General features: G+C 35.1%; 6 protein-coding genes and 4 pseudogenes across 7 annotated transcripts; 5 read left to right on the forward strand and 5 right to left on the reverse strand.

The window, feature by feature from the left end:
- The first annotated feature begins 773 nt into the window (after positions 1–773).
- Positions 774–4,993, forward strand: LOC120179827 (putative glucose-6-phosphate 1-epimerase). The gene is made up of 9 exons (XM_039185305.1): positions 774–902; positions 1,074–1,148; positions 2,014–2,070; positions 2,149–2,309; positions 2,429–2,569; positions 3,406–3,508; positions 3,592–3,691; positions 3,920–4,167; positions 4,802–4,993. Exons 1-8 carry the CDS (start codon positions 810–812, stop codon positions 4,132–4,134), a joined length of 945 nt encoding a protein of 314 aa, XP_039041236.1. The 5' UTR covers positions 774–809; the 3' UTR covers positions 4,135–4,167; positions 4,802–4,993.
- A 599-nt stretch (positions 4,994–5,592) lies between these two features.
- Positions 5,593–6,762, reverse strand: LOC120179829. The gene is made up of 2 exons (XM_039185307.1): positions 6,580–6,762; positions 5,593–5,997 (listed from the first exon to the last, which is right to left on the reverse strand). Exons 1-2 carry the CDS (start codon positions 6,760–6,762, stop codon positions 5,593–5,595), a joined length of 588 nt encoding a protein of 195 aa, XP_039041238.1.
- Positions 6,763–14,260: 7,498 nt separating this feature from the next.
- Positions 14,261–15,879, reverse strand: LOC120179823 (annotated as a pseudogene).
- A 1,808-nt stretch (positions 15,880–17,687) lies between these two features.
- Positions 17,688–19,158, reverse strand: LOC120179825 (annotated as a pseudogene).
- A 666-nt stretch (positions 19,159–19,824) lies between these two features.
- On the reverse strand, positions 19,825–23,439 carry LOC120179830 (annotated as a pseudogene).
- Positions 23,440–24,838: 1,399 nt separating this feature from the next.
- Positions 24,839–29,706, forward strand: LOC120179822 (adagio protein 1-like). Its single transcript, XM_039185302.1, has 2 exons — positions 24,839–25,281; positions 27,654–29,706. Exons 1-2 carry the CDS (start codon positions 25,058–25,060, stop codon positions 29,257–29,259), a joined length of 1,830 nt encoding a protein of 609 aa, XP_039041233.1. The 5' UTR covers positions 24,839–25,057; the 3' UTR covers positions 29,260–29,706.
- A 435-nt stretch (positions 29,707–30,141) lies between these two features.
- LOC120179826 lies at positions 30,142–31,849 on the forward strand. 2 transcript variants are annotated; one of them, XM_039185303.1, is made up of 4 exons: positions 30,142–30,489; positions 30,693–30,790; positions 31,409–31,472; positions 31,598–31,849. In XM_039185303.1, the coding sequence occupies exons 1-3, from the start codon at positions 30,216–30,218 to the stop codon at positions 31,457–31,459; spliced, it is 423 nt and encodes a 140-aa protein (XP_039041234.1). In that variant the 5' UTR covers positions 30,142–30,215; the 3' UTR covers positions 31,460–31,472; positions 31,598–31,849. The 2 variants fall into 2 exon arrangements, with proteins under 2 accessions (XP_039041234.1, XP_039041235.1); XM_039185304.1 differs by having other exon boundaries at positions 31,611–31,849.
- An 11,109-nt stretch (positions 31,850–42,958) lies between these two features.
- LOC120179832 lies at positions 42,959–44,198 on the reverse strand (annotated as a pseudogene).
- A 3,222-nt stretch (positions 44,199–47,420) lies between these two features.
- On the forward strand, positions 47,421–50,798 carry LOC120179833 (receptor-like protein 34). Its single transcript, XM_039185308.1, has 4 exons — positions 47,421–48,139; positions 49,178–49,391; positions 49,448–49,590; positions 49,790–50,798. The coding sequence occupies exons 1-4, from the start codon at positions 47,421–47,423 to the stop codon at positions 50,796–50,798; spliced, it is 2,085 nt and encodes a 694-aa protein (XP_039041239.1).
- A 58-nt stretch (positions 50,799–50,856) lies between these two features.
- Positions 50,857–52,053, forward strand: LOC120179834 (receptor-like protein 19). Its single transcript, XM_039185309.1, has 2 exons — positions 50,857–50,953; positions 51,077–52,053. Exons 1-2 carry the CDS (start codon positions 50,857–50,859, stop codon positions 52,051–52,053), a joined length of 1,074 nt encoding a protein of 357 aa, XP_039041240.1.
- Positions 52,054–57,453: the final 5,400 nt, after the last annotated feature.

Raw genomic sequence — 57,453 nt, forward strand, 5'->3', positions numbered from 1 at the left:
GCAGCCATCGCTGTCCGTCTCGTATCGTCTAGTCTAGTCTCGTCTCGGGTCTTGGTCGTGGTAATACGTGTCTTTGACACGTCTGCGCGAATACTATCTTTTTAGAGAAAATTCTTAAGAAACAAATGCAATACCACTAGTCATTGCGATTTTGGACTATCGCAACGAACTTGGAATATATCGCAACGCGAACTTCGACTATCGCAACGAACTTGAAATAAATCGCAACGACTATCGTAATGAACTTGGAATAAATCGTAACGCGAACTTGGACTATCGCAATGAACTTGGATTATCGCAATATGAATTTGGAATAAATCGCAACGCGAATTTGGACTATCGCAACGAATTTGGAAAATCGCATTGCGATAGTCGATGTTCGCGTTGCGAATCTGAAAACTGATTTGCGATATCGGAGATCGCGTTATGAATTATCGATCGTATTGCGATTTAGTTGGTCATTTTGACAAATCCAAAAAAAGTTAATTAAAATCGTATATTATAAGGCATTTTTGATCACTGAGATTATTTTCTCTAAAATAAGTTATTTTCTTTAAAATAAACAAAAAATGTATATATTATTTTAACCAATTTCTTTTAGATTTAAAAAATGAAGAAATTAAGGCAAATAAAATAATAAAAGTGAAAAGTGCAAGAGCGAGAGCGAGAAGAGTAAAGCGCAAAGAAACAAGATTCACAGTTGAAAATTTCCTGGCTTCCGCTACTTAAATTCAACCAGTTCACGACAAGGCGAAAACCACCAGATTTCGATTTTTTTTCTTTCCGAATTTCTCACCGGCGGAGGTTCTATGTCGAGCGAGAGAGCAGCTGTTGAGTTGGCCAAGGGCGTTAACGGCCTCGAAAAAATAATCCTCCGCGAGACGCGTGGCAGCTCCGCCGAGGTAATTTTATCTTTTATTTATTTTTGTTCTTTTTCTTTTTAGATTTTTTTTAAATTTCTGGATCTGCGTTAGTCTTCCTTCATTTCTTTGAATTGACCTTTTATTCTTTTTTGTTGTTGTTGTTTTCCGTAGATCTTTGACTGTTTAATACTGATTTGAGTTTCCTTTTAGGTGTATTTGTATGGAGGTCATGTGACATCTTGGAAGAATGACCACGGAGAGGAGTTGCTCTTCGTCAGTAGTAAGGTGCTTTTCAGTGACAGTAATTTTCTTGACTAAATATGATGTATAGTGTTTAAAATATACTGTTCAAGTCCTTTGAATGGGTGCCTCTTTTAGACCTAATCTTTATTTTCTAATTAAATTCTGCGTTAATGCCTAATAGTTGATATTGCGGAAGAAAATCTTCATCTGTGTGAGGAAGATGGAATAACTTTTGAGTACTAGATTTAGGTGTAATGGTTCTAAGGTCTTTAGCCTCTCAGGGATGCTTAATTTGTGTGAGTGCATTTATGGATATGATCTATTTCATCCTCTAATGGAAGCAGATCTGCTTCCCCTGTTGCCTGGTCAAACCTGTGATCTGTCGGTTTTTGATTGTGAACAATTGTAAAAGTTAGGTAGAGTATGTATTTTATAGATTGTAAACCTTTCCGAACCATTTTTTAAAGCATAAAGAGCTGATTCGTTAGTTATCGCAATAACATGAACCCATGGATTAACTGTTCAGAAAAACAAGATTACAGGAACGCCATGTTTAAAGAAATTGAATGAATTATATTACTTTCCTTGAAACTCCTTGCACTATTATGAAATGAAGTTTTTCTGGTATTTTTGGGAAATCCTTTTGATCAGTAACTTGTTTTCTTTTCCATTCCATTTAGTGACTATATAAGGTAAATGGGAAGAGAACATTTTTTGGTTTTATGAATATAAAATGATAAATGGCTTGAGTTATTTAGTGGAATATGCTTAACAATAAGAATGCATTAATCTATAGTTGCTGTACAAAATGATCACTTGCATGTGCAAATGCAAGTATTTTAGAAGACAACACTTGGTAGTTATGTGCAATTTTATTTCCGATGTACTAAATACTTCTCTTTTGCAGACATTGTTCAAGCCTCCTAAGCCAATTCGTGGAGGAATTCCTTTATGTTTCCCCCAAGTATGTGCAGATCTTGTATTGTCCTACTTGTTTAGACCATGATCATCCTGGTCATGAAAAAATGCTCTGTGTTTGCAGTTTTCAAATCTTGGCCCTCTTGAGTCTCATGGTTTTGCCAGAAATAAATTTTGGAGCATTGACACTGACCCGCCTGCTTTTCCAACGAACTCATCCAGTAAAGCACACATTGATTTGATCCTTAAGCCTTCTGAAGAAGATATGAAGATTTGGCCTCACAGGTATTATAATTTTTTTAATATTTTAATTTCATTCGCGAAGAGAGATCCATATTCAAATCTTCATGGCATTATTTTCTTGATCAATTAACTTGTCATCGTGACTGTCTTTTTTATCTCAGCTATGAGTTCCGCCTGAGGGTAGCTTTGGGACCTGGAGGAGATCTAATGCTAACATCTCGCATCAGGAATACTAATAGTGATGGGAAGCCGTTTACATTTACATTCGCGTATCACACATATTTTTCTGTTTCTGATATCAGGTAACTAGAAGGATTTGTTTTATATTTTATCTTTTCTGTGATAAGATACTCTTTAGTGTTACTACTTCCAGGTTTATATATGAATATCTTGGAGTCAATTTTTTTGGCATGCATAGGTCACACTATTTTCTTCCTTCTCTCCTTTTCATATCCCAGTTCATTAACATCAACTGTTGACAGCTAAGCTATTATACTTTATCATTATTAAGTTTTATCGAGTAAACTATCATTACTAATGACATCTTTCATATGCCTAGTTCTAGTTTATGTCGGTCTGAAATTATGTCTTCTATTGCAAGCATGTCTTCTTACTTCCAGTAGTGGAAGTAGCAAATGATCTTCTGCCTGCTTACCCAGCACTTTTCAATTATGAATTTTCACACAATTCTTAGCGTCAATAATAAGGTTTATGATAATGTAACAGAAACACTTCTTAGGTCCCCCCCCCCCAAAAAAAACATTTCTTTGGTTTAGATCACTTAATAAAATACTATTTTTCATAATTTCTTTTTGGATATAAGTTTTGTTTGCTTGTTTTGTTTTCTTGATCCTTTATTTTGAATTTTTGTATTCAGGAAGTCAACTGTGGATATATAAAATCATTTAGTTTGCCTTTTAAATATAACTGCTTTCTAAATATTGAGATGGTTGTTAGTTTAATCGTCGCTCTTATATTTTCTCTTACTATTGAATTGTACCTCAACTAGTAAAACTAATTAATGGTACAATATGTTTGTTGGTGACTTGACGTTTGTCTCATGTGATGATTATAACATTACTATTGAGCAAGAGTTCATATTATCAGGGTTTAAAAGAACTTTGTTCCTTCTTTACAGTGAAGTTCGTGTTGAAGGATTAGAGACACTTGATTATCTGGATAATTTGAAGAGCAGGGAGCGATTTACTGAACAGGGAGATGCAATAACATTTGAAAGAGAAGTGAGTTTGTGATTGCTTTGCCCCTCAATCTGCTCACACTTAACCTAGTTTACTGTTAACATATTCTTATTTCTGTTTTGAAGGTGGACAAGATATATCTCAGTACACCTACAAAAATTGCAATTCTGGATCATGAAAAGAAGAGAACCTTCGTATTACGCAAAGATGGGCTCCCTGATGCTGGTGAGGTTTATTTTCTCCAAGTTTTTTATAGATGTACGTATTATTTATATGGAGTTTGATTATGTTAAGACTTCATAGAGTTGGAAAATATTATCATATTGTTCATTACTTTTTAATAGTAGAGGTACTTTATCCTTTTTATATGCATAAATCTATGAGAACAGACTATAACAAAATTATGGATTATGAGCTGTTCCTTGCTTTAATATTGTTACTTTTTGCATGTAGTGGTGTGGAATCCCTGGGATAAAAAGGCGAAGGCTATGGCTGATTTCGGAGATGATGAATACAAGCATATGCTGTGTGTGGAGGCTGCTGCTATTGAGAAACCCATCACGTTGAAACCTGGTGAGGAATGGAGGGGAAGGCTAGAACTTTCTGCTGTTCCATCCAGTTACTGCAGTGGCCAACTTGATCCTCAGAGAGTCCTCCAGGGTAGCTGAAGATCACTTACCATGGTCAATATATGTGTACAGGTAATCATGCTGAATGTTTAAAAACCTGTACTTTATTTTTTTTTACGAATGTCAGGTGATAAATTGTTCATTGGCCTATACGTAATAGTTTGGGTCATTACTGTTATCTTTCTGCATTTATCATGAAGCCCTGATACATGTGTCATATCAGATTCAACTTTAAACTATGATGCTACTTCCATGCCGCTTCTGTTTTTTGGTATCTGTTCCGGAATTTAATTTTCAACCTAAAATAGAAACCAAACCTCAAATTATGAAAATAAAAACACGCTACAATGTTCGGTACATGCATCATAGTTCTTTTTCTTTGATGTGTTTCAGCAGAAGAGGTTTCATTTTAACCTTTACATAAAGAAACTAAAATGTGTAGGATACATATAACATCCTGGCTCTCTTAGATGCCTGTAACCTTTTGTGTTTGTGGTCATCTGCAGTTGGTTTCTTTTTTTGCAGTCGGTGTGCCTGATCTCGTTGTTGAGTACAATTGTTGTTATTGCTGACCCTTTTTTATTATCCACTTCAATTTATGCTGCTTCGCCTATTCATACCTAGTCAATAATCCCTTTGGTGGTGTTATTGGTTTTTATTTTAGCGAAGCGAACGGAATCATTTATAATTACGATGCAACATGCAGGTACCATGAGGCAGCATGTTGTGGATGAATCCTGGCTTTTTTGGTGGATGAATGAAATAATGAGCTTACTGCATTGTGGAACAATGTTATGACTGTTATCAGTTACACTCTTAGCAAACGACAATATTGTTTTGTTGCTGATATTGAAGCACTGTTGGCTATTTCAGCTGTGGATGAGCTTTTATTTGTCTATGGGCTGTCTTTTGATTTGTAAGAACTTCCCTATTCAAATTGAGTTGGATTTTTTTTTCTCTCTTTTAAATCTTCATTTTATTTTTATTATAATTTTTTTTGCTTAGGGTTTAAGGTGGGGCTTTGCATAAATTAAATTTTCATTATAATACATTACAAATTATGGCTTTTGGGATCCACCACTTGTTCATGAATTAGGGTAAGGGAATTACATTAACATATATTAGATTAGATATTGTATTAGATAAGAATTGCTTTTGTTGGTTTGGTAATTTTTGTGCCTCATTTATTTGTTGATACTTGAGTATTTAAATTAAAAATTTTATTGATATAATTATTGATATTCGTTTTATTAGTCAACTAATTTGGATTGGGTATTGTAAAGTTTATTATAGATCAATCTTCACAACCTAATTTTTTTTTCCTTTAACAGTATCAAATTTTGAACTCGGCTTTTTTTTAGAGGATCTCGTGTCTTGTTTCGTTTAAGTTTATTGATATATTTTATGATTGGTGATCAAAACAGAAGCATGTTAAAAGTTGAGTGACTAAAATTATAGTTTGCCTTATAATTTTGGTTAAATATTTTCATATCTATCTTAAACTTTTGGGAATATGTTCAAAGGTTGTTTATGCTTAAACCATGGAGAGGTCAATGATGAAGTGTCGGGTCCATTGAAATATTCTCCTTTCTTTGATTTAAACGAACCCGAAGAATCTACTTCTCTTATTCCTTCACCGCCGGATTGATTATAGCCCTTGGATTGAGAGTTCTTCACCACCTTCTTCTTGCTCGAACCGCCGCCGATGCTCAGTGTCAGCTCGATTTCACTATCTTCGTCTCCGACCGGTCTCTCCAGATCGAAGCCCTTTTCCGTTTTAATGGCTCGGATGTGATCCCCAGAGCAACTGCCATTCCTTCCCCACTTGTTTGTGCCGATCTCTTTTTTGAGTTCATCCATTAGCATCTTTTGAACATTGTACAGTCGATGAAGTTCTCGTACCTACAATTTAATTCACGATCCTTGCTCATCCCTTCGGTTAATTCAATTAATTTTTTTTAAAGAAAAGTATGTAGTGCAATATATTTATATAAAACAGCTTCTCATCTCTGTAAATCGAATTTAAAATAAAATTAAAAATTAATCTACATGCAGGTGAAATTGAGATAAATTTGTTTACCTTTAAAACTTATAAGAAATTAAAAAATGTTTAAATAAAAAAATAAACTAGAAATCTAAAATTTACAATTTAAAGATTTTTCCATGTATTTAGAGAAGAAATAAAGCAACATCTAGTCCCTAAACTTGGTAACTTCCCAACTTGGTCATTGAACTTTATTTGCCCACACCGATCCTTGAATTTGAATTTTTGATCATTTTGATTACATATTACATTGAGATTGTGCAATATTTTATAGTTTTCTAGTCGCGTGTCATCATAATGAACGAAAATAGAAAAAGTTATCAACTTTAAAAGTAATGTGGATGAAAAAAAAGTCCAAGGTCCAAATTGAAAAAAGTTAGCAAGTTCATGGACAAAAATGGAAAGGAAAGAAAGAAACTTGAGGTTTTCTTGGTCCATACCTGGTGTTTGAACATCTCTTCATGCATTTGCATAGTGTTCTTGATGGAATCCATGTTGGTAACCCTAATTTTCAGCACCCCGACTTTTGAACTTGCTTTAAAATAATCATCCATGAAATGCTGACAAAAACTCCGTGAATTTGCTATCGTGGTTATCCCACGGTACCCGACTTTGGTTCCCATGGCCTGAAAATATTGTTAAACATAAGATTTTATAAAATTTTAGAACAAACAAACTTAAAAAAATTTAGGAAACATATTATTATTATTATTAAAAAATATGAAAGAAAATACTCAAAATATATAAAAATTTAGAAATTTCAGGGTGAACAGGGACGAAGGGACGGAAGCAGGATTTTATGTTGTGACGAACTTGAACTTATAAAATTCTAGTAGGTCGAACTTAAACTTATAAAATTTCAAGTGAGACAAAAACAGATTTTCAACAAAAAATACGTAGAAAAAATCTAAAATATAAGATAATTTTAAAATTTTAAAGGGACAACTGCCCTCGTCTGTTACTCTCGGTCCATCCTTGAGGATGACTATTTTCACATATCTTTTCGATCCATCATTGGATGGAGATATATATTTGATATCGTGAATAGAGTAAATTAAGTTAGTAGGATTTATTTATGATAGCTATTTATAGGATTCGATCCGTATTAATCTACTAAAGAATCGAATAACGTCCATTACACTAAAAATTGATTAAATAACTCAAGCAAGAACAGGGTACAGAGTGTTTGAAATCAACTGTAAACAGATCAAACAATCAGAGACAATTCATCAAACACTAACGGATCACTCAAAAACTCCAAAAAAAAAAAAAAATGGGCCATGAGCCAATCTCCATGCGAAAACAAACTAACAAAAGATCAACACAAGAGAGTCGATGAATTCGATACGCATAGTGAGTATTTACCTGCAAGAGAAAGTTTCTTGAAAGAAGCAATTCATTTAACGAAGCTGTTCGGAGCTCAAGCACCTGATGCTTTTCCCATCCGTATGAGCAGATCTCGTGATCAAGAAGCAAATGCACTCAGATCAGAGCGGCTAACAACGATGAAACCCTTTTGTTCTTTTGGGGTCAAAAATAAGTAAAGACAGGCGGCCAAAAGGATTTATTGTTTAAGCCATTGATACAGATCTTCAAAGTTTTCAAGGTTTGTTTTCTTAGTGAAAATGAATCAGGGTTTGACAGGCTGTGAAAGTGGCAAGAGCAAGGGGAAAAAAAGCTGGATTAGCAATGTGTTTGTAGGAATAATATTATTTTTTTTTCCGGGAGAGAGCAAGCTCTATAAGTGGGAATCTCTAGATTAATTTGATTGATTTATGCAATTTTTTTTAAAATAATTATTAATAGAAGTGAAGTTGAATTTTTAAAATTTTAGGGGACGGATTTGAACTTATAAAATTTCGGAGTCAAAAACTGACTTTAAATAGAAAATACATAAAAAATCTAAAATATATAGTAATTTTAAAATTTCAATGGGACGACTATTCCCACCCGCCCCTTTATCTATCCCTTGAAATATCTATTAAAAAAACATTCAAACTAAAATACATGTGTGTGAGAGAGAGAAAGAAAGAGAAAAGAGTTTATAAATGGTAGATTTAAACTTAAAATGTTTGTCATTAATCTAAAGGTTTCGTTGGACCAAATATTTAAATTGTTTATATGTGTAACTCTTGTGTTATTCTAGCTACCATGATTGTGGGAAGCAGGTCACTAGTGTTTAATTATGTTAAGTTTTCTTACATACTTTGGCATAAGAGTTTTTATCAATAGGGCATGAATATCCGCTCAGTTGGTAGAGCACAAGGTTCTTAATCTTGAGGTCGTGGGGTCGAGTCCCACAGAGGGCATTTTATAATTCAGAGGTCTTCTACGAAAGCTGCTCTCAACCTGGTGTTGGGGGCAGCCTACTATCTTACCTCCCCCTTACCCCATTGCATATGGGAACAAGGGACAGCCATTTACATGACCATTATCGATAGACCAGATAGATGTGATTATTGTCAATAGCCCGTCTAAGATTTTCATAGAATATAATTATCTTGTCATATTGAGAAAATTGATATAATCTATTTTGTTATTAGTTAAATGTAAATGTCCAACAATTATGATATTTTGTAATTAACAATATTTAAATTAAATGATACTTTCATTGGAATTTAACCTCTACAATTATTTCATTCCTCTAATATGGTGTGTGTGTGTATATATATATTAAAAGGAAAGAGGTGAAATGAGACAATTCTGTGTTTCAAAGGCACCACCTGGCCTAAGTTATTGCCAATTTAAGCACATTTGCATGTTCCTCTTTTTCTGGGTCCACAATTTCCCCCATTTTCTGCCATGTTTTATAAATATTTTAATTTTACAGTAAAGAATGCAAATGGTCCCGATTATAGGGTACTACTTTATTAAGTTCGTCGATTATTAAAAGCTATAAAATGATCATTCTATTATGGAGTGTTGCTTTTTTGAGTCCGTCAACTACTCATTATGTTCTAGACTAGTCATTTTTCGTTAAAAAAATTGGCAGTTGCTTAAACTTGATGATTGGGATTTGATAGTCGTTTGAGATTTTGTGATCGAATTTTATCATATCACAATTAACAAGTTAACGTTCAGCTCAGAATATCATTTATTTTTTAATGGAAAATGACGAGTTTGAAACATAATAAATAGCCGTGATATTTTGTAACTTGATGATTGGGATTTGATAGTCGTTTGAGATTTTGTGATCGAATTTTATCATATCACAATTAACAAGTTAACGTTCAGCTCAGAATATCATTTATTTTTTAATGGAAAATGACGAGTTTGAAACATAATAAATAGCCGGTGATATTTTGTAACTTTTAATAGTCGAGAGACTCGACAAAGCAACCCTCTATAGTCGAATGACTACTTTGTAACTTCTAATAATCGAGTGACTTAATAAAACAACATCCTATATAACCGACGGACAATTTTTGTTCTTTACCCTTAATTTTAGTTTAACTAAACATAGTTTAAAAATAAAAATAAATAAATTTAATGATATTGGAGACGAACGATGGATATAATTATTTGTTTATTATAAATATAAAATGTGTTGGTGATAATTATTCTTCATTATCATACAAGTGAAGATGATGTAATGTTCGGAAAGTTCTACTGTACGACAGCCTTAATATACGATTAAAAAAATGCGTTACTAGAAATGTTATTTTTTTTAACATTTCCGGTAAAATATTACCTAAAACATTATTTTTTTTTACCTAAAACATTAATTTTTTTCAATATTTCCAGTAAAGTATCAAATATTTATATTTCCGGTAGAAAAAATATGTTTTAGGTAGTGTTTTATCAGGTATGTTAACAAATCCGGTAAAGCGCCCAATAATAACATTTCCGGTAAAAAAAATAATGTTTTAGGTAATTTTTATCGAAAATGTTAAAAAAATAATATTTTCAATAACACATTTTCTTAACTGTATCCATCGTAAATTCAATTCAAGTCCAAAAACCATTTTGTAAATTCAATTCAAGTCCAAAAACCATTTTGCCTTAAATTGTTATATCGAAACATAGTTCAACAATCTCCCCCTTTTTGATATAACAAAACATTTGAAAAATTGTTTTTGACAAAACTCCCCCTTAATAAAATGTTTAATGAAAAAGATACTAATTGTTGGAAAACATATGAAAATGTTAAGCTCCCCCTTTTTCATTAAGAAATTGAATTTTTCAAACCAAACTTCTCCCCCTTTTTGTTATATCAAAAATAATTCAATCTTTGAAGTTCTAAAATAACATTGGAGAATAAGTGATAAAATTGACATTAAAAAAAAATAATTTGAAAAATTAAAGCTCCCCCTTAATAATAGCATTCCAAAAAAAAAAAATTAAGCTTTTAAGTACTTGACACTTAAACAAAATTGAATTTCAACAAAGAATAACAAACATGTTAGTAGCACATGAAATTCAATATATCCAAGACTAAAACACCTACCTTAGAGAGGTTTTCTTGTTTACACTTCTTATCCTTTTGTAAAGGGGAAAGGTTCTAGCTTAGCCCGTATAAAAGCTAGGGAAAGGTTCTAGTTTAACCCGGAAAAACTAGGGAGTTGTAAGGTTATCTCTTTGTCCTCAAAAGAAAGAACAAATTAGTGAATTTGTTGGAAAATCCTTAGTGAGGAGCTAAGGTAGTGGACGTAGACTTTGATTGAGAAAGTCGAACCACTATAAATCGCTGTGCAATTCTCTATCTTTCAATCTCCTTACTCCCTAAACACAAAACCGTTCCGACCCCTCTTTGCAAATCGTTCCGGTTGTCGTTTCGAGCTTCCGAAAATCCTAACAATTAAAGTTTGGTTTGAAAAATTCAATTTCTTAATGAAAAAGGGGGAGCTTAACATTTTCATATGTTTTCCAACAATTAGTATCTTTTTCATTAAACATTTTATTAAGGGGGAGTTTTGTCAAAAACAATTTTTCAAATGTTTTGTTATATCAAAAAGGGGGAGATTGTTGAACTATGTTTCGATATAACAATTTAAGGCAAAATGGTTTTTGGACTTGAATTGAATTTACAAAATGGTTTTTGGACTTGAATTGAATTTACAAAATGTTTTTGGACTTAATTGAATTTATTCAAAATTTACAAAAATAATTCAAAGTTCTTTTAATTTAAAATTGAGCACAAAAATGTTTTTATGAATAGTAATTTACTATTTGAACAGTAAATTACTATTTGAACAGTAAATCACTCTAAATCGCTTTGTCCTCAAAAGAAAGAACAAATTAGTGAATTTGTTGGAAAATCCTTGGTGAGGAGCTAAGGTAGTGGATGTAGACTTTGATTGAGAAAGTCGAACCACTCTAAATCGCTGTGCCATTTTCTATCTTTCAATCTCCTTACTCCCTAAACACAAAACCGTTTCGACCCCTCTTTGCAAACCGTTCCGGTTGTCGATTCGAGCTTCTGAAAATCCTAACAACTTTGTAAACCCCAAATTTATTTTGATGCCAAAAATGTTCTTATCTTAGCTAATTTTCGATTTTTAATTCGATTTTAATTCAATTAATGATGTCATTATTACGATATTTTAGAAGTCACGTGTTTAAGCAGAGACGGACACAAGACATTATGTTAGGAGGGTTGAATTTATAAAATCTTAGGGGGTGAATCATATTTTTAATAGGAAACACAAAGAAAACATCTAAAATATATAGGAATTTGAAAATTTTAGGAGAAGTGACCGCCACTTCTAGATCCATTCCCGTGTTTAAACATGCAAACTTTCAATTTTAACCCAAGCTAAATTTAATATAATTTACTCGAATTTGAATTCAACACAGTTTGATTCGATTATAAAATCTCAACAATTCAAGCCTACTGAACTAGAAAATGATCTCGACCTAAAATGACCTAAATACAAGTGTCAAACGAAATAACAACCGGAATATCCTTAACCTAGATGACTCTTACATAGAATGACTCGAATAAAAAATAACATAAGCATGAGTGTTAAACATAAATGATAATATGAAATAACATGAAACTAAGACGATTCAGCTCGAAAAATTGACTATGAGACCATTAAAACCCGTAATTAAATACTCCAAACAAAAAATATCAAAATTCAAAATTAACCATAATTCATATTGATTCGACTCGACTCGAAATCAAACAATCTCCCTCCTATTCATAACATCTTTATATATATATAATATAAAACAAGCAAGTTAGGGTAAGAATGGAAAGATTCTTTATATAAAGAATGGAGTTAAGCTCAATTCAAACATCTAAATTAAATTATTGAACTTAAAAGATATAAAGAGTTATTAAGTATTTAACATCAATATTTGGCAGGCAAGGAATAATTTATTTGATATTTAAATTTATAAAATTTAAATTATTATTAGATCAAAATATCTTGAGGACACGAGCTCCTATTTGTGCTCCAGTTATTTTTCACATAATTTTGTACATTCCATGATTGATGGCAATTTTGATAATTTTAAAATTTACTATGCAAAAACTTGTGCATATCATCGCACCCACACAAGTATAAAATATAAAAGGAGGTTTATTAAATGCGTAAAATAATTAGTTGTTGGGTTTAAATTAATGATGGGTAAACTATGCGAATAGTCTCGTTTGTTTTCGATCTGACCGACTCTGGTCATCAATTTAAAATTTAAGGGTACATGATCCCTAACGTTATCGATCCATTCGATTTTAGTCTATTAGCCGTTAACTTTCGTTCGATTTTAGTCCATCAGCTATGTCACATATTCTTCAAGGGCTAATGGCGAAGAGACTTAAACCGGATGGATCGATAATGTTAAGGACCATTTACTCTTAATTTTTAAATTGGTAATTAAAGTCGGATAAATCCTAAACGAAAGGGACTATTCACATAGTTTATCCAATAACGATTTAGAAGTAATTAAAATGAGAAGCACATGGACACCGAGTACGTGTAAAGTATTAAGGGTACGTTTGGTTCACGGAATGTAAGATTACTAGTGGGAATAAAAGATTACCTGAGAATAGGATTACTGGAATGTTACATTACTGTGTTTGGTTGGTTTGGCAGGAATGTAAGATTACAGTGTTTGGTTTGAGGAATAAAAAATTACTGGAATGTATATTTTACCAAATTGTCCTTGTTCTATATTTGTTTTTTAACAAGTGAAATTCTAAATATTTAAATAAAAATTATTTATATAAAAATTATATTTGTTGATAATATATTACTTGAGTATTTAAATATATCATGTATTATTTTAATTCTAATTAATATTAAATTTTACATAATTTATGTAAAAATATATTAAAATTTTACATCAACATTTAACTGAATGTTTACATTTTGGAAATTCTTCATAGATATTCATAATAATAAAAAGATGTAAATTATTTTTGTTATCTAAGATATAATATTTATTTTATCTTCTATATACAATAACTTATTCATTTATCTTTTATATTTATACTTAATTAGGCATACTTTATCATTATTATTTATCTCATTAATTTATATTACAAAAACATAATTCAAATAAGTAACAAAATATAACACTAAAAATCATATTATCTATAGTTTTATATTTCACCGTCATTCATCATTATCTTTATTAATATTTTAATAAAATATTATTGTCTTCTCATTGTGCTTTAAAATCCATTATTTTTTTTGCAATGCTTAAATAAAATCTTATTTTAACCAAATTAACTATGGAAGGGAAATACAGTAAGAACTAATTCATGCGACCCTTGTTTTCTAACTTATTTTAACCAAATTAACTAAATCTTATATAATTGATCTTATGAGGTTATATTTTTTAAAATTCGATCTTATGTGGAATATTCTCTGAAGTCGGGACAGGTAGAGGTCGAGTGGAGGGCATTAACTTTCGGACAAGGGCCGGGGTAGGCCGAAAACTCGACCCACCCCACCCGTGCCCATCTCATCAGGATGAGAAGTCTTGACTCTTCATTTTCCCTCGAGTATCCGCTTCTAAAGTATGTGTCGAACATATATATATATATATATATATATACGGAGATGCAACTTCTAAGGATTCTCCAAATACATGAACTTCTTTAAAAAAAAGGTCACCATACCAATGTGAGATACATACTAGCATCCTACACTCACACTCGAGTCCGAATAACATGGGGAGAATCATCTGTAAAAGTAATAATTGGAACTCGATCGGTAAAACCCTGCAACTTAGCATATTAACAGAATCCTGTAAAAGTAAAATGGCCCCTTCATGGCTCTCAATGCCAAGTCCAATAATTACAAGAGATAATCTACAAAGGGGGTGATCCTATATGGTTCCTAGTTCTCTATTCAGATAATCTACGAACATCCTTTTAGCGCTGTCAGCATCAGAAGGCGGAGGTCGCCCACTCAAACTTGTTTGTCCCGTTAACTTGATGAACATACGCCGTAGTCTACGTAGCTCGGGCAATCCAATAGGTCGGGAAATATCAATACTTGGTAAATCCTAACCGATAGAAATAGCAGCAAGTGGTCCTCCAATGGCTTGGGATTGTGCCTCCACAATAACATTAATCACCTCCTGTGTAGCTTTGTCCATCTCATACAAAGAATTTGCATCTGAAAACCGTGTTTTGCGTGGTGATCGTCGGTTGCAAAACCTTAACATCTGATTTCGAGTCCACTTTTTTCGTTAAATAAGAAGCTGCATCTGCAATGACATCACATGATTTCTCCACGCCATCAATTTGAGGCCTCAACTCGAACAACGGTGAATCCCATCTGTTTCTTATATCCGGATTCTCGAACCTTCTAACTAAATCCTCAAATATGACATCATTATATGCATCCTCTCCTTTCTCCTTACGGTCCTCGTTCCATTTCCTACACTGCATATCCTCAACATCGCAATAAACGACACAATATCGTATCCCTGCAGCGCGAGCCAAACACCATAGCTCATATCGGTAACCCTTGATACTATTCAAAGAATCAACTATAATGATATTATCTTTGGACACATATCTATCAACTTCAGACCGGAGAACTCCCCTCAAGTTCTTCTCCGCCGGCATATTAGCATAACTCTGATTGCGGTCAATATGAAACGAAGCTTCATCAATGATCCTCACCGTCTGTTTGCATTTCGAATCATTCAGAGCTTCAGCCAGACATATTGCAGCCGTGGATTTCCCACTGCAGGGCTGTCCACAAATTACCACCAATGCCATTTTCTCTTGAATACACAAACTGGGTTATTGAGAACTTAGCTGCCCAAACAATAAAAACAAATTATTCAGAAATCAAGATTGTTCATATGACTAGCTAAAACTGTAAATATTCTTCAATATTTTCAGATTAAAAGATGAATACTCATTACATTCAATTAAATCAAAATCAGCTTTCCTTCATGGAATCATGATTTAAGAAAATTATAATCCAATTAGAAACAGGCCGAGTCAATTACCCGAGACTAAACGGATAGAACTAAGTTCTACATCGTTTTTCAGCAAAACCCAGAATCAAGGTAAAACGAAATATAAACAGAAAAACAGAAAGAAAAAAAAACTTATGAAACTAGTGACAAATCAGAACAACGCAAAAACGAAAAGTTTCAAATTGATAATTTAAGGAGGTGGAGATGTTACCTTAACGTAGATTTGAATCGCAGGTGCCACAGATAGAGGAAGGGGGCGGGAGGGAAGAGAAGTCTATGATAGGAAAGAATTATAGACATAGACATAAACACCCAAGACACATAAACTGATAAATCTGAAAATCAAACAGATAAAAGTCAGATCACATACCGCGGAGTTCAATCTGTGCCGTGGAGTTCAAGAACAAAGAACGCTTGGGGAGAAGAAGCAGAGGCAAACGGGAAAAGAGGGTATCCTAAGAACAGGGAATAAAAAATACCTAAGAAAAGCAAGGGATTAACATTCCCGGTAAACAGAGATTTTTTTTTACTGTTTGGAATATTTTATTACTCCCTATTGGGAATATTTCTCATCCAATCATGAGAATTTGAGTCTGAAAAAAAATATACCCACAAGGAATCTTGAATTTCATAATCCAATCACCCCTAAGGAGGGATCAAGCAGACAACAATCTTAAATTCCTATTGACTTGTTCTTAGGTATACATACAATACAAGCTGATATGTAGTATTAGTTTTATAAAATAATTAATTATATTTTTATAATTTATGGTTTATTTATGTTATGTTTTTAATAAGTAATATAGGTAAGATTCATCTGAATTCTCATCCATTATCACCGATACCTATTTTATAATTATCATTATGACAGGCCCAAATACAAAATCATTATTGTGTTGAAATTTGGGTTAACTATATGGATGATCACTTATGTTTGTGTTTTATCCACTTTTGGTCATTGGTTTCAAAAAACATAATATATGATCACTTTGATTTTTATTTAATTAAGATATGGTCACTTTAGTTTTTTTATTTAATTAAGATATGGTCACCCCGAGTTAACTCCCGTTAAAAGCAATTAAATATTTTGATATAATCATACATTTGGCCTCTGATATTTATATATTTTCTCAATTTAGTCATACTTTTAATAAATTAAAATAAATTTAATCCTCCAGTCGAATGTACTTGTCCCGTCGATTCGCCAACCCAATTAAAAAATATCGGGTGTTTATAATTAAAATACCCAATTTTTTGGGTCTCTATTTTTTTGAGTTTCTAGGTCGAATATGGGTCACGAAATGTTGGTTAACTGGGTACCCGCCTACACGATACCTAATTTATTATATATTTTTTATTTTTTATTTTTAGTTTATATTAAATTTTTATTTGTAATTCTCAAATTATTTCACTATAACATTCTAAAATCCTAATTTCTTAAATTTTGACACCATAATATTCTAAATTCTTAATTTCTTAAATTATTTCACATTAACGTTCTAAACTGTTTTTTAAAATATTTAATTTAATTTTAAAACATTTGAAATTTAGTTATATTTCTTTATTTTAATTTTTAATAAATTTTATTTTCAATTATGTAATTTGAATTTTTAAAATTTATATGTGGATTATATATATTATACACTTTTAAGTTTTAGAATTTTTCTATATATTTTTTTTAAAAAATAATACAATTTAAAGAAAAAATAAAAAAAATTATTAACCAAGTACCCATGACTTGGATTATATATAATATATTTTTATATATATTAATTTAAAAAATTATATTAACTTATTAAATATGTTTTTATTAAATTAGTTTTAAAAATATTTTTATTTTCATTTAAAAATATATAATTTATCTTATTTTATTAAAAATATAACTAAATTGAGAGAATATGTAAATAACAAAGATCAAATGTATAATTATATCAAAATATTTAACTACCGTTAACAATATTTAGCACGAGATAATCATATCTTAATTATATAAAAACGAAAAATGATCATATATTTTTTGAAATCAATAATCAAAAGATCATATATTTTTTTAAATCAATAATCAAAAGTGGATAAAATTAAAACATAAGTGATTATCTGTGTAATTAACCTTTAAAATTTTATAAACTTAGAAGGAACCAATTTAAGCGACTCTCTCTAATATATATATATATATATTTTTTTTTTCTACTAATATTCATCTTCATCTTCATTTCTTGATCCGAAAAATCTCCTTACAACAGCTGCAAAAGCACCCAGAAACAAGAAGAAGACGAGTGTATCAAAGCCGCCTCCGACACCAACTGCAACACTAGGGCCAGGAGCAAAGAAAGAGAACGGTGACCAGCCCCCAGCCACCGTAGAACGGAACGCCGTAACCGTATCCGTAGCCTCCAACTAGAGGTGGGGCGACGGGTGGATTAATGTATATGTTGGTCCTAAACAAACATTAACTTAAGCATTAATTTCAAAACTATTATACATATCCGTGTCCCACATTCCCAAGCATATTTTTTTCGATTAAGTTAGGTACAAAACAATGTTTGTTTAAATATAATTTTTAATTATTTAATATTGATCGTTTATCTTTTAATATTTAGGATGCTCGAACTCGTTTATTAAGTTAAAGTGATTAAAGTAGCATCTGTTTCAAATATCTTCAATTATTTGACAATGAACGGTCAATTATCTTGTTGTATTCGTTGGTGCTCAAACTTAAGACTTCTAAAAAAAATAACTATTACTCCAACTACTTAAATAATAATTTGATTCGTGAAACTTATGTCAATTGGATTCGGGTTTAAGTGTGGGATACGGATATGTCTTCGAGTATAGTCAATAATGTAAAAGACAGTAAAATAAGCATACATAGTGGCATCAAACAGAATCAACATAACTAAATAGCTCAAACCGATGAATTTACCTGGAATTGCTTTTGGCTCTCGGTGCTGAGCGAGGAGCCGATGACCGGAACGCTTGACCACCAACTCGACCGCCGGTTTTGGCAGCGGAGGCGTCGCCCACCGAGCCGAGAGTCAACACTCCAGCAGCCAATGTCACTATTGCTAGCTTTGCTAACTGTTTTTCATTTCTCCTGTAAAAAAAAATCTTGAGTCACATGACACAAAAAATTATTTAATATTAACACTAATTATTTGATCATTTTAATGACAGGAACAAACTAATAACATAGTTATCAACTTACGGAAAATCAAAGTAGAAGGCTAAATTCTAAATTAAGAACATGGTAGAGGGACAAAAAAACCATAATTAGACCCCATATGGGGGGAAACAACCCCAAACCCTAAATTAACAGCAAGAAACAAATAACCAAAGTAAAAGGAAGAAAAGAGGGTCAGAGCCCATGGAAACGAATTAGTACCAGGGGGAGTCTTTGTGGTCATCTGAGTGGAATCTGCAGGAGACGAAAGCAGGTGAGCTGGGAAGCTTAGTTCTGGGTTTGTGAGTGAATGTGAAAGCGTTGGTGAGGAAGGTTTGACGCGAATATGAAGATGATGATGCTAAGGACATGTTTGTTTGTTGCCGAGAAAATTTCTGAGTTTCGGTTTCTGGTGAATTCCGGGAAAATATAATCACTTGATTTTTGTTACTTCTCGAAGCTTACATTTTTGGATGAAGCAAGTGTTGCTGAGATTTTTGTTCGTTCTTTGATATCGAGATTGCCACGTGTTGGAATTTGTGTGGTTGTATCCTGATTCTATATTTATCTGAAATCGCCTAATTTTATTTAATTTTAAATTATCGAAAGAGTGCATTAAAAAACGTGGCAAATTTATACAAATAATATTTTTTTATTATTCAACTAAATAACATTCATATAAATTTATTAAAAATATAACATAAATTTAAAGACACGCAAGCAACGTTTCTCAAAAGGTATGTTTTGTGAGATACAAAAAACACATAATCAAATTTTATATAAAAAATATGAAATTAAAAAATATCTGATTTTTAAGCTATTAAGAAAAAAATTATATTTTTAAACTTTAAACACATATTTTATGTAGAGAACGGGATTAAACTGTAAATAGATGGAGTGCAAATATTCAAATCTCTGGGGCCTAGTATTTACCCACAGACATGTTAGACTGTTCCGGTAACTAAATTACATCCTCCCTTGTCCCTTCACCATCTTCTGTAAATGTCGTTGAATCGCCGGCCTTCGGTTTTCCCGGTAACCGACAACGGTTTCCTAAACCGTGTAATGCTGTTGGATCGTATCGATGTCGATATTCTTCGGCTTCACCACAGACTCGACATGCCCCTTGAGTGTGTGTAGCTCTCGAAAACAGATATCAGGAATTTGTAATCGTCATTGCCGCAATGAACATTTAATGAACTCCTTTAAAGGATTCAGCTTACCAGTTATCATCTTGACATTCACACCGAGATGAAGAGATTGTCGAATGGTTTAGGCACTGTCATGCCTTGGAGGATCAAACAGAGGCAACAAACCAACAAATTGCCATGGAGTACCTGCACCTTCTTTCATTTTTTTGGGGTACTTGCTGGAAAGTGTAGGAAAATTGACAAGGGTAAGGGGACATTCAATATTGAAACAACATAAATAGTGATAAGAGCATCATGATTATTGGGTAATATACCTGTCCGGCAACGCCTAATGAACGAAGCCCACGCTCGGCAAACTTGTCAATGATAGAATGGACCTTCCTTTTGAAATCTTCTTTCGCATTGCAAAGGGCCAAGATCTGTTGACAGATGCAATATGATCAAATGACACGGAAACTCAGTAAAATATTAATGCAATGTTCATACCGACGGCAAACAAGATTACCTGCTCGGGAGCACCTTTGCTGGCTCGATGCCAGTTGCCATTGGAATCGATGTAAGTTAAAGCAGTTCTCTTATCCACAGGATTGAAAGGCAAGAAATGCATCTCTCTAATGCCAGCTCTTGCCTGTACGTACAAAATATCAAACATAAATAATTCCCTAGGTTATAGAATCAAAATAAAAAAAGAAAGGGTCACGTACCTCCTTAGGGTCAGCAAGCATTCCGACAATGGCAGCATCAATGGCATCTTGATTTTCAATTCTAGAGGCCCTTGCGGCAAGCAACATGACATGCTCCTTATCAACATCCTTTACAAACACCGCGATCAAGTTTTTATGGACACAGATTGTTTAGTGTCAATGTTCCAGTCTTGTCACTGCAAAGGACATCCATACCAATTACCAGCCATTTTTTCAATGGAAGTCATACGCTTGGTTATAGCACCCTGCTGAGACAGTCTATGGGATCCGATGGCCATGGTCACCGGCAAAACACTCGACATAGCAGTTGGAATACCACCAATCAAGAGAACCAATAGATTGTCAATTCCATCCCTGTACTTGCGGTGTTGAATTGGATACATGACTATGATCTCGACCAACATACCAACAGCAATCCAACAAATACAGAAGTTTCCAATAGCAGTGAGCACCTTTTGGAAGTGACCTACTTAGTTGGTGCTGTCCACAAGATGTGCAGCCTTCCCAAAGAAGTGTGCACACCAGTAGCGATAACAACAGCTTCAATTTCACCCTGCTTGCAAGTTGAACCCGAGAAGACTTCGTCCCCAGGATTCTTTATTACAGGAAGTGATTCTCCAGTTAAGGCAGATTGATCAACCTTAAATGGATCACCTTCAAGAAGACGGGCATCGGCCGGGATGATATCTCCCAATTTAATGCTAATGATGTCTCCTGGAACCAGAATTGCTGCTTCTTGCTCACTCCATCTGCCATCCCTTAGCACCTACATTTCAAAGCCAAATAAATTCAAGTTCAGTTTCATCATATTCAAAACAAAAACAAATATGAACTCCTGGAATCCTAATCATTACAAACTATTAAAACTTATTTCAAAGATCCAAATCCGACACCTCTAACTCTATTTATTTCAAAGAAAATGTTCTATAATTTCCTTCGTTTTGGGTGCAAGACCAGCCATAAGAGCAGCTGCTGCATTACCAGCATTGTTTTCTTCAATGAAACTGATTGTAGAGTTGATGACCAGCAAACAGACAATACCAACGAAATCTTGCCATCTCCATTAGCCAAGGCAATGGCCATGATTGCAGCAGCTTCCATGACCTATGACAAGGGATTCCACATGAATCCCAAGAGCTTGAGGATCTTGCTCTCCTGTTCATTTTAAAAGTATAATCAAAAGTTATTATGATTGTGGACGTAATACGTGTTACCGAATATCGAACATTAAAATCCATTAGCATACCTTTTTCTCTTCTAGCTTGTTAGGGCCGAAAATCTGAAGCCTGTTGGCTCCCTCTTCTGAACTCAGTCCTTCTCTGGAACATTTCAGCTGCTCGAACACTTCCTCGATCGGGATTTTTACAAACAGAGTAATTTCAATGACATTTGGATCTCCAATTGTTGATTGCTGTCTATATTTAATGTTTTTTAAATCTTATATAGTATATATTTCCTATTTTTAACGTTTATTCTGAATAAATAATTTGGAAAAAAATATTCTAAATAAAATCATCGTCATTGTAAAAATTCAGTTTTAAGCAATATACAAAAATTATTTTCCCGATAAAACTGGATATTTAGTATTCATTTTCTACGTTAACGAAAGAGAAAAGTAGTAATCTTTAAAAGTAGTTTTTTTTTAAATCTACAGAGAGAAAAAGGGCTAGGAAATAAAGTACCTTAAAATCCACAAAATCTAGCTTTCAAATGAAAACAGAAAAACAGAAACACTTTATTCTGTACAAGAAAAAGATCTGTCACTGTCATGTCATCCTTTCGTTTCTCACGTTTTAAATCACTTTTTTTTAGAGATTACTTGTGGACCTGCCGTGGACATGTTTGGATAGAGAGAAAAAATTAGGGAAAAAATAAATATCATTTCAATCATAATTTGGTTAGATCTATTCATAACTTTACTTTCTATAAACTCTTCAATGATCAATCGATTGAAACATAAATAAATATCTTTTTTCTATACTTTACTTTCTATAATTTGGTTATTTTTTTAGTTTTTTAATAAGAATAATTACATCTGTGTGGCGTGTTCTCTGTCTGTATGACACGTTTATCTATGTTTTTATGGTATATTTTTCTCTGTCTTTTGATAACTTACGTTTTTTTATCATTGTTTACGGTTTTTTGTCGTTGTTTTTGTTTATCTTTTTTACTCAGAATTGAATTTGACATCACCACGTCACGATTGATCAAAACAACACTTATTTGTTATCATGATGATCTTCCATGTTTTGGACCCTCAGATTGATATGGATATGCATTTTGTGTTCATAGATAGTTTCTTACGTCGCTGGTCTTTCAGTAACTTATCACATTTTGTGATTCGTTTTGTTTGTGTTTTTATTTTATTTGAGTTTTTTGGTTAGGTTTTTTTAACCTTTTACGTCATTGGTCTTTATGTTATATAGATGGTTAGTTTTTGTCTCAATATAAATAGTAAAATGTCATAATTATATTATAGGTTTACGGTTATACTTATAAATATTCATTTTAGTGCAGTCCGATGATGTTAAACAGCGTGTAATTGCACTGAAACTGTTTGATTTTATTACTCAAAGAGGAATATCCGCTTGGTTGTTCTACATTGCGTAAAGGCAGTTTCATTGTTCGACATGATGGAGGTAAGCCTTTCCACTACTTTAGTTACTTGTAATGTGACGCTTGATGCTTATGGGACGATGGTTTGATCTCGGGATAAGATTTAGTACTTTCGAATGATCATGGGAATCAGAAAGGCAATCCAATACTACATACGAGTTTAAAGAAAATATTGTTGTTGTGGGAGACTTACAAATAGAGATGGGTATGGTCGGGTCGGGTCGAGTCGGCTTTCTGGTCTGAACCTGATCGAAAAGCATACACTTCCAACCGATCCATTTTTTTTAGATAAAATCCGAATTCGATCCGACTTAAAATAGTATATTTATTAAAAAATATTACTTTTATTCATAAAAATATGAGTTTAATTGAAATAATAATATATAAGGTAAAATTATCTCTAAACCCGAACTTGAACCGAACTTTAAAAAAGAAAAATCGACTCGTTCAGGTCGAGTGCTATGCTAAAATACCGAATTGGTGAAAAGGCTATGAAGTGCTATGTTTGATTGGTGGAAATGAGATGACACACATCTAACCACCCATAAACAACTTCGTGGATAGGTATGCTAAAATTGTAGAAATCCATTCAAAAATATGCAGCCAGTCCCTATACTTCCATTTATTTGTAAAATCCACAACGCCAAACTATCTGACAAGTCCCTCTATTATAGGATCGATTTTAGTTAGTCTATTTACTAATTAAACGAATCGATTCAATCCTTCTGTTATAACGATCGGTTAAAATTAATCTCTATATGATTAAATGGATCAAAGTATATTTTTGTTACAGATAATAAGATATTTGTAATAATAGAGGCATTAATTTTATCAAAGTAATAATAGAGGGACTAATTTGAACTAATCCTAAAAACTTTTAAATGATTGCTTCATTTTAACCATCCATGCAGGGCCGTTGTTATAGGCATGTGCTACCGACCTGGCCCGCCTAAGGCCTGCCTAACGCCTGTCTATGGAAAACTTCAATTTTCAGATTCATACTAATTTTGATTTGATTTAAGTGTTTGTATCACTACAAAATAAATTATTTATATTTAGTCATATCATTACATAAATCTTTGGACCAATTATAGTAAACATCCTCAACTACGGCTCAAATTCTGAATTGCTCCCTACACATCAACCGTTTTAATTGAATCCTCAATGCTATCAATCAAATATTTTCATTTTATTGAAGCTAATTTAAGCATTAAACGACTGTGTATCCAATTTTAAATTAAGTGCATACATATTAGGTTTTTACCTTGGGACCTAAGAAGTATTTAAATATGTTTAGGACAAAGACTTATGCTTCAAATATTCAATCAAAAACTTTAAAATTTTAGGGATGAACTTATCGAGCGGTCTCAGAGATAAAAAGAGATGGTTTTCTCTTTGGGGGGATTTTATTTTCGAGTAATTGTGTTTGTAGAGCGTATATTCATTGTCAATATGTAAAGAAAATTTTGAACTGATATTACATTGTAATCACCCAATATTATTAAAAAGAATCAAGGATTAATATAAAATTCAGGTCATAAATTAGGGACTTATGGGTGAATTAACCCATTAGATCAACTCGACCATGAAAGAGAAAAGCATGTGCAGATTTTTTGACACAAAGCAATAAAAGGAGGAGGTGAGAGAGGAGTGCACAGAACTATCTGTGCAACCCGTTTTCTTTCTTCCCCCTTCCCCTTTTACTTTGGCCTTTGGCTTAAAAATTTTCACCAAAAAAACACCGCTCACCACTCAAAAATATATCTGAAATCCACATCTCCCCCTTTCAGGACATCTCCAATTCTCTCTAGTATCATTCTCTTTCATTTCCCCCTTTTATTCATCAGCTTCCATGGGTTTCCCCCCTGGTTTAAGCCCTTCTTAGAGACTTGTATAGATGGAGTGGGATAGTAATTCCGATCTGAGTGGGGACGAAGACGAGGGCTCCGTCTTCAACGTCGGCGACCCACTTCCTTTCCCTGTCGAAAACTTGCTTCAAACGGCTCCTTGCGGCTTTGTCGTCACCGATTCTATTGAACCCGACCACCCCATCGTTTATGTCAACACTGTCTTCGAGATGGTTACTGGGTATCGCGCTGAGGAGGTTATTGGCCGCAATTGGTTAGTTCTTTTTATTGTTTTTTTTTGGCTTGGCTAGGTTGGTTTAGAATTGTTACTGGTTTTTGTGCTTCATTTTTATTGGTGTATTACTTGAGATTTGGAATGATGTCTGGTTTATAGTTTTGTTTTCTAGGTCGTATATGAAATGGGAATCGATTAGAATGTGTTTGTGGTCTCTGGGCCTTGAAATTTATTGGATGATGAAAACCCTTATTGAATTTGTCTTTCTTTTTTTGGTTAATTACCATCCTTTAGGGGGGATTTTAGTTATGCTGTGAATATTTTCGAGTATATTCGAGATAGGAAGTGCTAATTTTCCTTTTGCAAAGAGAAAGCAAAAATTACTTTGCAGTTTAAAGAATTTAGGTTTGGGAATCCCCTTTTGAAGCTTCCGAACTAGGGATTTTTCGGTTAAAAGAAATGTTTCAAGCGCTCAAACGTTTATGTTGCTCCAATTCTTCATTTTGCTTCTAGTACTCATGTCCGAGATCCATCTGTTACATATTTGGATTTGAGTATGGGGATATACCACTCTAAATACGTGGGAAAACTTAAAAGAAAGTTGAACACACAAATGTGGTCCTGTGGACTCACATTGGAATCAAGTAATGTACCTAAACATGTACACCATATCAAGTGTTTAGCGAAGCCCTTTATCATCTATCCCGAACTGACTTAAAATTGATGGCGGTGGAATTGATTTCCTTAACTTAGAATGTTTGAAGTGTTGCAAAGTAGATATTAACTAGGAAGTAATCCGCCGTGAACTTTGGGTGTATACTTATCGGCCATAATTCACTGGGATGTTCTGTCGTCTTAGTAAGAAAGGGAAGGTTGAGGATTCACACGGCGTGAAATATCACGTTGCAAGGATTCCTTGAGGCTGTCTGACTAAAGGATTGTCAACACAATGAGATGTTGTTTAGTTCGAGTAGAGCAACCTGGCATTCGCTAGAAACAGATCTGCAACTTGATTGAATCAACTTTTTTATGGGTGCCTGTGTGTTCTTGTTTAGCTCGTCGGTAGGATAAGGGATCGGAAATGTAATGCTGGCAACATCTTGTTGATTTATCTATGCATGGGTTTCGAACTTCATCTTGATTGTGTTGGGCTTTCAAGCACCTAATTCATCCTACATGTTGACAATAAAGGTTGTTGCTCAAGAGGGCATCTTTAGGTTTTATATTATATTTCCTATTATTACTTTCTAAAGAAACCACCCTTTGATTTTATGGCATCCTTCTTTAGGTAACCATTCCTGAATCATAGCAATCAGAAAAGAATTGAAATGTTCAATGTTTCTGATATAAATTGTATTGACTACAGATTTGAGTTTTTAGCCTACATACCAGCATTTAGTAAAATGATGAGATGAAGAAACATTTCTATGCTATTCTGTTTTCTTGGAATTGTGGATGATATCTTCCTCGATATGTTGAAGCTTATATGAAGGGAGACAGGAGAAAAATATGTCAATGGGACCATAGCTGGCTACATTGTTCTAACCGACTTACTACTGCTTAGCTTATTAAGTTGATGCAGTATTTTGGGAAAATTCGAAATGCATGATGCATCATAATGTAATATGACTGAAGATATCTTGGTAGTTGTATATGAGACTGTTTTGTATGCGCGTCAAAACTATCTTGGTAGTATCATATGAGACTCATTCATGCTTGCTTGAGGAATCATATTGCTGTGGTGAAAAGTATTTTTTTAAAAATTTTCAGCCTCTCATCATGGAATAATGTGGATCTTGTACGAAAGCCTTCTGGTGAACAAGAATTTAGCTTTGGTTTTGGGCTGTGAAAGAGCAATTGCTTGGGGCTTGATATTGAAAGCTTAAAATGGATGTAGTTTATATTCACTGCCACTAGGAAAATTTGAAAAAAATATCACCTTTCTACTTGTCAGCCTCGGGACAAATTGTTTTCTGGAGAATTTTTATAAATATTTTGAAACAGAAAATCCTTAAATTTAAAGTTATTTTGATATTGGGACGATGAGTTTTATGGATGCTGCACATCTCTTGACAAGGAAAACTTTCCCTTTTCTTGTTGAAGTTGTCGGCGAGTATCTGAGCCTATTATTTTTGAATCTTTGTTTTGTTTTTGCATATCTTTGCTACTGTTGAGTTAAATATGTCTTTTTAAATGTGTTGGTTCTATGCTGAAATTGGATGGACTCAATGAACCAATCGACTTCTGGTTAATTTCTACTTTCTTTGTTGATGCTGAGGTCTCTAAAGTTGCATATCTGTGTACTTAAGTTATGCTTCTTACCGTTACTTGTAGAAAGAGAAAAATAATATTTAATGTTCACCTTGTGACAAGTTCTGCGTTGTTCTGACATTTGTGTGGTTTTGTTTCAGCCGTTTCTTACAGTATAGAGGGCCATTTGCTAAAAGACGACATCCTTTGGTAGATTCCTCAGTAGTTTCAGAGATACGGAGATGCCTTGAGGAGGGTATTGAATTCCAAGGCGAGTTGTTGAACTTCAAAAAGGACGGGACTCCTTTGATGAACAAACTGCGCCTTACTCCTATATATGGAGATGATGCAATAATCACTCATGTTATTGGGATTCAGTTCTTCACAGAAGTGGACATTGATCTAGGTCCAGTGCCCGTATCTTCAATAAAGCAATCTATGAAGTCATCTGACCGTTCTCATTCTGATATTTCTGCTTTTCGACCTGTAGTGGTTGGGGACCGAAATGTGTATCGTGGGTTTTGTGGGATACTGCAATTGAGTGATGAGGTATTATCTCTCAAGATACTTTCACGACTGACTCCAAGAGATATTGCATCTGTTAGTTCCGTCTGTAGGCGACTAAATGAAATGACAAAGAATGAGGACCTTTGGCGGATGGTCTGTCAAAATGCATGGGGTTGTGAAACTACACGTGTTTTAGAGACGGTTCCTGGTGCAGAAAGACTTGGGTGGGGTAGGCTGGCAAGGGAATTGACAACTCTTGAAGCAGCTGCATGGAGGAAGCTTACCGTTGGAGGGGCTGTTGAACCTTCAAGGTGCAACTTTAGTGCGTGTGCTGTCGGGAATCGAGTTGTACTTTTTGGTGGTGAAGGAGTAAATATGCAACCGATGAATGACACCTTTGTATTGGATCTAAATTCAAGCAACCCAGAGTGGCAACATGTCCAAGTGAGTTCCCCTCCACCTGGTCGTTGGGGTCATACACTTTCTTGTGTGAATGGGTCTCATCTGGTTGTATTTGGTGGCTGTGGAAGGCAGGGCCTACTCAATGATGTTTTCGTGCTAGATTTGGATGCAAAGTCTCCAACCTGGCGAGAGATCTCGGGATTGGCCCCTCCACTTCCAAGATCATGGCACAGCTCCTGTACTCTTGATGGAACCAAGCTCATAGTTTCCGGTGGTTGTGCAGATTCAGGAGTACTTCTTAGTGACACTTTCCTGCTTGATCTTTCAATGGAGAAACCTGTCTGGAGAGAGATACCAGTTGCATGGACCCCACCTTCTCGTCTGGGTCACACACTGTCAGTATATGGTGGTCGGAAAATATTGATGTTTGGAGGTCTAGCTAAGAGTGGCCCTCTCCGGTTTCGTTCTAGTGATGTCTTCACAATGGATTTAAGTGAGGAGGAACCGTGTTGGAGATGTGTAACTGGTAGTGGCATGCCTGGTGCTGGAAATCCTGGGGGAGTAGCTCCACCTCCGAGACTTGATCACGTTGCCGTGAGCCTTCCCGGTGGAAGAATTCTCATCTTTGGTGGGTCTGTCGCTGGTCTTCACTCCGCTTCCCAACTTTATATCCTGGACCCAACCGATGAAAAACCTACATGGAGGATACTGAATGTGCCCGGACTGCCACCTAGGTTTGCTTGGGGGCATAGTACTTGTGTTGTCGGCGGAACAAGGGCTATTGTACTCGGTGGTCAAACAGGCGAGGAGTGGATGCTAACCGAGCTCCATGAACTATCGCTTGCCAGGAATGTCTGATTACCTGCAGTCCTGACCAAAAGATGATTCTGCAGATGCATATAATATATGTTATAAAAGAGTCGCGGTTCGAAAAACAAGAGTCCACAAGATGAGATTGAATTCTGAGAACAAACTGGATTGGTGAACATCCTTAGAAAATAACAATCCTGACAAACATTCTTCTGGTCGTGTGAAACATGTTCATGTCCCGAGGCTGTTCTGGTCCTGCTGGCTGGCACGACAGGGGCAAAACTCGGAAACGATTGGCTTGAAACATGTTTGGTTTTTTTGTAAGGTTTGGTATGAGCCGTCTAACAATGCTCACAATGGTTTATTATTGCTTCTTAGGATGCTAGTATTTGATACAGATACTGAAACAAGTTAGGTTCTTTATATATTTTATTATACTATATATATTTGTAGGCTCTGTAATTAAGAACAGAGGATGTTGCATGTTTATATTAACCTGTTGTTTTAATCTTTGATTTTGTAAAATCAGAATTGATTAGTATTGTAATATTATAAATATTTTTAGTTAAATTTAAATACAAACTCGAACAACTCGTTGGATTCGAATGTTAAACTCGACAAAAATTTAAATAAAACTAAAGCTATAAAATAGTACTCGCTAGCCCGATTCACTCGTAACTTTTTGACTCAAATCGATTCGATCGAGTACTCAGACCCTAAATTATTTATGTATAGTGGGACTCAATTTTAAGTAGCAGAGATATTAGTCCCTAATTAATAATGGGCAACAATTGGTGTTTCAGATATTATAAAATGGAAGGACTAAAATTGTAATTAAACCAGATAACTTAAACGGTGAAAGTACAATAATGAGAAAGACTATTAAAAGCAGCAGCTGTTTTTCTCCACTCGGGTTTCGTGACATTAACACTCCGTTCTTCTCAGCTTTACTTTGCTCTTTATCTTCACACACTTTCACTCTCCCTTTCTTTTCCTTTATCAAAATGCCGATCAAAAGGGATCCGTCGATTCCGCCGCCGACGATTGGCAAGATCGGTCCATACACCGTCTTCATTACCCCTCCTTCCACCCCTTCTCCCGCTGAATCCCCTGTTTTTCAATCTCCCACCAAGGGGGCGCCGCCGCTTTCTCCTCTCGCTCCTCCTCCCGTACAACCGCCGCCCCAGCAGTTTGACAAGTCTCTTCTTTCTTGTGAATCGTATTCCGATGGCTCTTTTCTGGGTTTCTTCAAAGACGCTGCCTTTAAACTCCAAAACGGTATCTACTTTATTTATTGGAAAGACGTATCTGGGTTTTAAATCGTAAAAAATAATTCACTTTTTGTATCCTGTTTTCAAGTTTAAAGCAGAATCGAGTTGGGTTTATCTATGGAAGCATAAGAAACAGCTCAATTATGTTCACACTCGGTTCATTTTGTTAAGCAATGAACAAAAGAAATCACTGGGTTCTTTTTTTGGTAGCTCATTCAAGCTTGGATGATCATTTAGCGCGCTGGTTTGGTTTAAATCAATCGAAGTATCAATGGGCATTGGATGATTATTATGAGAGCAAGGGACTGGTAAGTGTTTATAGATATTCGTTTGATGGTTCGTTTTCTCGTGAAAATTTTAGGTTTAAACTCTTTTGGTGGTGCTTTTTCTCTGGAAAATTTAAGTTCCCAGATCATAATTTTTATCTCCTTTTAGTTTGGTATTAGGCTACGTTTGGTGAAATCAAAGTACTGCGGAAGCTACCTGTGAAGTAGCTTATAAGCAATTACTCCTTTTGTTATAAACAATGATATGTCTTACATTATGATATTGTCATACACATAACATTCGACAGTTCGGACTTATGTCCGTAGCCGACCGTACTCCGTATCCGACCCTACTCCTTGATCCGATGTGGTATAGTTTTGAAGTAGTACTACTCGAACTTGAAGCAGTATTTGATTTTATATGATCAGCTTAATGTCTAAAGGTGATTAAACCTATTGAAGTGCATGGCTTCTAGTTATACTTCGGAGATGCACCATGGAAGTAACATTGATGTTTTGACGGAAAAAACTGTTTGTGTTATTGTTTTCACTGTGTTAAGTTTACTTTTCGTCATATGCAGCTACACAATGCTTAGGATATTGACGTCGTTTAACATTTTACTGAAATAAATTCAACATTTTACATCATTTTTATTTCAGGAAAAGGAAGGTAAAGTGAAAGATATGTCGAGCAAAATACAGAGTGTGTAGCATACTTGTCCTGGTAACCAAAAAATTCCGGCATCCCTGTTCTTTTCCTTTTCTAATGTCATCCTTTTCGAATTTTAGTTATATATGTAGTGCGGATGTTCGAAGTTCTGATTGCCCTGAATTTTTCTGTTTCTGCGTGAATTGCACCAAGGATGGTTGTTGCTTCGGAAAGACATCCGGATCTGTGAAGGGAACTTAGTTGAAGTCTTAGGATCAGATCGGATTGTATGTGCTTCTCTTCCTTGTGTTAAAGTAGCTAACTGAGCTTGCTTTTGTGTATTAGGATCGGAATCGTATGCGCTTCTCTTCCTTATGTTAAAGTAGCTAACTGTGCAGGACATACTCTGTCATGTGTTGTTATTTTATTGAAAGCATTGTCTTGCTGCCTAAGTTTCTCATTTGTGTTTACGGGCAATTGAGGCGATAATCTTATCTTGTGTTATTTGGACTGCGATGACTGGGAACACGAATAAGAACAAAAGGGAGAACGGACACACGTGAGTGGTCTCGCATGCATTTCTCCGGTCACTTTTGTCGTGTCTCATGTCAGAAACACCATTGGAATAACTTAAAACCTTGGTGAAAGAGCCAACAATTGCTATACGAAATGATAAGAAAATTCTGGGATTCTTATAAGATCATAACAATCACAAAAGCAGCTAATGGTGAAATGTAAAATATCATTGACAGTCTACATGAAGAATATAATGGGTCTAAAGAATGATTGTTGACATAGACCTTAATCTGGTTTGTGCTCGGAAATGATCCATTCATGTCAATGCCAAAGTCTAATGCAAAAGGCTGCTGGTACAACGGATGATCCCTTGCTCGAGATACAATCAGAGAACGTGTCCACGAGCTGCTCTGCGAGAGATGCTGAATCTGTGATGAAGATATCAACAAGGACCTTCACGATCCTCACCTCCCGCGTGGTTGCTCTCAAGCTGTACCAGGTGAGGAATTTCTGCCTGAAGTTCTTCTCGATATGTCCCTTACACTCTTAACCATTTGATCACCTTCATGTAATGCTTGAAATCCGTATCTGAGTAACCGTTTTCTAAACATTCTTCGTCTTGCTTTTCTCCGATTTTCTTCTTTGAGGCGCTTCGCCTTCCATCTAGAGGATCTTCTCCTTTCCCAGTCCCATTTCCGCAGTCCTTGCTACTGGATTTTGATCTCCCTCTTCTTCCTTGTCTGTTTTTAATTATTTCCATTCTGCGGGAGTAATCGGCAATCCAACTTCTGAGCAACCGACAGATGGAAAACATTCGGTACCAGTCTCCAGGATGGGCATTTAACCCGAGTCTGACGGATCGGGTCGGGTTTTTAATAAAAAATTCAAGTTCACGTTGGGACGCATGAGAGAGAATATCGGGTTCAAGTGAAAAATATCCGGCCCGACTCGATACAATATAAAATATTTACAAAAATGTGAATCCTATATATATTATTTAGGGTTTTGGTTCCTTTCATTTTCCCACTCAGCTTCTGCCGCTCCTTTACTTCTTTATTTTGTTCGTTTTTTTTTTCATTTTCCCTTCTTTCTTTTGAGCTTTGTTTTGATTTTTCTCATAAAAACGCCGTTTGCCGTCTCTCTCATCTAACATTTACAACAATTTTTTTTGAAGATTTTACGAGGTTTTCAGATATCTGAACGAAGATTCAAGTTTGCATGTATTTTTTGTGGATTGATTTTCTTCTTCTAATTTTTTTGTTTTGTTTTTGGGATTTTTTATAAAATTTACACATTTTTTTCATAATTTAGATTTTCTTTTCCAGTTTGCTTTATTTTGAACTTCATTTTTATGCTTGGTTGTTTGTTTAGTTAGTAAGAAAATATGGGAATAGACAATAAAATAATAAAAAAATATGGAATTGATCGGGATTTTAGGTTGGATGTCGGGTCGCGTGGAATCTTTCAAAATTGGAGGCGGGTCGGGTGACTAGACGGGTGGAGGGTGACACTTCTTAGGTCGTAGTCGGATGGGTCAAAAAATCCGATCCGACCCATGCCCATCCCACTCTCCACCGGGACATACGAGTTATTATCAGTGATTGTCTCCTCAGTAATCCGGTCCCCTGATGTGCGCCTTTCTCAGCATTTCGTGGATCGGTATCAAGCATAGGACCAACTATCTCCATCGTGTGTTCCTCACCCGACGTCGGAACTGCTTCTGCCAGAATTCCTTCCTCACAGAGGACAGTGCACTTTGCAGCACCTTTCAATAGATTCATTGAAACCATGCGATCCGTATCCTTGGAATATATACTGTACTTCTCTGCCCGGTTATCGTTTTGATCACTGTATGGAGTAATCTTATTAGTTTCATCCTCAACCGAAGATGAATTCGAAAGGCTGCTATAGTTGGTTGCTGGGCTTTGACTTCTTTCCATCATCGGACAGCTTGGGACTTCATTCCCACCTCAGCATGTTGAAATCGGAACTTCCCATGGACCGAACTCTCTTATACCATTAAATGCCATGACTTTGAAAAGATATTCCATAGCTGGAGTCAGCCCCGCAACAGCAAACCTTGCGTTCGGCACCAACATGGTGCAAGTTGATTTAACTGGGTAATCCCGATCACAAGCCTTACGATGCCATACTTGTAAAGGTTCTTCAGAACCCAAAATCACAGTAACGTAAGTTGGACGAACATCACTGTTGCTGGAGAAATTGAACATGAACTCGCTGAAAAAGGATGAGTCGATACATAAATCAATAAAACAAAATCCCATAGAAAAATTGTTTTGACGATTGGAAATTAAAGAAAGACACATGATTAGCACTTCATTCGAGATAATGAAAACCGTTCAACTATGTGTGTTGTAAGCTAGAGATTACCTGGTATTGAATGTGTAACCCCCTCAGACCGATGCGGATAATCCGATTCGATCTGGAGTGTCACATTAGGGCCACCGGAGCGACTCACTGTAAAAATAGCAGAAAATTTAAAACTTTTATTAAAACATGTAACTCATAATTGCCTTATCAGCATTCAGAAATAAAAACAGATTTTTCAGACTCGTATATAAAACAAAATACAATTACATGCCCCCTAATCACATGTACCATACTCTGTAAGCAACGCCAGAAGAACTCCCTTATTGATATCAATAGCTGCACTGGTACAATTCTTTTAACCTGCAACGATGAGTAACAGAGTGAGCTTTGAAAAGCTTAGTAATACAGAACTACCAGATGATGCTGAAGAACGTGCAGATACAAATAAACATATATTTCCTTATTGGTTCCGAACATCTACAGATTTTTATGCTGATCGGAGATCCTATTGATATTTCATATGTTAACGGACAATGAGTTTTTAGTTCAAATAAATACTTTGAATGCTTGAGTTTAGGAGATCGGAATAGGTTGTCTTGTGTGTTCCCGTAAAACCAGTAAAAAGAGACAGATCTTTTAAAACATATATATATACCCCCATCACATCATAAATGTGTAGGTTCTCCAGAACCATACACCCAACCCAACACATCATATAAGACCCTGAGCACAAAGCCGAGGAACCTGCGGAAATACTTCATTCAACAATACCCCCAATTAAAACATTTTTTCAGTCATTAAACGGAGATATCAGAAATCAAAACAGAATTCAGAACAGATATCAGAACAGAATCCAGATCAGAAATCATAACAGAATTCAGGTCATATATCAGATAAAATATTTATATTTTTAGGGAACACACCAGAGTTTACAGATATTATTCAGAGATATTGGATAATCTTATCGGGTAGAGAGACACAAATCTTCAGTTTACCGATAGAATGTCGGAAGTTAGAAAAACTATTTGAAAAGTTCATTAACTGACAGAATCATCAGTTATTCAGGATATAATTTATCGGGATTATCTTATTTGAACACTTTTCTGAATCTCTACGAAATTTGAAGGTATTCAGAATCTTTATAATCTATGACGATTAATCCGATTATCGAACAACTCCAGATGAATAGCTCCTAGAACCAATACTTATTAACTTGTCAATTCATTAACCTTCCAAGGTATTTACTCTTTAATACCAAATATTCTTATCCACAGACCATCTTCTGAGTCGTTACTGAATAAATCTTAAGGAGACAAACAAATATTTTAATTGTCTTTATTTCATTTCCATGTTTCAACTATACCAGGAAATACTGACGTACTTGATTTGTGGTTCATAATCCATAGGGATGATACATCATATAAGTTCATCCGAGTTTCCAAACTTATTCCAATCTCTTACTTAATCCTCAGTCTTTGAGGTTACTTAGTTCATTTAACAGTCAAGTCATTTATAATTACATCAGGGTTTTCTATAGTAATTCAGGCTTTTGAATTTCATATACATATTGCACTTCCGTTAAATTCAATTTGGTAGTCGTAGTTGATTTGTCTAATGAATATCCACTTCTTGATATTGAATGCGATCTAAAGTTTAGCTGAGTTGAATACTTCCAAAACTATCATCAAGCCACACTTGAGAAGACGAACACGCATTCAAGTAATATCTATATCGTCCATGTACTGACATATCATTACAATTGATCAACTCACTTAAGCTGTGTTCCATAACTTTTAAAGGTAGTCCAACACCTATGCTTATTTGGATTACTTAATTAATCCAAGACATTTACTTATTCTAGGTCATAAGGCATTTTGGTCATTTTGATGCTCATTCTTATTCCATTCATTTCAGAGCTCGAGGATATCCAATCATTCCCGAGCTTGGTGATATTCTTGGGTCATTTCCATTACAGGGGTATTTTGGTCATTTTACAGATCTACGGTATTTCAATCTTTTCCCTCCATCCGGTCTTATTATTTAATTCCAATTTATCATCTACTCCAGTACTTTTGAACAATTCTGATAAAAGAGCACCCTCCGATAAATTGTTCTTCAGGTATTTACTCTTAACTCGGATATTTTCGGGTCAAGTGCCTTCTCGGATTTTACAAACGAAATATCTTGAATTTTTATTTACAAAGACAGGATCTTAATAATTAAATTCGTACTTAATCTAGTTAAGTACAAATCCTCAAAGTACTTTCTCCTTCAGGATCAACTCTGACTATTTTACCTCTCAAGGGTATTTTCGTAATTTCTTAACCAGATAATTTTGATATTAGCGCTTAACGAAAATAATATAATATAGAGATCCTATGATTAATTGCTTCCTCGAACATTCTTTGATCTTGAAATGATTCCTTAAAAGACTTCTAGTATCTAGCATAAACCTTCTTGGGGTTAAAAACCGGTTATCCATAATTTTCAAGTAAAACTAACATTTCTTATGCACATCAATAGTTTTAGCAGATCAATAATTATTTTCAGATTTATTAATCCACTTACAGGGACAATTCTTGTCATTTTCCAACATAAGGGTAATTTCATAATTTTACCTAATCGAAAAATTCTCATAATTTATCATCTAAGTACCTCTAATGAGATAAATTATAATCTACATATACATGGTTGATTCTTTTATCACTTAATTCCAGAACTTGTAATTTAATTCCAACTGTCCTCCAATTTCTTATAATAGTCATCTGAGCCATATTCAGTTACCTACTTTCTATCGTATTCGTATCTAGTGTAGATCTTCATTAATTACACATATGAGACCAAACATTTTCATTCATGCATTTACCAATACCGACATGTTCTATAAAGTATAAAGAGATAGTAAAGTATTACATTGATTTCCGTGCAATATTGATCAACCATAAAAATTCCATTTGAACGTCTTTGATCTTCAATTCAACTTCCAATAATTCCTCAGATACATATCAACATAAATTATATAAAAAAAACGGAGCCTAATTACGATAAACAGATCGAATCAGGTGATAAATCAGTGAAAAACAGCTTACCGGGTTCGAATTTGGCGAAACGAACTTCGGATTCGGATTCAGGACGTCGAAAGCATAAAATATGACTTTTCGAAAATTTGAAATTTTCGGTCAAAATCAAAGTCAACGGGTTTGACTGCCAATTTTGAGATCTTTGGGTTCGAATTTTGAAAAACGGACAGCGGAATTGGATTTGGAACATCAAAAAATGTCAGGATATGTATATTCGATCAAAGTCAAAGGTTGTTTAATGCCCAGTCAAAGCCAGTCAAAGTTTTGGTCAACAGTGGTCAACATCGGTCAACGGTCAACGAGTAGGGTCAACGGGTCAGGTCGGGTCAACGGGTCGGGTTCTGACCGGTCAAAACAGTTCCAAAACCGGTCACTTTTTCCTTCCCCACACGCAGTGGGGGCATGTGAACAGTGCTAAATTCCCGAAAAAATTCCTAAAAATTATTTTGAGCGATTTCGAGATACTTACAAAGCTCGGAGGAAGTGATTTATAATTTAACATATAAAAAAATGGTTAAATCATGAGTTTAGCCACTGAATTTCCTGTACTTCTTAAAACGGTCTGCCAACTTTAAAATTTTACAATTTAATCCCCATTTTCTTTCAAAAATACAATTTAAATTCACCACTTTATAATTTCTTAAATTTAGCCCTTAAATTGGGGTGTTACAATTCTCTCCTCCTTAAAAGAATTTCGTCCTCGAAATTTATTCATGTCACATTATTGCAGAAATGAAACTTCCATTAGTTTTTTTTTTCATATCTTTCATGTAGCTCTTATAGAAATATGAATCCTCCACTAATCCTTAACCAGTTGAGTATAACTTCTTATCAAAAATCTCTCTCATTCAAAGTAAATAATCAAAACAACTTTATCCTTGTGAAATCAATTCAGCCTTGGTTACGAGAATAGGCTCATAAAGCAGTAGCATATCTCAATTTCATTTCTGGAGTCGTGTCAGCATTTCTCGGATAATTAACTCTCACATGGATTGTGAGGTACTTCACAGCGTTTAAACAAATGTTACTGGTATTCCTTTTTCTACAAGTATAGATTTAACAGATAGAAACTTTGGTTTACTCGCTACAGATAGGAACTTAGCCTTGGAGTTCCGGCTCAGAGAGGTACGATTGCAGTCTAGGGGTATGTACTGATCAGACATATTTTGACATTCGACCGGCCGATCTAACTTGAAAATTTTGACTCAAACCATAGCTCTGATACCACTAAATGTAACCCCCTCAGACCGATGCGGATAACCTGATCCGATCTGGAGTGTCACATTAGGGCCACCGAAGCGACCCACTGTAAAAATAGTAGAAAATTTAAAACTTTTATTAAAACATGTAACTCATAATTACTTTATCAGCATTCAGAAATAAAAACAGATTTTTCAGACTCGTATGTAAAACAAAATACAATTACATGCCCCCTAATCACATGTACCATACTCTGTAAGCAACGCCAGAAGAACTCCCTTATTGATATCAATAGTTGCACTGGTACAATTCTTTTAACCTGCAACGGTAAGTAACAGAGTGAGCTTTGAAAAATTCAGTAATACAGAACTACCAGATGATGATGAAGAACGTGCAGATACAGATAAACATATCTTTCCTTATTGGTTCCGAACATCTACAGATTTTTATGCTAATCGAAGATCCTATTGATATTTCATATGTTAACGGACAATGAGCTTTTAGTTCAAATAAATACTTTGAATGCTTGAGTTCAGGAGATCGGAATAGGTTGTCTTGTGTGTTCCCGTAAAACCAGTAAAAAGAGAGATCTTTTAAAACATATATATATACCCCCATCCCATCACATCATAAATGTGTAGGTTCCCCAGAACCATACACCCATCCCAACACATCATATAAGGCCCTGAGCACAAAGTCGATGAACTTGCGGAAATACTTCCTTCAACAATACCCCCCAATTAAAACATTTTTTCCGTCATTAAACGGAAATATCAGAAATCAAAACAGAATTCAGAACAGAATCCAGATCAGAAATCATAACAGAATTCAGGTCATATATCAGATAAAATATTTATATGATTAGGGAACACACCAGAGTTTACAGATATTATTCAGAGATATTGGATAATCTTATCGGGTAGAGAGACACAAATCTTTAGTTTACCGATAGAATGTCGGAAGTTAGAAAAACTATTTGAAAAGTTCATTAACTGACAGAATCATCAGTTATTCAGGATATAATTTATCGGGATTATCTTATTCGAACACTTTTCTGAATCTCTACGAAATTTGAAGGTATTCAGAATCTTTACAATCTATGACGATTAATCCGATTATCGAACAACTCCAGATGAATAACTCCCAGAACCAATACTTATCAACTTGTCAATTCATTAACCTTCCAGGATATTTACTCTTTAATACCAAATATTCTTATCCACAGATCATCTTCTGAGTCGTCACTGAATAAATCTTAAGGAGACAAACAAATATTCTAATGGTCTTTATTTCATTTCTATGTTTCAACTATACCAGGAAATGCTGACGTACTTGATTTGTGGATCATAATCCATAGGGATGATACATCATATAAGTTCATCCGAGTTTCCAAACTTATTCCAATCTCTTACTTAATCCTCAGTCTTTGAGGTTACTTAGTTCATTTAACAGTCAAGTCTTTTATAATTACATCAGGGTTTTCTATAGTAATTCAGGCTTCTGAATTTCAGATACATATTGCACTTCCGTTAAATTCAATTTGGTAGTCGTAGTTGATTTGTCTAATGAATATCCACTTCTTGATATTGAATGCGATCTAAAGTTTAGCTGAGTTGAATACTTCCAAAACTATCATCAAGCCACACTTGAGAAGACGAACACGCATTCAAGTAATATCTATATCGTCCAGATACTGGCATATCATTACAATTGATCAACTCACTTAAGCTGTGTTCCATAACTTTTAAAGGTAGTCCAACACCTATGCTTATTTAGATTACTTAATTAATCCAAGACATTTACTTATTCTAGGTCATAAGGTATTTTGGTCATTTTGATGCTCATTCTTATTCCATTCATTTTAGAGCTCGAGGATATCCAATCATTCTCGAGCTTGGTGATATTCTTAGGTCATTTCCATTATATGGGTATTTTGGTCATTTTACAGATCTACGGTATTTCAATCTTTTCCCTCCATCCGGTCTTATTATTTAATTCCAATTTATCATATATTCCAGTACTTTCGAACAATTCTGATAAAAGAGCACCCTCAGATAAATTGTTCTTCAGGTATTTACTCTTAACTCAGATATTTTCGGGTCAAGTGCCTTCTCGGATTTTACAAATGAAATATCTTGAATTTTTCTTTACAAAGACAGGATCTTAATAATTAAATTCGTACTTAATCTGGTTAAGTACAAATCCTCAAAGTACTTTCTTCTTCAGGGTCAACTCTGACTATTTTACCTCTCAAGGGCATTTTCGTATTTTCTTAACCAGATAATTTCGATATAGCTCTTAACGAAAATAATATAATATAGAGATCCTATGATTAATTGCTTCCTCGAACATTCTTTGATCTTGAAATGATCCCTTAAAAGACTTCTAGTATCTAGCATAAACCATCTTAGGGTTAAAAACCTGTTATCCATAATTTCCAAGTAAAACTAACATTTCTTATGCACATCAATAGTTTTAGCAGATCAATAATTCTTTTCAGATTTATTAATCCACTTCCAGGGACAATTCTTGTCATTTTCCAACATAAGGGTAATTTCATAATTTTACCTAATCGAAATATTCTCATAATTTATCATCTAAGTACCTCTAATTGGTAATACTTTACTACCACTTTATGCTTTATAGAACATGTTGGCATTGTGAAATGCATGAATGAAAATGTTTGATCTCATATGTGTAATTAATGAAGATCTACACTAGATACGAATACGGTAGAAAGTAGGTAACTAAATATGGCTCAGATGACTATTATAAGAAATTGGAGGACAGTTGAAATTAAATTACAAGTTCTAGAATTAATTGATAAAAGAATCAACCATGGATATGTAGATTATAATTTATCTCATTAGAGGTACTTAGATGATAAATTATAATCTACATATCCATGGTTGATTCTTTTAGCAATTAATTCCAGAACTTGTAATTTAATTCCAACTGTCCTCCAATTTCTTATAATAGTCATCTGAGCCATATTCAGTTACCTACTTTCTATCGTATTCGTATCTAGTGTAGATCTTCATTAATTACACATATGAGATCAAACATTTTCATTCATGCATTTACCAATACCAACATGTTCTATAAAGCATAAAAAGGTAGTAAAGTATTACCTCGATTTCCGTGCAATATTGATCGACCATAAAAATTCTATTTGAACATCTTTGATCTTCAATTCAACTTCCAATAATTCCTCAAATACATATCAACATAAATTATATAAAAAACGGAACTTAATTACGATAAACGGATCGAATCGGGTGATAAATCAGTGAAAAATAGCTTACCGGGTTCGAATTTGGCAAAACGAACTTCGGATTCGGATTCAAGACGTCGAAAGCATAAAATATGACTTTTCGAAAATTTGAAATTTTTGGTCAAAATCAAAGTCAACGGGTTTGATTGGCCATTTCGAGATCTTTGGGTTCGAATTTTGAAAAACGGACAGCGGAATTGGATTTGGAACGTTGAAAAATGTCAGGATAGGTATATTCGGTCAAAGTCAAAGGTCGTTTAATGCCCGGTCAAAGCCAGTCAAAGTTTTGGTCAACAGTGGTCAACGCCGGTCAACGGGTCAGGTCGGGTCAACGTGTCGGGTCGGGTTGTGACCGGCCAAACCGGCTAAAACCGGTCACTTTTTCCTTCCCCACGCGTAGTGGCGGTGCGTGGGGGCGCGTGAACAGTGCTATATTCCCGAAAAAATTCCTAAAAATTATTTTGAGCGATTTCTAGATACTTACAAAGCTCGGTTCACAATTTTGAATGGCGGAGAGCTCGATTTCAACAAATCGGAAACTTTGACCGCTTCACCTCCTCACGCGTCGCCGTCGACGGAGACCAATGATGACACCGGCAGACTCGGAACGATACAAGGAACACGATGGTGCGGGAGGTGTCGTAAACGGATGCTCGGATCGTCGTGAATCGATGAAAAACCCACTGAAATCGGGTTATTACCGACGATACTTCTGACTAAAATTAACGACGAACGACGACGATTCATGACGAAAAGTTTGAAAGGTTTTGTTCCTCGGTTGACAACGAACACGATGGTGATTTAGGCTCATCGATCGGAGGTCGGACGACGAGTAGATCGGAATTGAAAGTTGGGTCAACGAAAGAGAAAAACTGAGAAAAATATACAGCCTGAGCACGGGGAAGTGATTTATAATTCAACATATAAAAAAATGGTTAAATCATGGGTTTAGCCACTGAATTTCCTGTACTTCTTAAAACGGTCTGCCAACTTTAAAATTTTATAATTTAATCCCCACTTTCTTCCAAAAACACAATTTAAATTCACCACTTTATAATTTCTTAAATTTAGCCCTTAAATTGGAGTGTTACGGAATGATTTGGTGAAGAATGTGACACAATATCGAAAAGCATGTTGTTAAGTGATTCCACTGCAGAAGATCAGAGTTTCTGAACTTCGGGTGCCGAAGAGAGCCTCTTGACGATACCCCTACCTATCTTCACGGGCACACCAGTCAATGGACCAGCCTCAGCTTCAAGCTTCTTAACAGCTTCATCAACAATCTCAGAAAGGTTACGGTATTTTTCAGTCTTATTAAGAAGTTTTTGACCTAGAGAGACACAATAACAAAGAATGTCCACCCTCGTATCTTTTCCGGCCATCTTTTTTTTTCTCCAGCACCTAAATGAATAATTGAACTCATTCATCCGACTGTATATCGTCATTGACCTAAAGAAAGTATATATACACTAGGAGCAGGTAAGATAGAGAGGACATAGAGGAGTATTTACCCGAGCAAATCATTTACTTTCCCACATGTTACGCAACAAAAGCACCCATCAAGAACAGCATGTCGTTTATCTTTTCCAATGCCGGACTTTTCATGTTTTAAAGCACACTCGAGATGACACGACATGCCACATGAATTTCCCGGGAAAGGAGGCTCCGAGCTTCAAATTAACCATAGACTAGGATCCTTGTTGTCATCAAACCTATAACAGATGCAGCAGGAACACCTCTTGCAAAATATATCGTTTTGTCTCAAGGTAGATTTGCAAGCCGAGTTTTTTCAATAAACAGCATTGATTGTATCCTTGCCACTATTATCGATTCCGGGATCATTCACAGGAACGGGCAGTTGAGAAGGATAATCAGCTTTCCTCTGCCTTTTGGCTGTTCTCTGGCCACCTGTTGGGTTACTTGGGTACGAACGCAGTTCAGGGTCTGTTACACCTTCGAGATCACCTGAATTCTTTTCAGCTACAATTTTCAAAAGGTTTTTGATAATTTTCAGCTTAGTCAAACCAGTATATTTCCTTTCCTTCCCCATCTCCGCACATAGGACCTGCAAAATCTCCTGACGGCTCCATGATTGTAGCATTTCAGAAGCTCTACTTGTCCTCTTCGATAATTCATATACGAGTTCTCTCTTTTCATCCAAAAAGATTACCAAATTACAAACAAATAGAAAGAAGAGAATAAAACTCCAGAATTTGCCCGTTACGGAATCACTGTTACCGACCAATTACGAAAGTCATCCAAGAACATCTAATGAACTTTATTAATCAAAGTAAAACAGGAAAATTCATAATTGTACATAAGAAAAGAACACATCATTGTCAGTTCCAGTAAGGGATTGAACACAGTTCCATTTGACTTTTAAAACCTCTGGTCATTCATATGTATACGGGCAAGGGTTGGACAAGGGTATGGCGACAATAACTCTCCAAGGATCGTCCAAATACATGGGAAAAAATCGAACATAACCGCGTCGGATACATAGCCATATGTGATACACACCAAGTCCGATTCATTGGCATGATAATGGATGCACAGAGAAGGCAATGCTAGCATCATCCATGATGAAAGCAAACAACAACCGGATTCATACACCAGTTCAACGCAACGAATTTGTTCAAAAATTATTTATCGGAACGCCGGATAAGGTTGAAAGGCAAGAAGATCCCAGAAATCTACCAAGAACAAACGGCTCAGCTGAAAACTATGTTTAAAGTGAAACCCAAAACTCCAGCATGCAAAAGAAATACCCTTTAAGACCTTCAACAAACTATTAAATCAGAAGCAAAACAAAACATTGAATCCCATATTACATATCACTCTGGAAAATCAAAATCCAAACAAGGAAAAATAATACCTTCAAAAGAGGAATCCATGGCAATGGAGCACTCAAACCCATCTATGTCACTCAAAAAAATGCAAATAAAAAAAAGAAAGGAAGTACCTTCAAGAGAGGAATCCATTGCAAATAGGAGAGCACTCAACACAAAGCCCACATTACCACTTTTGAAGCCTGAAAAAAAAAGGCAGAAACTTTCAATGGGAAATAAATAAATAAAAGGTATAATTAGAACCAAAAGCAGTAGTAAAAATCATAGAGAATCAGTGAATCTCTACGAAGAAAAGAGGCTTGAAATTCTGCAGCCACAGCAGAGGAATCCATGACTGGAAAACTTTGGGGTTGGTTCAGTGTTTAAAGGCCTCTCTTTTATCTATTCGTTCAACCTTCTTTTGTACTTATTAATAATATTTGCACAAAAATTAAGGAATAAAAACTGGAAACAGATGTTATATTTTATGACATATTGTTATACTACTAAAAAATCAATATTTATTAATTAAATAATATTCATTAAAACTAAAATAATATTAATCTCCAAACATTAACATATTTATTTTGCATAAAAAAATAATCTACAAAAAATAAAATATAAATTAATAAATAATTGATCAATGAAATAATCTACATGATTTTTTTTTATTTGTTTAAATTTTCGATATAGTTTATGTTCATCCATCCACATAAATCATATTTCAAAAAAAAATCACTAAAAGAAAAAAAAATATATATATATATATTTATTTTGCATATTAATCTAGTAATTTTAATATTTTAAAGACGTTTATTTTAGTGGAGTTTATGATTATCCATTTCAAATTACTTAGAAAATCAAAATGAAATAACAGTAATAATTAAATAATAAGTAAATAAAGCATTTCTGTTTTTTTTAATATTTTACATTACACATATATATTTTCTTTTAAATAGAACAAAAATGTCTCGAAATTTAATTATCAACTTTTAATAATTTTCCCTCCTAATAGTCTCAAATATATACAAGGTTAAGAATTCCCTCCAAATCCCTCAAAGGAGACGTTTTTCGCGCTTTCGATGGCGAACTTCGAAGCTCCGTCATTCTCTCTCGGGCACGATCTCGATCTCGACGCCGTCTCGGAGCCCTGTTTACCGGCCGAAGACCATCCGGGACCCTTCTTAGCCCCTGATCCTTCTGCGAGTTTCAACACCTTCGAAGACAATGCTGAAGAGCTCGAGTATCAACAAGATATGGATTCGGATCCGGATACTGGACCCGACCATTCCCGCGTCTCAAAGCGGTTGCGGCGGGCTGCCGATGAATCTTCGGCTACGAAGAAAGAACCAGAAAAGACTTGCCTTGGAATAATGAGGACGATGAGATTGAAGAGTTCTCTTCTTCACAGGAAACGAATGGTATTTTTTTAATGAAATTTATTTAGCAGTGTGTTGACCTATCTTTTCCTCAATGACAACCAATTGGAAGGAGCAGTACCACCATCTTTGGCTAATTCTACTTCATTGGAGATTTTAGATTTAGGGAACAACCAGGGAATCAAATAGTGGACTGAAAACGCTATTCGTTATTTAGTGATAGCGTCACCGTCTGAAATCGAGATTGATAAAATTAGCGGTGGGTGACGGATTCATGCCAATAGCGACCCGTTGTGCCTGCAATTTAATGGTAACGGTGAATAGCGCCGATAACGGGACGCTATTACCGTTTTCGACCGCTACAGTGAAACAAAAAAAAATAAAGGCGAGATCAATAAGAGAAGTAATGAAGGACAAAAACATGAAACGTTTAAGAATCCAAATTTTTAACAAGAAGAAAAAGAAGCACGGTTAAATATAAAATTAAAGATAAAAAACCGGTGAATAAAAAAGGAAGAAATTGAAGAAAAAGAATGCTTAACTTTGGTCCTTGCTATTTCTGGGTGATCAAAGCAATCAACAACTTATCAGTTATCCCAATAATGGGGAGTTTTCATTCGATGAAATGGCTAACATATATGAAAAGGGGCTAGATTCGACGATGAACGATGGAGTTCGGAGCAGAAGAATAAATAACCCGAAAGATTTGCGACTGATTTAGAAATTTGAGATGTTTGTCGTTGATACTAAGGCTGAATTTGTAATTAGGAGACCAAAGAGAATATGTTTCTGCATTTTAAATTTAGTACGGTGGTCGAAAACGTCCAACATGGTGCTTGTTGTGACGGTCTGATACTCGACGGTGAAAATGGGTTTATGAGATAATGAAGAGAGATTTTGGGAGAAAGAGAATAAAAACGAAAAGAAAATATAAGAAGATGATATAATAATTATTGGGGTAATATAGATTTGCTGCCTTTTAATTTTCCAAATATCTAATTTAGTCCCTAATTTTCATGTTTAGTTGTTTAGTTATATTTAATTTAGTCATTTTGTGTTCTTTAAATTTATTTAAATTTCACACTTTTATTTTAGTTATATTTAATTGTGGCTTAAATAAAGTTGTGTCAAATTATTATGTTTTAGGATAAGTTGTGTGAAATTTAAAAAAAAATTCACGACTGCGACACCCGCGGTGACGCAATAGTATCCGTTATGTCCGCAACAGCGATAAACACAATACGACCGAAAACGCGACCGCGAACGCTATTTAAATCCCTGGGAACAAGTTAACTGATAGGTTTCCCCATTGGTTAGCTTCACTCCCAAGTCTGATAATTCTTATCTTGAGAAGTAATAGATTTCATGGATCACTGCCTCATTCTGCGGCTTCGACAAACTTCTCCGCGTTACGAATGATTTATCTCTCCGGAAATGAGCTCACCGGCACCTTGCCATCGGAACTCTTGGGAAATCTGAGAGCAATGATAGATAAACCTAAACACGGACTTTCAAACATCTTACAAGACGGTGATGAAGTTTATGCTTCTGATATTCAAGATTACCACACTTCTGTGAAAGTAACAATTAAAAGATTGGATCTTGAATTGACCAAGATCATAGACATTTTCGTATCCATGGACTTATCCAACAACCAGTTCTTTGGACAAATTCCTGAGGAAGTGGGACAACTTATATCCCTGCAAATGCTCAACTTATCTCACAACAACTTCACCGGTCCTATCCCGGCGTCGTTCGGGAATTTGGCGGCACTTGAATCGTTAGATCTTTCATCAAACAAGCTCGGTGGTAGGATACCATCTCAAATGACGAAGCTGACGTTTCTTTCAGTGTTGAATCTTTCAAAAAACAATTTTGTTGGACCAATTCCTCACGGGAATCAATTTGGTACCTTTGAAAATGATTCCTACATCGGTAACTTGGGATTGTGTGGCTTACCATTGTCCAAGCAATGCAACAACCATGGGGAGGCCGAACCACCTGCACAGTCGGTGGTGGAAGAGGAGGATTCTCAAGTACCCTTTTGGCAGGTGGAAATGATGGGATATGGAAGTGGAGTGGTGCTAGGGATGAGCCTTGGTTACATTGTGTTCACGACCGGAAAACCATGGTGGTTTGTTCAAATGGTCAAGAGAGATTTGCAATACAATTTTACAAACTGGATCACAAGAAACAAATCAAGAAGAACCTAGCTATGGGTCCAACATCTTGTTTAGTTGAGTTTCTAACAAGTATTTCAAAAGTTTCATCTTCGTAATCTAATAGTTAAGTTATAGTACTTTTTATGTTTTCTTAATTTCTCATAGAGGCATTGGAACTTCATTTGGAATTCAATGGGAAGATTCAACTTGTTCAGTTCCCTTGGAAGCGGTTTGAATAAATCATTCTGGTGCTCTTAATTTAGCAGATGGCTTGATGTACTTGTTCAGATTTGAGTTATGATACGAGTGCCTTTATCGTCATTATGTCTAAGTTTTGTATTTTTTTTTAGTCTCTTGAAGGGTTGCCCACATATTCATAATTTGTATTTGTTATATCCGATCTGGATTAGTTGATCAATATGTTAGATACTGGTGATTCAATATTTCGTGTATAAGAACAAAGAAATTTATACTAAAAAATGAAGCACCTTTCCATAAGTGCATTATGCAGTTTCTCTAGCTGATAAAAGTTGAGTGGTTCGATAGTTCTTTGTGGTAATCTCATATCATACAAAGAAATTTGCACTAAAAAAATGAAGCACCTTTCCATAGGTGCTTTGCCTGCATCATATAGAACAAGTCAACAGCAAATGCATCAGCTTTTCTGTGTTTTAACCCTCAAAAGAAATGCACTAGGAAACTTGTTGATCTAGATTGTGTTTCATACAGTCATGTGCACTGCATGCAAGTTGGTCCAAACAAATTGAGATATTCGACCAAGAGGAAGTCCAACTCAACTACAGATGGACTTTCGCTGTACCAATTGGTTGACTTTCTTTTTATATTTTGGTTCCATGAATTGGTCGACTTCTTTAAAGTATTTAGGAAATTTAAATCTGTACTCTCACCATAAACCTTCCCTTGCTTCTGAACTTTGTTGTTGTTTTTTCTTGAGAAAAAATGTGAAGCATTTGTCTTGTATTGGTGTTAATGTTGCATCTTCCATGGAGTTTGATCTCTTCCACTGTTCCTCCTCCATCCTCTCATCTATGTCTCCCACACCAGAGAGCTGCTTTGCTCCAATTCAAAAGCTCCATTTTTCTAACTGAATACTGCTCCAGTGGGGATGATTACAATAATGATTACGCCAAGACAGAGTCATGGAACAAAAGCATTGATTGTTGTTCATGGGAGGGAGTCAAATGCGACGAGCTGACTGGACATGTAATCGGCATCGATCTTAGTCATAGTTGCCTTAACGGTTCTCTTCATGCAAACAGCAGCCTCTTTCTCCTTCACAACCTTCAATGGCTCCCCTCTTGAGAACACCAGCAGCCTGTTTCACATTCATGGACTCCGACGACTCAACTTCGGTTACAACTATTTCGATGGCGCTATCCCGTCAGAGTTATTTACTCAATTGGTGAGTTTAACCCATCTTAATCTCTCATCTTCTGGCTTCTCCGGCCAAATCCCAAATCAAATCAGCCTCTTGTCAAGTTTGGTTTCACTTGATCTTTCCCTTGATTATGGTTATTTCGAATCATTTGAAATTGATGGCCAAGTTTTTGACTTGCTTGCAACAAACTTAAAACCAAATTAAGATACCTTGTGCTTGACAGTGTAGATCTGTCTGGTGTTGCACTTACTTCCTTTCTGAACTTAACTTCATCACTAGAACATTTGAGTCTCAGTTGGTGTCTATTACATGGGGAGTTTCCGAGTCGAATTTTTCAGCTTCCAAACCTCAAACATATCGATATAACTGGGAATGAAAATATCAGAGGATATCTCCCCAGGACAAACTGGAGTAGTGGCCTTGAGTGGTTGCACCTTTCCTATTGTGGTGGTTTTAGGGGATCAATTCCAGCTTCATTCGGAAATCTCACTCGAATTGTTTCCATAAATTTATCTGGAAATCGGCTTCAAGGACAGATTCCAGATGTTTTTGGGAACCTTACCAAATTAACTTCTTTGAGATTTTCTAGCTGCAATTTGAGTGGTTCACTTCCAATAACTATGTTCACTCTCCCATCTCTGCTAGATTTGGACCTCAGTTATAACAAACTAGCCGGACCGATGGACCTAATTAGGATGCCGAGTTCTATCCAACAGCTTGATTTAACATCTAACGACTTTCATGGTCCGCTACCCGATTCTATTTTTGATCTTGTGAACCTTATTGAACTTCGTTTGTCATCAAACAACTTGAGTGGTATCATCGAGCCAGTTATGCTTTCGAAACTCACGAGTCTTGAAGTTCTCGATCTTTCGAATAATAGATTAGTATCATTATGTGCAAGATGCAATGATGCAAACTATTCTTTCCCTCGGCTTGCAACCGTGTCGTTCTCTTCTTGTAGTGTAAGTCGGTTCCCGAGTTTCTTTCGAGCATCACAGTTGCTGGATTTAGATATTTCCAGTAACATGATTTCTGGTGGAATTTCTAAATGGGAGGCTGAAGGCTGGGAAGAACTGAAAGGGTTGAACCTTTCTGACCACAATGGAGCAAGTTCCTGGGAAGAGATTGGATGCACTTTACCTTCGTTCGAACTTTCTTCGAGGGTCAATTCTGAATCTTCAAATCCGAGATCCAATGCAGTTGCAAGTGTTCTTAATTTCAAAGAATAATTTGACAGGAAATATTCCTCCTTCCATTTGCAGTTGGAGTTCACTTATACTACTGGACATGTCTAGAAACAGCTTGAGTGGAACTATTCCTGAATGTATTGGAAATTTCAGCTCTAATCTCCAGTTCATAGATTTGCAGATGAACAACTTGAACGGCGAGATCCCCGACTCTTTTCGGAATAACGAGTTGAGCCATCTTTTTCTCAATGACAATCGATTCGAAGGATGAATACCACCATCTTTGGCTAATTGTACTAAACTGACAATTTTACATGTAGGGAACAACAAGTTAACCGATAGGTTTCCCCCTTGGTTAGCTTCACTTCCAAGTCTGCAAATTCTTATCTTGAAACATAATAGATTTCATGGATCAATGCCTCATTCCATAGCTTCATACAACTTCTCTGCATTGCGAATGATTGATCGCTCGGGAAACGAGTTCACCGGCACCTTGCCCTCGAAACTCTTCCGGAATCTGAGAGCAATGAGAGAGAAATCAAAAGGGAGTCATTCAAATTTAGCATTTCAACGAGATGATGGTGGTAAATATATTGCCCAATTTTACCGAATTGCTGTGAATGTAACAACTAAAAGATTGGAGCTTGAATTGATGAAGACTGCAGCCATATTTGTATCAATGGACTTGTCCAACAACCAGTTCTTTGGACAAATTTCTGAGGAAGTGGGACAACTTATATCCCTGCAAATGCTCAACTTATCTCACAACAACTTCACCGGTCCTATCCCGGCGTCGTTCGGGAATTTGACGGCACTTGAATCGTTAGATCTTTCATCAAACAAGCTCGGTGGTAGGATACCATCTCAAATGACGAAGCTGACATTTCTTTCAGTGTTGAATTTTTCAAAAAACAATTTTGTTGGACCAATTCCTCACGGGAATCAATTTGGTACCTTTGAAAATGATTCCTACATCGGTAACTTGGGATTGTGTGGCTTACCATTGTCCAAGCAATGCAACAACCATGGGGAGGCCGAACCACCTGCACCGTCGGTGGCGGAAGAGGAGGATTCTCAAGTACCCTTTTTGGCAGGTGGTAATGATGGGATATGGAAGTGGAGTGGTGCTAGGGATGAGCCTCGGTTACATTGTATTCACAACCGGAAGACCATGGTGGTTTGTTCGAACGGTCGAGAGAGATTTGCAATACAAATTTACAAACTGGATCAGAAGAAAGGGACCAAAAAGAAACTAGTTTCAACACCAAATGTAATTAAGAAAAGTGTAAAACTATAGAAATGACCACTCAATTATATCCCCTTTTAATTTTGACCACCATTTTTGAATTCTTATCAATCAGACCATCTAACAATTTAAATATATTCAATCAAGTCACTTGTCGTTAACAGTTAACAGGAGCGCTGAATTGACAGTTAATAAAATTGATATAAATTTTATTTGGTCACTCTTACTTATATATTCTATCAATTTAATACTAATTTTAATAAATTAAAATAAAATTAATCTTCCAATAGGATGCCGCCATGTGTCACCATTAAATTTGATGATTTAATTTAATATATTTATTTTGTACCAACTATAGTCACCCTGTAGTGGGAAAAAAATCAAAGCAAAAAGTAAAGGAACAAGGGAATCAAACCAGTGTCACTTGGATAAGAGGAATAAAGACGTACTACTCTGTCAAATTGGTTGTTTGGTTCAAAACAGACTAAATAAAATATTTATCTTAGATCTAAATCCAAGAAAATTAAACTCGAACCTAAGCTTACATTGAAAAATAAATTTTATTTTTATCTTAAATTCATATATTAAATTTAATTCACATCTTAACATCAACATATATATATTATCGTAAATTTATATATTTAAAATATATTTTTAATTTTTAATGCTAAGATAAAAAATATTTTAATATATTTTAAATATATAAAACTAAAAATATATTTTTCAATATATTTTAAATATATAAAACTAAAAATATATTTTTACAATTTTAATGTTAATGTTAAGATAAAATATATTTAATATATTTTAAATATATAAAAATGTGAATTAAATTTAATATATAAATAAATTTTGAGAAAATAACCTCAGTGACCAAAAATCCCATATAATATACGATTTTAACCAATTTTTTCCGGATTTGCCAAAATGACCAACAAAATCGCAATGCGATCGCTAATTCGCAACGCGATCTCCATTATCGCAAATTCGCGTTGCATTTTCGCAATGCGATAGTTGAAAATCGCGTTGCGATGGTCTACAGTATCGTTGCGATTTTCCTAATTCGCAATGCGAATAAGTAAATCGCAACGCGAATTGGGAAAATCGCAATGCGATACTTACTATCGCAATGCGATAATACAAAATCGCAACGAGATACTTACTTTCGCAACGCGATACTGACTTTCGCAACGCGATTTACATAGCGCCATTCGTATTAACGCGTATTTTTTTTTTCAAATTCCAAACACGTATTTTTTCTTAATAAATCGGAAAATGAACCGTCCACAGTAATCGCAACTCATAACCTCAAACCCAAAAACACAACACTCAGTCCCATCTCCATCTCTCACTCAGCGTTTTTTTGATGGCACGAATGATGAGCAGCCTCCACTTCCTCCACTTCGAGAGCCATCACCTCACCCAGAGCCATCACCTGATCGACCCGACTATACACCTCTACAACGAGAGCCATCACCTATCCCGTCACATCATCGAGTCTCTTCTCCACCATCACCTCATGATAGGCGACCGACAAAGATGCCACGACTTCTATCTCCCTGTTCTCCACCTCCACGGGATGAGTCAAGGGAGTTACGTGATGAGGTCAATGCCTTGCGTGAGGAGATCGGTACTCTACGCGATAACGATGGTGCATGGCGTGTGGAGGTGTCTACTTTACGTGGTGAGGTTGCCGCTCTACGTGAGATGGTAGTATCGTTGCAGAATGAGGTTCATACTCTACGCAACGAGGTAAGTTTAAGATTTTCCATATTTAACTTGATGATAAATTTACTCGTAATTTCACTTAAATTAACCATTTACTTTAACACTGTGAAGTTAGTATTTGTCTTTGTTTTGTCTTTTGGTTGAAAGTTTGAAATATATTTATCTTTGTTTTCACTGTTTAAATATCATGTCTGTTTATTTACTGATATTTGTATTTTTATTTAGCGGACCGATAAGGTGGATGCTTTACGTCGGGTTTTTCTTGTACGACAGAGTTCACGTATCAGACGGCGTGCACGTGCTATTAAGTCTCCGTATACCCCAATAGTGCGAAGACACCGCAAGAAGAAGCCCGACTCGCCTATCATCCCTCAAGAGTCCACTCCTATCGTTGAAGAGGCCCCTATCATTCCTCGAGAGTCCCCTCCCACCGTTCAAGAGGCCACTGTCATCGTTGAAGAGGTCCCTCCCACCATTCAAGAGCCCGATTCACATGGCGTCATATATAGGATTATTGAGAAACCCTCTGACGTGCCGGACATGATGGATTCAAGTTGGCTCTCGTATGAGTTACCGGCCAGTACCATACCGGTATCTGAAGAGGAGAGGAAACAACTACCGGACACAATTATGGATAACACCCTTTGGGCTAAGACCGCAGTTGATTTTTATCTACATGAGCGAAGCCAGGGGTGTTTCACTGACATATGCAAGCTCAATGATGATATCTATTTGTTGCTTGATCGGTCTTGGTGGGGCGTATTATTAGGGGTCGAAGACAATGGCTATTTCGATGGAGGGGTAAGTCTTATATTTTTCTTATATTTTCATTTGATTAATTTGTTTAAAAATTAATGTAATTAACTAATATATGTATTTTTTTGTAAAACAACATATCGATGCGTGGGTGTCACGTCTACTAATAATTAGGAAACTTAAGGAAAATAAAAGAAATACACGGTATACAATAATGCCGACGGCTTTTAACGCAGTTCACTTGAAGAATCAACGAGATGAATCATTTGCGTTGGGCAATGGACAAGCTAAACTTTATCCTGCATGGTGGGAGGTCGATAAGGTTAGTGTTTATTTTAGATTGAGTTTAAAGGTATTCATAAATAAGTGCGCAAATGAATGAATTATTACTTATGATTGCAGGTGTTTATCCCTGTTTTGGAACGTAACCATTGGCTTCTCGTCGAGCTTCAGATCCCATCCCTTAAGGCAATAGTATATGACAGCATGATAAATTACATATCATTGGTTGATTTAAGAGATATTATTAAGGGATGGAGCTCTTATTTGGCTAAATACTTGGATGCGATAAATTATTGGACTCGTTCTGGAAACAAGAAGCCAAAGAAGCTCAATATTACAGTTAGCAGAGACGAGACCGCACCACAACAAACGAAAGGACCCATAGGGGATTGTGGTCCTCTCGTATGCTTGGCGTTGGACCGTTTGATCACAGGAAGTATAAAGTATCTACCTCCCACCGATATAGATAGAGCTGCAGTAGGCTTGTGGTTTCGACATTATATGGCTAGATCGATATATACGAGACGCTGCCTACCTGCATCCGCGTTATAAAAATGTCCATAAACAATTGGTATGTTTATAGGCTTGTGGTTTGAAAATGTTTGGTTAAGTACCTAGAATTCAATAATTTGCTGTTTGTAGGTTTTAGATGTGTAGAAAGTGTTGTTTGAGCAAATGTTTGGTTTATGCAGGTTAATCTCAGAAGTGAGCTGCGTGAAAATGATGTATGGCTGCAAAAGTTGATTCAATAGTATAAGTGTTATTTTCTCTAATAATTATTGCTTATTTTTTTATTGTTTAATTGATTTGTAAAAGGTGATTTGTAAAAGTTGATTTGTTTAATTGATGTTAACATAATTCTTATTTGTGCTTGTTTAATTGATTGAAATGTAATGGTTGATTTTGTTGATTTCAATCTGCATTATGTTTGAAGACAAAAAGTACTATCGCAATGCGAAATGAAAATCGCAACGAGAGAATCGCAACGCGAAAATGAAAATCGCAACGAGAAATTAAATTCGCGTTGCGATTTTCATTTCGCATTGCGATTCCCTCGTTGCGATTTTCATTTCGCATTGCGAAATTAGCGTTGCGATTTTCATTTCGCATTGCGATTCCCTCGTTGCGATTTTCATTTCGCATTGCGATAGTAATTTCCGCGTTGCGATGGACATTAAGATGATTGCCTATTAAGTGAAAACAAGGAACATATCATAGCAATTTTCAAACTCAAGTTACTAATACATGCCTAACTGAAAATGTTAAAAGTTCACACATAAAATCTACATAATACAACGTTTGCATTTAAAAATCACCTAAGTTAACAGTCCCAAAAGGTGAAGCCAGTTGTGATTGGGATTTTAAAGATGATTGTGATTTTGATTGCCTTTTTCTTGACACCATATGAGCTTTGGATTTTGATGATGATCCATATTTTGGTAGAGGAAAAGATGATTGTGATGGCACTGGTGATCTACATGTCAACCTTGTATGACCACTTTCCTTGCACCGACTACATGTCGATCTCTTCTTCTCTTCACCCTTAGACGGTATACGATCGTGACTTTTTGGTCGGCCAGGTAGCCTTCTGTCCATGGCTGGTGGCAAAACTGTTTGTAAGTCATCTGGTATGTCCCACTCAGAAGGATGTGAAATAGGGTAGACAATCTCGGCATAAGTCTGTCGATATACTTCTGTAGTGTAGCAATCCATAGCGTATGTGCTTGAATCATCTTGGTTTAGATGAAGAGCAACTTTTATAACATGGCCACATGGATAACCAGATGTTTGCCATTTCATACAACTACACGTCCTTGTATTTAGATCGACAAGCCTATTTAAGTTATTATCCAGTACTTCAAACAAAGTGTTTGAACATGGTTCAACTCTCCATGACGTTGACTTCAAAATACGCGTTAATACGAATGGCGCTATGTAAATCGTGTTGCGAAAGTCAGTATCGCGTTGCGAAAGTAAGTATCTCGTTGCGATTTTGTATTATCGCATTGCGATAGTAAGTATCGCATTGCGATTTTCCCAATTCGCGTTGCGATTTACTTATTCGCATTGCGATTTTCCCAATTCGCGTTGCGATTTACTTATTCGCATTGCGAATTGGGAAAATCGCAACGATACTGTAGACCATCGCAACGCGATTTTCAACTATCGCATTGCGAAAATGCAACGCAAATTTGCGATAATGGAGATCGCGTTGCGAATTAGCGATCGCATTGCGATTTTGTTGGTCATTTTGGCAAATCCGGAAAAAGTTGGTTAAAATCGTATATTATATGGGATTTTTGGTCACTGAGGTTATTTTCTCATAAATTTTATATAAATAAAAATATATTTTAAATATATGAATTTAAGGTGTTATATATATTAATTTTAAGTGTGAAATAAAGTTAATATATAAATTTAAAAATTTATATATTTTTTAAATATATTCTCCCAAAAAATTTTTCCTTCAAAAACCAATCTTTTATTTTAAAAAATTCTCCCACCACTCATGTAATATGATTTATTTTAAATTGATGCTTAAATTTTAAAATTTTAAATTTTCAATCTCAAGTAAATTTATCTTTTATATATTTTAAAATTTTAAGGTAAATTACATTTAATTTATTAATTAATTGTTACATAAAAAATTATTTAATAAAATTAATTTAATGATTATAATTAAGA

This window comes from Hibiscus syriacus, unplaced genomic scaffold (genome assembly GCF_006381635.1).
Source record: "Hibiscus syriacus cultivar Baekdansim isolate YM2019G1 unplaced genomic scaffold, ASM638163v2 tig00112470_pilon, whole genome shotgun sequence".
Classification (NCBI taxonomy): Eukaryota; Viridiplantae; Streptophyta; class Magnoliopsida; order Malvales; family Malvaceae; genus Hibiscus; species Hibiscus syriacus.

What these genes read in the sequence shown, in the direction of transcription:
- LOC120179827 (XM_039185305.1), top strand. Translation starts at nt 810, where the DNA reads ATGTCGAGCGAGAGAGCAGCTGTTGAGTTGGCCAAGGGCGTTAACGGC. An exon ending in CGCGTGGCAGCTCCGCCGAG is followed by an intron (nt 903 to 1,073) that starts GTAATTTTATCT and finishes GTTTCCTTTTAG; the next exon opens with GTGTATTTGTATGGAGGTCA. An exon ending in TGCTCTTCGTCAGTAGTAAG is followed by an intron (nt 1,149 to 2,013) that starts GTGCTTTTCAGT and finishes TCTCTTTTGCAG; the next exon opens with ACATTGTTCAAGCCTCCTAA.
- LOC120179829 (XM_039185307.1), bottom strand. Translation starts at nt 6,762, where the DNA reads ATGGGAACCAAAGTCGGGTACCGTGGGATAACCACGATAGCAAATTCA. An exon ending in AAGAGATGTTCAAACACCAG is followed by an intron (nt 5,998 to 6,579) that starts GTATGGACCAAG and finishes ATTAAATTGTAG; the next exon opens with GTACGAGAACTTCATCGACT.
- LOC120179822 (XM_039185302.1), top strand. Translation starts at nt 25,058, where the DNA reads ATGGAGTGGGATAGTAATTCCGATCTGAGTGGGGACGAAGACGAGGGC. An exon ending in GAGGTTATTGGCCGCAATTG is followed by an intron (nt 25,282 to 27,653) that starts GTTAGTTCTTTT and finishes GTTTTGTTTCAG; the next exon opens with CCGTTTCTTACAGTATAGAG.
- LOC120179826 (XM_039185303.1), top strand. Translation starts at nt 30,216, where the DNA reads ATGCCGATCAAAAGGGATCCGTCGATTCCGCCGCCGACGATTGGCAAG. An exon ending in TGCCTTTAAACTCCAAAACG is followed by an intron (nt 30,490 to 30,692) that starts GTATCTACTTTA and finishes TTTTTTTGGTAG; the next exon opens with CTCATTCAAGCTTGGATGAT. An exon ending in ATTATGAGAGCAAGGGACTG is followed by an intron (nt 30,791 to 31,408) that starts GTAAGTGTTTAT and finishes TTTTTATTTCAG; the next exon opens with GAAAAGGAAGGTAAAGTGAA.
- LOC120179833 (XM_039185308.1), top strand. Translation starts at nt 47,421, where the DNA reads ATGATTTATCTCTCCGGAAATGAGCTCACCGGCACCTTGCCATCGGAA. An exon ending in GCGACGAGCTGACTGGACAT is followed by an intron (nt 49,392 to 49,447) that starts GTAATCGGCATC and finishes TCATGCAAACAG; the next exon opens with CAGCCTCTTTCTCCTTCACA. An exon ending in CAGAGTTATTTACTCAATTG is followed by an intron (nt 49,591 to 49,789) that starts GTGAGTTTAACC and finishes TGTGCTTGACAG; the next exon opens with TGTAGATCTGTCTGGTGTTG.
- LOC120179834 (XM_039185309.1), top strand. Translation starts at nt 50,857, where the DNA reads ATGTCTAGAAACAGCTTGAGTGGAACTATTCCTGAATGTATTGGAAAT. An exon ending in GCAGATGAACAACTTGAACG is followed by an intron (nt 50,954 to 51,076) that starts GCGAGATCCCCG and finishes TTTTACATGTAG; the next exon opens with GGAACAACAAGTTAACCGAT.